The following is a 72,089-nucleotide window of genomic DNA, read 5'->3' on the forward strand; positions in this document are numbered from 1 at the left end:
CCAAGGCATTAAGCTGTTTGATGGCTAATGGGGCTTGAGCTTTTTCACCAAAACTATAAACGTAGATAAGAGCTCATTTTTTTCTGTTGAAAATTAAGCAAGACTACAAAAAAAACCCTTCAAAATGAAGCAAGCATGTTTACAGAGGTTTTTGTACATTTCCACAACACTATTCCAGAAAGGTAGTGCCTGCAGTAAAACTTGCAAGAATGGTAATTTAAGAAGCAGTAGTAAAAGACTAGCATGCATGCAGTGAAAAGATTCATAGAGAGCTCTTGTTTGGCAAATTGCTAGACTTTGCAAGGTCCCTGTATGTATCAGAAATTCAGGTGGATAAAATCAAGGGCTGCAAGGAAAAAAATAGTCAATAAAATCAAGCCAAATGTGAGATGAATGACAGAAAATGAAGTGAAAGCAGAAAGAAAATGTATGAATGCAACTGATAAAATTAATTACTGAATAGAATGTATAAGCTGTGTTGGTTTATCCTCCTCAAAAGGGTTAGTGTCCAGCACTGGGCAAAATATTTGCAAAACAAAGAGCGAGCTGTTTTGTATTGGTATGCCAAAGCACAAAGGAAAGTACACTTTCCAAAGATTACAGGCCACAAATCAAAGGAAATCCAATGAAACAGAAAAAGAAAAGCATGCTTAAGTGTATTTATGTAAATGGTAGCAAAGCAGTGTGTGAGGACAGCAAAAGAGAAAATTAATACTCACTTCTGCTGTAATTACTTAAAGAAGAAACTAGAAGTAAAAATAAGAATGCAGAAGTCATTGCAATATACAGGAAAATGTAATGCATGGTAAAATTTTCTAATTTTATATTGGGTTGCAGAGTAGAGAGACGGCTATTAATTCCACAGCAATTTTATTTATTCATTTACACTTTAACTGGGTTAGTCCCACTAGGCCAGTTTCCTCTATTCAGGAGAGACCAGGGTGGAATTTATACTGATGAGGGGAAATTTGTCCAGGGTACTGGAAAACTTCCCTTACTCTCTCATAGGTTAACAAAACTATTAAATGCATCAGATGTGATATCTTATGCAAGAGAACTCAGTCTGCACATGGGTAGCCAATCTGTCCAGAAATTGAACTAATCTGAAAAAAAATACCTTGGATACTGTGCAACTTAATTGAAAGATGCAAACAAACTGATGTCTCATCTTTGTAGAATATTTGTACTGTTCCAACCTATTCTTAACTCATAATCAACCTCCTTTTTCCATTTTCTACATGGGGTTGGTGTATTGTATCAACTGTTGCCTTCTATCTTGATTTAATACCACTCTCCTACCTTCTTCGGTAATCATGTCTGACTGTGCAGGTCTTCTCTTACACAATCAAATCCACCTTTTTACAAAACATCCTCATTTCCTCTTGACTTCTTCCTGTCTCAAATCATCTTCACCAGATGGTCATAGTCTTCTTTTCGGCACACATGCCCAAACCACCATAGTCTGTTCCTCTTTCATTTTCTCTGCAATTGGATCTACTTTGGCTTCTGATGTCCTTATTTCTTCATCTCTCCCACAGTGTGTATCCTACCCACCCATCTCAGGTACTTCATCTCCATCACCTCTAGCTTCCTCAACTGCTCTGTTTACTGTCCAGGCTTCTGTACCCTAAAGTAATACTTGTCACACTACTGTTTTGTACACCATACTTTTCAGATTCCTTGTCATTCTTCTGTCAAATCCTACCCTGACACACTGTGCCATTTGGTTGCTGCCCCTCTGATTCTAGTTTTGACATTCTCATACAGACTTCCCTTCTCTTCTACAGACTTCCCTTCTCTTCAGCCATCCCTCTCCGATACCTGAAGCTGTTAAACTGTTCCACTCTTTTCCATTCTATCTCAGTTCTTGGCTTCTATTGATTTCACCATTTATTGCCATTGCTACTCTTTTGTCTGTACTCAGTTACATCCTATGTGCCTTCAGTTGTGCATTGCATTACCCTATCCTTTGATGAAGTTCATGCTCAGAGTCTGCCTGTAATGCTGCATCTGCATAAAGCAGTTTTATTTATCTGTCTCTTCAGACCTGTTTGTTAATGTAGTCCATCACCAGTGAACAGTAGTGAACTCAGAGCTGAACCCTGATGTACACTCACTGCCACTGGGAAACCCCTCTGAGACCGAACACTTTGTTTTTAAGTCATTGGGTCCTTCTGCATTGCCTGCATTAATTCTGCCAATGTTTCTGGGACTTTGAACCACTGCAGGACTGTCCAGATAAGCTTTCTTGGGACAGTGTCACATGCTTTCTCCAAGTCAAGGAATGTCCATTTTGACACTTTCCTCTTCTCTTCTGAAATCATTACCCTCAAAAAACAAATTATTGTCTCTCTTATTCAGTAAGGGTCAGAATACAAGTATCTGTATCCACAGAGGTAGGTTAATACTGTATCTAGACCTAACAGCTCTATGAGAATGAAAACCTAAGATGAACTGACCTTAAGCTGGTGTAAAGCTGTAGTCTGTAATCTGATTACATTAATGAGAAACAGTACCAGATCCTGCAATTTATCAAAAATGGCTGTTCTATTCCCTTGTCAGGAAAATTCTGTCCAGAATTTACACGGATTTGATAAATCAGAAAGATAGATATCTAGTTCAGGAGCAAACACTACTGGATAGATTTCTAACAGATGAGAAAGTAGATCTGAAATGGGCCTACTTTTGCACCTCAGCCCGTAAATGCATTAATGTTTCCAAATGTAACTGCATCCAATTTATTGTGAATCATAACTGCTGCAGTACTGCAAAGCTGACTTTGTATAGCATTCTAGTGTACTCATTTAGTCAGAAACTGCAAGACTGAATTGGCAGACATTACCACCTTTTCTTGAATTGCACTAATTTTAAAATAGATTTGGAATAAGGCATTTAAAGCTCTTATAAATTACAAACTTGTCTTGCATTGCTTGTGTCCTAAATATGAAACCAAATTCTATACCTGAACAAACTTTTATTAGAGTGGCAGCCAGTCCTCTTTAATTAAAAATTGCTAAAAAACAGACTGCAAAATAATACTTGCCTCGCAATGAATGAACAAAGTCCGAAGTTCATTTTTAAGACACTCAATGTGTTGTATGAATCCCAAAACTATCTGAAAATAAGTTTCCATTTCTGTGGAACATAAATCTTGCTATCATTGGTTCCTTTTATGACAACTTTCTATCAGGATCTTAAGGATGTTTCTTATTGACCCAAACTTAATTAGTATCAAAAATAGTAATATAGTTAAGTACATGAGGAAAGTTATGTTTCACCATTCATTCATATTGGATATATGTTTAACTATGTTACTTGTTAGATGTTCAAGAAACATCCTGCTTTACTGGAGTATGGTTACTAGAGCCCTGCAAGTCTAGGACTGTCCCTTAAACATACAGAGAGAGCCCTTTTAGTTTCCTAGAGCCACAGTAAGAGAAGAATCTCTTGGAAGACTGCTGTTCTCACTGGTTTACTTAAGCTACTGAGCTCAGATAAGAAACCCTTCTGAGTTTTTTTTTTTTTAACTCCCTCTGCCTTTTTCTGTCTGTGGTTGAATTGTTTGATCTGATATTGTCTCTTCTGTCTGTTCCTCAACAGCTGGATATTTGGATCCAACTTTGGCCTCTCTAGACTTTGCATCTAAGATTCTGTCTCCTCCCCATACACATAATCCCCAGTTACCCGTTTAGTTACCCTAGATCTTGTTTGCTTCTCGTTTGATCTAGACATGATCTCCCCTGCTCAGGCTCAGTGTAGCTAAGTGAAAGTCTTTTTAACAATTTTTGAAGCCTTTATAGGATTACTATTTATATTCTTTTTCTAGTTGATTGCCTTTCTGCATTTACCAAAACTTAAAACTTTAATAGTTGGCTTTTATTAGTTCTTTACTCTGGCTTTGTTTTGCCTTTATCTGCCTTCAGTTGATAGTAGTATTTCATCATAGAGTGGGTTTTAGTGTAAGTTCAAGACAAGTTTTCATATTAGCATTAAATTTATTGTGTGTGTATTTTGCTTGTGTGTGCGCGCGTGTATGTTGTATTTGTTGTTTCTTTGTATTTTTCACTATGGCTGACAAATACTCCAGCTTCAAAAAAAATGCATGGCCTATGGCCTTTCTTTATTCCAAAGGTAGCTATAGAAGCTTCACTTAGTCTATTAATCTTCCAGTTTTCTTTCAAAGGAGAGAACATACTGCACTTGTTGGATGTGCATCTTCAACTCTATTTCTACCTTCACCATACTAAGAAATTCAAAAAAGTCTGATCAGTTTTGTCTCTTTTATCACAGCCAAATTGAGGCAAGGGGTTTCCATAGAGACTCTTTTTAGATGATTCTGACTGTATTTTATATGTTTACAAAGAGAAGGGGCTGACCTTATCCAAACATGTCAAGGCTCATTCATCTAAATCTTTGGTTACCTCTACTGCCACCTTCTCCAGAGTTTCCCTTGATGATATTTATGTTGCGGTCACTTGGTCCAATATCCACACCATAATTTCCCATTCTAAATTGGGTTTGCTTTTCAGAGATTGGGCTGCTTTGGGTTCAGCCGTCTTCTGGCATATCCTGCCATGAGACCTCCCAAGAGTGTCAGGGGTTGAGAACTCTCACAATTGTTGAGGAATGGATGGACGGGACAACATGAGATACAAAAGTTTTGTAGTTACCATAATGATAGATCTATGTAGCCTGTTACATGCTTCCTCAGTGTCCCTCCCTCCTTCCATGTTCCTTTATTATTCTTGGTTCCTGGTATGATCATAATGATCTCTGCCTGGGTTTGTTAATATGCTGTTTAAGCTCCACAGCAAAGAGCGAGTTAATATACTAAACCTGTTATTTATTTTATTTTATTTTTTTAAGGTGAGGGTCTTTTGTTCATCAATAAAGTTAGGGCAAACACTATATCTGAGATACCTAGATAAGAGGTAGATGATTATGGATAAGGAGAGGAGCCTGAGCTTTGGAGCCAATGTCTGGAGAGGCCAAGTCTGATCCAAATACCCAGCTGTTGAAAGACTGAAGCAGACATCACAGATCTATTGTTATGGTAAGTGCATAACTTTTTTTTCTTTTCATATTGGAATGTTGTATGCACTTTGAATTTTATTTTTATTATAGTATGAGTTATTCTGTTTATTTTGAGATAATTCTGAGTTTCTGCAGGTTTTTTTTAAACCATTTGAATGCGTTTTGGGGCCATTGGTGAATGTTTAAACTGAGTTTCTGTGCTAAGGCATTTTTTGTGCAGCTCCTCTCATCGGTTTGTGCTGCCAGAATTGTTAGTAAACTGCAGCTTGTTATTTCCATTGATTAAAAAACTTCTTTTGAAAGTTTTGACAAGTAAACTAACTATTTTTTCTGTGGAGTTATAAGTATTTGTTATAATTGGATCGATTTGCACCATTTTAAATAATTTTTTGTTCAAATTATGATTTAGGCACCATTTTGTTTGTGAACCATTTCTGAATAAGTCCAGTTTAGGCTTTTTTTTACTCATGAAGTTGAAACTTGCCTTTATCTATTAAAATGTGGGATCTTTGTGATGCGTATTTTGTGTGTTGTGCTGGGCTACAGAAATTGTAGTCTTTTTTCTCAGTGCAATATTCAGCATAGTTTCCCTGTAGAAATAGATTTCAAGTTGCTGTTTAGAGAGAGAATTGTGGGATTTGTCCATTTTGTACTGGGCTAGCTGTGCAACCAGTGCCTGTTATTAATCTGACTAGTTTTTTGACCCCTGACTTGATGGACCCAGATATGGTGCCCCCACCACCACTTCCATATACCCATTGTGTTCCTAAAAAAACACAGAAAAAAAATCAAAAATTATGCCTCAGCCTACAGCTTGTGACTGCAGTAGTCTCAGCCTTGGGCAGGCTGTTGGACCACTCACCTTCTTTTGCATCGAGGTCAACTGGTGTGTTGTTAGTACCACAACTGTGCATGACAGGATGTTGAGGCTCATCTTGCTTCAGGCACAGGAGAGCAAAACCCTTTAGTTGCTGGGGAAATTAGGGGGTGCAGAATCTGTTGCCAATGTTGAAATGTCTAACCCAGGGATTCTGTCACTAGTGCTGTGCATAAGAGGAGGAGACAGATGACATGCCATGTGGTAGGGCGGCAGTTTCCAACTGGTTTCCTCACCTGAGATGGTGATTATGGCTAGATCCATTGCTCAGGCAGTTGATTATGGAGTGCATACGTGAGTTATGACTAAAGCGGCACTTCCACCTCTGGCCAGTCATTAAGGATCTTGATTTTGAAGGGGTCTGGTTTCAGACCTGTTAGAGTACGATTAGTTGGTTTCCTCTATGAGCGATCAGATTAAGGAAATGAAGCAGATGTCCTCTTTTTACTCAAGTACTGGCTAGATTTAGGGATGTATTCATTTGGGCATAATCACTGTCTGCCCCCGAGATCTGCAGGGTTTATGATGATTTGAAGGATGAGGCCTCAGACATTGGGACCTTTCTTCTGCTGATCCCAGTGTTGGAGGCTGTTCTTAAGAAAATGTATACTTTTCCTCCACTCATTGAATCAGTGTCTAAAGAAGTATTTAAGAAATTCAGGGTATGCTCAGCCATGCCTGGTCTCCAAGCCCCAAGTCTGGACAAAAGTTTTTGTATGCCCAGTGATAATTTCTGATAAAAGGAGTTAGTCATTTTCAAGTCCTGCTCCTTCAGATAAACTAGGCAAATGGCTAGCTTGTCAGGGAAAGCAGCTGACTCAGTCCAGCATGGTAGCTTTTAAAGTGTTTAACTACCAATGTTTTAATGTGGACGTTAGTGCTGAGATGTAGGTATAGGTTAGACAAGTTTGCTGCATCATTGCTTACTGAGCAAAATATCTATGTCATCAATTGTTTACAATGGTTCTCAAACATGCTTTAAAGAGTGCCTTGGTGGTGGCTGATACTGTTGCTTGAAATGCAACATTGTCAGCAGTGATTAGGAGGCATTCTTGATTGCACTCTCAGAATGTTTATGTTGTGTTACAAATGAGATTTTAAATGCTCCTCTTGAGTCTGGTTGTGTTTGGTACAGCAGCTGATCAGATCATTAAACACTGGGATGATAGAGATAAACACATGCAAGGGGTGTCGAAAATGTTTAAAATTGCCAAATTTCCTTCCTTTAAACAAGATAATTTTCAGTGGCCTTCCAAAGAGAGCCTCAACTTAATAAAAACATGGCAATAAAAATAAATGGTAGGATGAGAATTCTGTCAAGCCTAACAAGAGGGGTTCCTTTCCCAAAAAGGATAAATCCCCCTTCCAACTTAAGACTATTCCATGGGGTGGCACCTGTCTTTTGCAAGTCCCTCTCCAGATGCCACATCTCTAAAATTAACTCATCAAGTTAGCCTGGCTATAAGTGGTTTCCAACAAATGGGTGTTAAACATTCTTGACAGAGGTTGCAGATGGCAGTGGAAAGAACATCCACCACTATTAATGTGGTTCTCCCTCATCCATAGGACCAGACTTTGTTGTCCCTCCTATTCTCTGGTAGATGCTGGATTTGAGGGTTAAAGAACTATGTCCCTTCTTCAGAAAGAATGAGAGATTTCTACTGAAGAATTTTCCTGGTTCCCAAAACAGAACTGTCTTGGACACCATTGAGGGAATTTCCCTTTCCAAATACATTTATCAAGTTCCCCAAATTCAAGATGCTCACCCTGAAAATAGTGCTTCATCTGTTGCCAGACCACTGCTTCATGGTGACCTTAGACTTGAAGGATGCATACCATCATACCCCATTGTTTATTTCAGGAGATTTCTGAGATATGTTGTGTTCTGTATTGCTCTTTGGGTTATCTACTGCACCTCAAATGTTTAACAAATCCCTTGTTCTGGTAGTGGCCCATTTTCAGACTCTGTGCATTCACATCTTTCTTTACTTGGAGAACTTGCTAATCTGTGTACTTCCCTAGAGAAGGTTTTGACCTTTCTTTCCCAGCTAAGATTCAAGTTGAACCTCAAGAAGTTGTATCTGACACCCTCACAAAAATTAGTCATTCTGGGGTGCTTAATCGACTCCCACCTAAGAATGGCCTTTCTTCCCCAAAACAAGACCCTGTCTTACCAAATGATATTTCGGGAATTCTATAAGAGGATTGTCACCTCGGCAAGAGAATTCCTAAAAATTCTCAGATTAGTGTCCATGATTCTCATGATTGTCCTACCTTTACATGAGAAAAATTAGTTGGTATATCCAAAATTGTTGGCCTCAGCACCCTCATGCTCTGGAATCTCAGTTGCCAGTGCTGCCTTTCATCAGATGAGAGTTACAGTGGTGGAGAGAACAGTTGAGTATCAGTCTGGGACCTCCTTTCTCTCCTCCAGTGCCAGTGCAATCAGTCCTGATAGATTTGTCCACCTTTGCTTGGGGAACTGTGTCCATGCAAGTGCAAGCCACTTGCATGGGGGGGGGACCCACACAAGCACAGTAGTATCAAGGAGATGATGGAGATGATTTATGCCCTGAAAGTTCTTCACTGCATATGGACTCCTTGTCCTCTTGTGGTGGTTACGGGCAACACCACAGTAATGTGGTATCTCAACAAACAAGGGGTACAAAGTCTTACCTTCTGTGCCAGTTGGCATTGATAGCCTGGGAGCAGGCTTTACAGTATTCCCTGACTGTTGAGGCATCGTACATCCCGTCAGAGCAGAACATTATGGCAGACAGACCGAGCAAATCTTGGGCAGACCTGCATGAGTGGCAGCTCAAGGCAGTGATTTTCCAATACCTAGTTCAGATATGAGAACACCTCAAATAGATCTGATCACTTCCTTTCCCATTAGACTGCTAGCAAAACTCTGTTCCAGACATCCTTGCAGCCATGCTTTGAGAACTAACACATTCTTGTTCCCTTGGATGGGATATTCCTTGTACATTTCCACCCTTTCCAGTTATGGACAAGGTACATGTGAAGATTCAGAAAGAAATACCGAAGATCGTGTTGTTGACTCCCTCCTCCCAGCCCCAGGCAGTCTTTGTTCTTCCTTTTAATGGCACTGGTTAAGGGCAGTTATCACAGACTTCCACACACTCTGGATCTGCTCACACAGTTTTGGGCAACAAAACTTCTTAAGTCAGTATGCATGATTGTCTGGACTGCGTTTAAGCATTGGTTTCATGAAGATGTGCAGCAGGTGTTAAAGGAGGCCAGAAAACCTGCTACTAGAAAATCTTGTGTTTACAAATGGATGAGGTTTTCCAAGCAATGCCTAAATGGATGCATTACCTGATGTTAATATCCCTCAGGTCTTGAAATATTTGTGTGATCTACTTCAACACGGCTTTTCATATGCATTCCTTAAGGTGTATTTAGTGGCCATCTTTGTTTGTTTGCCTATGGATGCCCACTCATCTTTCTCCTTCTCTTTTGCTTAAACAGTGTATGAAAGGAGTTTTGCATACAATATGCCCAAGCAGCTTCCTCTATCATTGGATCTCAACTATGTTTTTGAAAAATTGACCTTGCCACCTTCTGAACCAGCAGTTTGGTGATCTCAAGTTCCCAACTTGAAGAAAAATGTTTTGCTTATTGCTCTGACATCTTCAAGAAGAGTTTCTTAATTGCAAGCTCTCATGATGGGACAACCTTGCACACTAATCCTTTGCATGCTGAAAGTGGACTCAGAATTCACTCTCAAATCAGTCTTCTAATCTCTGTGTTCTTTCCAGAAATTAAGATTAGGGTGGAAACTTCATACCTTTGATGTGCCTTGCCAGCTCAGGTACTACCTTGACAGAATGAAACCCTTTGTGAAGACTAAAAGGCTTATTTCTTTCTCAGGGGCGAAGAAAGTCAACCTCTCTCTAAGTAAACTATTGCATGTTGGCTGTTCTTTGATATTGTTTTCTTGTTAAACTCACCATGGCAAGGCAAATGCAGGCAAAGGTAAAGGCACATTCCTCTAGGGCCTTTTACTCTTCAGTAGTTCAGAAAGGAGTAGACTTTGAAGTGTTCTAGAGGCAGCAACTTCATCCTCTCTCCATACCTTTAAGAAATACTGCAAGCTAGATACCTGTTCTAAATCCAGAACAGGCTTCATGAGAACATTTCTTCTGGACACTTATCCTTCTTCCTCCCAGGTTGGGGTAAGCTTTGGGATTCTATCCATTTGCTAGTAAGGCAGCGTGTTTTGTTGAACACAGTACAGTCGCGTGTCCTACTTACCTGTAAAAGTATGCCTCCCACCATGTCCCTTTTGTTGGCTGTATAAAGTTTTTGGAGTTTCTGCTAAGTTTTTTTCGTCAGCCTTTTTTGTTGTGTGCATATCGCTTTTGGTTTGGAACAGTACGTGTTCACAAGCTTATTTTCATCAGTTTAGAAGTAATACCTGAATTGTTGTCTACAGATCAGCCAAACCAATCCTCATAAAACAACATTTTGCTGTAGAAGTAAAACTAGCTAAAACATTTTTAATGCTTTTCAGGTTAAAGGAACATGTTTGCCAAGTTGCTTGACTGCTGGTTTATTGATTATGGCACAAAGTATTAATATTAATGAACCAGGGAGAGGGACACAACTAGGTAGATGACTAAGAAGTATAGTAGTCTCTTTGACAGTGAAAAAAGAAAAGTCCTATTAAGATTCTTTCCAAGATGACAGTTGAGTAAACAGTTATCACAAATGCTCCTCTAGAAGTTCCGTCATCCTAGATTATTTCAGAAAAAACTACATCAGTCTGAGCAAGCATTAAATCCACCACAGCCAAATTTGAGATAAAAATAGCCTGTCAAGCTAAGGGCAACCATAAGGCTTTCTTCAGTTATGTCCACAACCTTAAATGCAACACCTAACTATGTGCAGAACTAATGGTAACTGAAACCATGTACACAGACCTGGAGGATAAAGTGAGTCTGCTGGCTGATAACTTTAGTTCCAGTTTTACCCCTCCTATTGCTCCTAGTCACACCCCCCCCCAGAAAATATCTCCAATCATTTCCCCCAACATTATCACTAGAGAGTAGGTCCTTTCTGCACTCGATAAGGCCAAGAATAGTGCTTTGATGGTCCCTGATAGTATCCTATCATGCTTCCCGAATAGCACGAAACATGACCCCTCAGGCCCAATAGAACATATTTTTAATCATAGCCAAATTAATGCAGGACAGCAACAGTTATCCCAGTACCCATTGTGTGTGTAGTTGGGGGAGGGGGGGGGGGCTTACACAGACTCTGGGAACTACAGACCCATATGTCTTTCCAATGTCATATACAAGGCCATGGAAAGAATTATCATAGATTTGATAAATGATATAGGAAACCTACAGAGACTGGACCCTACCCAGTTAATTTCTGTCAAGTCTTGTCATGCCGAATTATCCTGGTGGACATCTTGAGAATGTATGGTTAAGTGCAAAATAGTGCACACTGTCTAGCTAGACCTGGCCATGGTCTTCAGCATAATACCTTTTGTCAGTATTGTTAAACTTACAAAAACAGATATAAACCCATGTATGGTATGCCCGCGTAGGGTATTGTGTTGAACACCTTGGCCAGGTCAAGGTAGGCAGTGTGCACTGTTTTGCCCTCATCCATAGCTTTATGATTAGAAAATAAAAGTTACTGAAGAAGAAGCTACTGTTAAAAAAATATATATATTAGTAGGGCATGTAAAATGTCACATAACCATTCAAATCAATCAGAAGAGGTTAAAAAAGATTGGGAAGAGTGACTGGAAAGGTGGTTTAGAAAGGAACAGTGGGAGAATATGTTTGTGACTACCCAAGTATTGCAACAAAGTCTTAAAGATTTAGAATTTTTGCATGAAAACGTTTATGTAGTTATTTTTATTCCCCAAGCAAACTTCAGAGAATGTTTTTTTCCTCTGGTAGATGGCAAATGGAGGAGTGATAGGAAAGAGAGAGATAACTGGGGAATATGTTTTGGGCGGGAATGTAACAAGCTGGCAGACTTTAAGTGTTCCTTACAGAATACTGTATCCAAAATCTTGGGGAGCACACAATTGTAACTAAGAAAGTGGTTCTTTTTTAGCTAGGATATATATTCTGAATTGCCTAAATGTAGTAAGGCCTTAGTGAGTTCAGTGCTATCAGCTACAAAAAAAGCAATTACTAGAAAATGGAAATCAGAATCTAAACCAACTGTGCCTGATGTACTGAATGAATTCTTAAGTGTTATTCTAAGCTCTCAGTTTTGGTTTAAGCACTTGGGCTATAGGCCCACCCCTTAGCTCTCCCTGGCCTTTCTCCCTCGGATTATGGCAAATATGGATAGACAATTTCCTACAGTTTCTCCTTCCAGTCTGGTAGATATGGGCATCCTGCGACAGTGTAGTAACTGCCTCATGTACATGGACAACCATCTACTACTACTACCACCTAGGAACACAATTTGTGAGAGATGCAATTACATTAGGAATCTAGAGTCCAAGCTGCCTCCCCCTCAAGACAGTATATCTGTCACTGAAAAGGTTGTCAACACAATCAGTACATCTCAAACACCACCCACACTTACACAACACATGCCTACATATGTGGAAGTCCTCCATATAAACATACCCAAACAAAGGAGACCTCCAAGGCAAAAACACACGTGATCTCCACAGCCCTCCACACCACATACCACTCATAGTTTGCACACGTGTGCCTCACAACCACTAAGGCTTCATCATAAACCCAACATGTTTGTAATAGGAGACTCCATTGTTACACACACATGTGCCTCTTACCAGGCTGGATAAGGAGAAAGTCACAGTTAGTTGTCTGTCAGGTGCCAGAATCCACCACATCACATCCGCACTCAAGCCTCTCAACAACAGGTACTGTTATGACTCTGTCATAGACCATATTGTCATGAATGACTTGAGATGTACGTCTGTGGACTATATGAAGAGAGACATGATTGAGCTCGCTGATTTGTGTGTCCCAAGCAGGTATGTCCCTAGCCTTAAGCAGCATTATGCCGTCACCAGAATGATGCCTCAGTACAAACAGAAAATGATTGACTTTAACAATTGGCTTAGTTTCTGGTGACATTCCAAGGGGATCCAGTACCTGACAGCCTGGAAGATATGATCGACAGACCACAATGCTTTGCCTGAGATGGTATGCATCTGTTTCACCTGGGCTTCAAGCTTCTGGCAAAGGCTCTTGCCTCCCCTATAGTGATTTTTTTTAATGAAAAATGATGAGATTAAAACTACCAACATATATATTTCAACAAAACACAAATTAAAGGTCATGCTGCTAAATGCTAGGAGTCTAAACATGAAACTGCACTCATTGCAAGAATTCTTAACTCAAAAAAAAATGCTGACATCTGTGCAGTCACAGAAACCTGGTTCAAAGGTGTGGAGAGCACCCCAACCTTAAATGGTTGCTCATCCTATCATACATTCAGACCCCAAACTGTGGGCAATAAAGCCAGAGGAGGTGGAGTTTCAATATACATTAAAGACATACACACCTCCAGGTTGGTCAAACAGTATAACACACAGGAGATGGTCTAGCTGCAGTTAACCATTGACAAGACCGCTGTTCGAATCATAGCTGGCTACCGCACCCCAAATCTGACTCAAGATGCCCAATTCTCCTATTTGAACCTGTTTGAATCTATCAAGATTCAACCCTTTACCCTGATCCAGGGAGACTTTAACTTCCAAAACATAGACTGGAAGAACTACTCATACCAGAACACAAATACCCAGAGATTCCTTGATTTTTGTCAGTGCAAATGCCTTGGAACAGCTAGTCGATACCCCCACAAGGGATGATAATATCTTGGACTTAGTGTATCATCCTCCCTGGTAAGATCTGACCTCAAAGCAGTCACTTTCGAAGTCACCATCTCCCCCAACCCCCCTCTAGCTAGGATCAGACATAAAAACCTCTCCAAAGCTGATTACAGTCTCCTGAGGGATGGTATAAACAGCTTCATAGCCCTTCCCCCTCTGTAGGAACTGGCACCAATATCCAAAACTACACCAAAGCACTATACAAGCATTTATATAGACACATGGAATCAGGAATACCTGACAGGACTAAGTCATCCTCTGCAAGGAAGAGTAAACCTGTCTGGTGGACATCTGCAATAAATAAACTATATAACAATAGGAAAAAATTGCTGTTCAAGACCAAGAAGGAGCAGGTGCCCAAATGGAAGCAATGTCTCCTTAGCCTGAACAAGCAAATAAGAGCACTAGTGAAATCCTCCAAAGCAAACTTCAAATCCAAATTGGCCACATCTACTAGAGACAGTCATAAGACCTTCTTCACATATGTCCGTAACGTCAAAGGAAGCACCCAGATCTGTTCAGAACCGGTGGTCAAGACCCCAAATATACAAATGCTGTAGATATAGAAAACCTTCTGGCTGACAGATTCAGTGAAAACTTTACCCTCTACCCCCCATCAGTAAATCAGGACATCCCCAGTACCTACCCCCTTCCCGTTATATCTAGAGAACAGGTCATCACTGCTCTCTCAAAGACTAAAAAATACAGCCTCTGTGGGACCCAATAACATCCCAGGCTGCATCCTATGTGAACTCCAACAGGAACTTGCAGCACCATTAAGGCACCCTATTCAACCAAAGCCTGAGTACTCATCATATATCCATAGTCATCCCTTTACACAAAGGTGGAGCATGTACCCATCTGGAAAATTATGGACCCATCAGCCTAACTAGCCTGATCTGCAAGACCTTGGAATGGATTATCATAAACCTCATTAACAAGGACATTGGCAACCTCCAAACACTTGATCCCACACAGTTTGGCGTTGTCAAGGGAGTTCATGTCTGCTGAATTTGGTTGACTTCTTTGAGACCATCACCAAAGCCATGGATAAGGGGAAGAGAGTGCATACCACCTACTTTGACCTGGCCAAAGCCTTTGACACTATTCCCCACTCGGTCATAATAAATAAACTGTCTCAACTAGGTATCAACCCGTATGTTACCAGATGGGTAGCAAACTGGCTCACTCAGAGAACCCACATAGCCAAAATAGGGGACGCCACCTCAAGCAGTAGACCTGTAACAAGCAGCATACCCCAGGGTTCGATCTTGGGGCCTCTGTTGTTTGGAATATACTTTTCTGAGGTGCAGGCCAAAACAAGTGGGCTATGGCTGACCAGGTTTGCAGATGACTGCAAGCTGGGTGCTATCGTCAATTCCCCTAGTGATGTGGATATCCTCTGATAGGGTCTCACTGAGACAAATGACTGGTGCCAGAAGCATGACTTCAAGCTGAATACCAAAAAATGCATCATCATTCACTTTGGGGAGAGTGATGTCCCCACAAATTTTCACATTAATAATGTCCTAAGCACTCAGTCGTGAGGGATTTGGGCACCCAGGTTGATAGCAACCTAACTTTTGACCACCATGTTGCTTCCGTTGTACAGAACACCTTCTACGTGGCCCACCTCATAAGTAAGGGTTTCTCATCTAGGGACAAGGAGGTCATAACATGCCTGTATTCTTCCCTTATAAGGCCCATTATTGAGTACAACGCCCCTTTCGGCATGTACCTTGCAAAACACATGCAGCAGCTGGAGAGACCACAGAGGTTCCTCACCAGGAGAATCCAGGGCCTCAAACATGTACCATACACAGGCTAAAATCCCTATTCCTCTACTCTGTTTCATACAGAATCCTCAGAGGTGACGTCTGTCTGGCGTACAAGGTGATCACGGACCCCATCTTGATGAGACTGCTGCATATCCACAACTCAAGCTCCACTCGAGTAACCCATATGTGTGGCTTCAACATGGCCTGTGACATCAACCAGACATGTTGGTGGGGCAGATTTATGTCCCAGAGAGTCCCCCATCTATGGAATACACTCCCTCTCTACATCAAGCAGAGAGCCTCTTTTACCCCTTTTTAAGCGTAACCTGGATAACTGGATGGGAAGCAGAAAATATATACCCCTGGGATTCCACCCATGTCCTTGCTGGACAGGGGCATCGGGTGCTGATTTGTCTAAACATGGGCTAAACTCTTGGCTAGGCTTATAAGGGCCTCAGGGCCAACAGCCTAGTAACCTGCTATGAACCTCCTATGATCCTATGAATATTGTAAAGGAGATAAATGAACTGGCGTTGAGATCTTTAGAAAATGGAAGAAGCAAATTATAAAGAAATAAGTGGAATTTGTAGAAACAGTACATGCAGATTAATGTTCTGGAAGAAGAGGAATGAAATTTAAGGAATGGCAGGAACTGAGTGGTTTATGAAATGGTTTATGAACTGGAATAATTGAAAATTGTTAAAAGGGAAACTTATACCACATGAAAATGTGTACCTGTTTCACTTTTTAAAAATGTAATGTTTAAAAGAAAATAAAAGATATGTTTTCCTATCTCGCCTTAATTCTTGCTATTTGGGTTCATAACCGAGCATCGGTTCCAACTCGGCCTACTACAAAAGCTTGAGGGCTTTCACTGGCTTGAGGCTATCCCTTGTCCCATGATGCAATGGGAAGAATACCCAGATCTCGTTTGCTGCTCAAGTGATCAAGAGGTGTTTCTGCTGGCTCATTGGTTAAGTAGTATTTTTTCATTGTCGTTGACATTCTTATTAGTGTTTTTGGCTATAATAATTCCTTGGATAACCTTCCTGTCATATGCGATTAGTTTCTAGTAGATGTTCATGGTTCACTGTTGCAGTCCTCACACTTGGGTTATCCTGCCAGGGGTAGCCCTCAGTCGGCCCAAATACCAGAGGCTTAGTATTTCTGCATCTGTTGCTGTTGCTCCAGGACTGACGGCAGGTCATCAGTGGTATAAAATCAGGTAGCCGACACCATTACATCAGTCTTTCTTGCCAAGAAGGTTGAATCAGAAGCAGTTCGCATGAGTGCCGGTCGGCCGCTACCTGAGTTTTGTTTCCGAATTGAAGTTGAAGTCTTCTAAAGCTAAGTACCCCATTGGTGATCCTTTTTTCTTGCTCTAACCGATGTCAGAAAAAATTGTCTCACCTGTGGAAAGCAAATACCACACCAAGACTTCCATTCTTACTGCATTACCTGTTTAGGCCCAGACCACGACGTCCCTCGCTGTCACTTTTGTGCGTTGTACAACTCCAGAACTATACGTTGTCAGGCCCTTATTGTAACTAAATATTTTCAGTTTATCTCCGTATTCTGAAATGGCTTCAGTAAGCCATCTGACTACCGATCTTCCGAAAAAACATAAGGATAAAGACAGACCGCACTGGTCCAAAACTGCCAACGGTGCTTCCGTTAAGCTAGTCGCCAGTTCGCCGGTCCTCAGTGAGGCACTTCCGCAGCCCATGATGTCCGCTTCTGTGGATTCGCAGGCCGCTGCTGCTGATGTCTCTACTTTGGATGGGTCCAGAGCCGCTGAGCAGGCAACAGCTTCTGAGGAAGCTCTTTGCACTACCGATACTCGACACAAACCAACGACTTCTTTCGTGTCTTCAGTTCTTTCTAAAACTACAGAGTTTCTAAGGCCCAGGATACGAACTACGGCTAAAAAAAATGACCCAAGTGCAGGCACCTGCTTCCATGCCTCAATCTCAAATGCTTAAAGTGGCAGAAGACCTTATCATGTTTATTAGGGGAAGCCAGCCTACCCCTTCCAAAAGAAAGAGACTGACCAGGAATCCGATGACTCTGAGGTTTCTGAATATGAAGACATGCAACCCCTATCTGCTTATGAGGATTCAGATGCAGAAGGATCCATTCCTTCTGCCTCTCCTCCAGAGGACTTTTTTCATTTGGTGAAACCCTACATTAAGGGAGCATTTCCAATGGGAATGTCAGGACTGTCCTCAGTCTTATCTTAGACTTACCACAGCATAGACCTTTAGCCATTTCTCCTGTCTTGGATGTTGTGGATGATGTCTTTATGGAATCCAGTTTGTAGTTTTTCTTGTCTTAGTTAGCAGTTTATTTCCCCCATTTTTTTTCTTGGCCTTCCGGTATCCTGAGAGAGACCCGTTTAAGTTAGAGGGCTCTCTGTGGCCCGTTTAAATTAGAGGGTCACTTCCCTTCTCCTGCATGTGTTGTTTCCCCTTCACTGAAAAATTCCATTTAAGTTAAAGGATTTTCTCAACTCATTGCTGTTTTCTTCTTGTAGTCCCCGTATATCTATTTCAAAAAAGAAAAGTCTTTTCTCTTTACTTAGTGCAGTGTGCCTTGTTTCTGTTTGATTCAGTCAATAGTTTACTGGCTTTTTAATAGTATAGTGCAGTACATTGTGACTATATTTTTAGTTGCAGTTTGGTATCTTCTTAGGCTTTACTTATTATTCTGTGTGTGCCTGTCTTGTTAAAGTTAATTGTTATAGACTGAAAAGTAGACAGGATGTCTAAAGAACAGAAAGATAAGGAAATTAGGATTTAAGAAGTGTGACCGATGTAGTCAGAAGATGTCAATCACAGACAGTCACACTAGCTGTGTATATTGTCTTGGTGTTTTACACCTGCAAGATCCCTGTACTATTTGCCATGGCTTCAGTGCAAGGGTCTTCCTCAAGCACAAAAATACTTATTGTCAGGGGCTTGCTGAAGGTTACATTTACAGAAGCTCTTGAGGAATCCCAGAGTTCCAAATCCCCTTCATCATCCTCTTCAAGATCTGAAAAAAGCTGTAAGTGGCGTGCTGTTTCGGTTCCAGCATTCGAACCATCCAAATAAGTTGTTGATTCGGAGCCAATGGTTTTCTGCTCCAATAAATCAAAACTTCCCTCTTCAGCTCCATCTGTGTCCTCAGAACTGGTTGAGTTACTGGCAAAGATACAGTCTCCAGTATTGGAGCCAGTTACTCTTACTTTGAGTTCACCCATATTGGAAAGGCAAGATCTCCTTCAATTTCCTCCCGTTCCTCTAGGAGTTTATCTGATGACATGGAGCAGGTGGTGAAGAGACCGCTCCAAACACCTGCGCTGGCAAAAGTTGTATCGTCTTTGGACCCAAAGGAATCAGAGCCATCCCGACTAACTCCTTCAACCTTGATTCATCCTCCGATCACCCTGGAGTTTTCGGACCCAGAGATCATGGGTCTGATAGTAGTGGTGTCAGAACCGACAACCCCTTTGGATTCTGTTCTGACATCTTCTCTGACTTCCTCACTTCCTTCTGATATGGAGGAGTCTAGAAGCCGACGCTTACCGGTCGGACCCAGGGAGGGGAGTTGGCATTGAGTTGTCCGATCCGACTCTACCCCTCGGTGCTTTGGGTAGGTTGAGCCCGGCTCCTATATTGGCTTTGGAGCCACCCGCTCTGCATCAGAGCTGGTGCTCGGCCTCTTCGGAGCGGAGGACCACTTCAGAGTGGGGCAAGGGGGCTTTTGAGCTGATGGAGAGAGTGCTGGCCCCTCCGACAGCTCCAATCTCTGGCCCAGGTTCACTTCCCTCCCAGGCATCTGTGTTGGTCTCATCATCACCTCCCCCACCAAGTGTAGAGACCTGGAACCCCAGGAAGCCCCTTTGGGTGGCATCATCTCTTCCGAAACTTCACCAGAGTACCCTCTAAGGAAGTCCCTCAAAAGAGATTGTGCAAGCGAAAGCACGTAGACTCCCCTGAGTCTCTCCCTTCAGATACCGACCTGGATGAGTCTGAAGGGTCCCCAAGTTCCCCCTCTGAGGATGTATTTTTGCTGACATCCTAAACAGAGGGGTGGCTGGACGTCTACCAACCTTTCAGAGGATGAGTCTGTATACCTGGAGGCTTTTGGGTTTCACTCTTCCACCTCTTGGGTGTCCCCCCCATGACCAACTAATGAATGTGATATCCCGTAAGGCATGGACTTCTCCAGATGCAATGGAACCTATTCCAAGGAGGTCCAATAAGTTCATTGCAGCTCCATCAGAGAAAGAATTCTTATCTAAAGGTGTCCCCTGTAGATGCGATGGTGGTGGCGGCAGCCACTAAGAAGGAGTTGTTAGAAACCTCCTCTTCTGTCCATCCTCTGAACAAGGAGTCCTGGACTATGGACAGATATGGAAAGCGTAACTTTTCTTCAGCGGCCTTTTTCAGAGATTTTTTGTGTTTTATGTGCCTCACATGCTTTGGGGATACTGAAACTTTATAGAAGGGAAGTTCTTCAAGTATAATGGTATCGACAGTATTTTCAAATGGAGCAGGAGACTTGACCAGCCTCCTAAATCGTGAAAACCCGTTTCTTGGTTTGGGTTTTGATGTAAAGAAAGACTTGCATGTTGGTAGCAGTGTACCGGTGGCTACTGATAAAAACTTTGACAGCCTATTGAGAGATTTCAGTTACAAATTGAGCAGGCTACAACGCCTGCAATGGCAGACCTTTCATCTGGAAGCCTGCTTAGTGTACGGGATAGTGCCTCGGGGCATGAGAATTTTGTGCATGCCCACACAAGGTGAGCGCTATCCCGAGTTGCTTGCCAGATGGCAACTATTAAACATTACAACTAGTTATAAATATATGGAATTGATTAATGAGTTTTTTGCTCCAGAAATTGTTATTCTTAAGAAAGAAGTGGAACAACTGAGATATAGACTGGAGAATGAGTTTACGGAGGTCAGAAATACACAACGTTTCAAACAACTTTTAGACTCTCTGCTTAATGAGGAGGCGAAGCTCCGAAGTCAGAAACTCAGTAAATTGAGAAGAGACCATTCTGACTTCCAACAAGGGAACATCTTCGTCTGGTCGAGACCGAGCTACCGCTCATCCACCCAGGAAGGAAGTAATCACAGGTTGATTCAGGAAGGAAGAAGGGGAGTGGACTCGTCAGTTCAGGATGATGCAGAACGGAGCGCATGCCCAATGACGTCATCTTCAGGAGCCACCATTGTCACAGGTCATGCCGTAACGGGTACGGCCGCAGGCAATATGCACAGCACCTTGGTGGGCAAGGGGATGGCTGTTCCGGATCCCCCGGTCCTAACTGAATCTGCCCATACTATTGTTGAGCAGGGGAGAGTACGCTCTCTCTCAATGAATGGAGGATCGCTTACTCGTCAGCTCAGCACACTTGCTGGGTCTGTTGAACAATCTGCAGTTGCTTCCACGGATGGAACTGTTACTACATCCAGCAATAAGGGGTTAGCAGATGGTCTGGATTGTACAACATATACATCTGCAGGCCGGTCTGCTGTATCCATACCTGCCAAGAGAGCTGTTACAGAGGGGGATGTGGATACACCTATTACCACCATCGCAGCTTCTGTAGATACAGAGGCTGTACCTATGGGGTCAGTCCGCGTTACGGGAGATAATGGGACTGGAGCCAGACCGAAACACACACAGGGGTATCAAAATTTTTTGGACAAGTTGCCAGCTCCGGTCAAAAAGGAGGCTGGAATCGATCGAGAAGCGAGGACAGGTCATACAACAAGAGGAGGAGGTTGCAACATTGACTGATACGCACAATATTGGTATTATTTTTAATCTTTCATCTTACAGTTTATCTGAGGATGAACAGTTTGTTTTAAATAAAGGACTGACATTTGTGCCCAGTAAGTCTTGTGTATATAATGAAGTTATAATGGACCTAATGGTCTTTTGTCGTAATTTAGCATTGAAACAGATTTTTGGAGTGAATGAAGTGAGTGTTCATGCGTTAAGACAGCCAAGCAGTTTTGTCCCCCCTTTTTCACCAGCTATGAATTTATTTATTAATGCATGCGAACAAGATCTGATACGATATTTTCAGATGGAGACACATAGTAAGTTTTATAATCTAACATCTACACAAAGGAAAACATTATATAATCTTGGTAACAATGCAGACCTAACCATTAGAATGGCGGACAAGGGGGGTGCTGTAGTAGTCCTAGACACCCCTTGGTATGACCGTAAGTTGCGAGAGTTACTACAGGATGACAACACATATATTCCGATAAACCCTTTGGGTGTGAAAGGAGTGATAGATAGGGTACACAACAGTTTACATCAGTTTCTGCACAGTAATCTGATAGGTGAAGATCTATTTAAATTTCTATGGATAGATAAACCAGTGACACCTGTATTTAAAGCTCTTCCAAAAATACACAAGTCAGAGACTGACCCACCCTCAGACCTATAGTGTCAGGAAGGGGGTGGGTGACGGAAAACATCTCCATTTGGTTGGAGAGCGAGTTGAGACCCTATTTAAGTAAATTGGATAATGTTTTAAAAGACACAGGTCATTTTTTGAAGTCTTTAGGGGCTTATACAGGTGCTTTTGATGATAGGTTACTTATGGTAACCATGGACATACAGAGTTTGTTCACTGTTATAGGAAATGGATATGGCATTAATGCCGTTTCAGAGTTGTTGCTTGAACTGGGTGCTACCACACGGAAGATAGAAGCCATAGTGGGTTTGCTTAGTCTGGTGTTGGAGAACAATATCTTTTTTGGATTGGAACAAGTGTATAGGCAAGCACAGGGGTAGCCATGGGCACCCCTGTGCCAACACATGTAAACCTTGTTCTATCTTATTGGGAAAGAAACAAGGTGTTGAACAACTTGATGTGGAAAGACTATATCATACTGTATATGCGTTTTGTAGATGATATTTTTATTCTTTGGAGAAGCAATGACAGTTCCTTAGCGGATTTTGTATCATACCTACATACCACCACCTCTTTTCTGAAATTTACTGTTCACAGTTCATGTACACAGGTTGATTTTCTGGATGTCAGGGTATGCTTGACTCAGGAAGGCTTTTCATCTGGTTTATACAGAAAAGAATGTTGGAAAAACACTCTGCTTTCCTATGACAGCATGCATCCACGACATATTTTTTCCAACATAGTGCAGGGGCAAGTAGCCAGGGTTTCCAGAATAAGCAAGGAAGATGACATGTTTGAACAAGAGGTTGACACTCTGAAGGAATGTTTTTACACCAGGGGTTACAATAGACAGGTGGTTAATAAAAAGGTGGATGTTAGCAAAAGGCACAGGAAGGATAGGTATAAACCATGGCTAGGGAACACATTGACCCACACAGATGGTGGATACAAAAGAATGGTTAATAAAGATTTTAGGCTAATGTTGACTTATGGCAGCAATGTTGGTGATATATGTAAACTCATTCAAGGGAATTGGAACATCTTGACTAGTGATATGAGTTTGAAAAACATCATTGGTGATAAACCTAGTTTTAGTTATAAAAGGAATAGAAATTTGAAGGAACTGTTGTGCAATGATACCAGATCGACCAATAATGCTGATTTACCCACAAACAAACAGGGTACTTTCCCTTGTGGGTCCTGCAAAGCCTGCAACCATATAGACAAAAGTAGTGTCTTTATACATCCGGTCACAGGAAGGACATTCAATCTGAAAGGGAGAGCCACCTGCAGAACCACTAATGTGGTTTATTTGGCAGAGTGTCATTCCTGCACCAGTTTTTATGTAGGCAAGACTAACTGTATGTTTAAGGTCAGGATACTACAGCACCTCTCTTCTATTAGGAATGGGGATAAGCACAATGCACTATTTAGACACCTGGAAGCCCATCCTTTACATGGTTTTAAATTCAGAGTGATAGTGAATGTGAGATTGAGTAAAAGAGGGGGTGACATTAAACAGCTGACTGAACTAGCTGAATCAAAATGGATTGTTGAACTTATGGCACATAGGAGTCCTGGGCTCAATGAAGTCATTCCCATGAAACCCGCCCTTAAAAATAGGCGGGTTTTTCATTGATTTTTAACTGAATTTCATTGGTTAACATGTATTTTAAATTGTTTGGACTATGTGAGAAGCTTTATCTGATGAAGGGCAGAGGCCCGAAAGCACTCATCTTTTATGTGTTTGGTGTTTTAAATAAATAGAAGGTGTTTGACTCCAGCAGTGTTCAGTCTTTTGTGACTTTTGGACAGGAATATCCTTAAGGAGGCATTCCTGGATGCGGTTATGCAACTTTGCCGAACCCTTCAAGTCTTCCTTCACCAGTGCCACTTTTGATGGCTCATCTCTTTTCGGGCCTAAGGCGATAGAGATCTTGACCAGGTGTGAAAAAGAAGGGAAAACCTTGTCTGCAGTAGGAGTCTGTTTTTCTGTTCCTACTAGATCTTATCCCAACTTCCACAGTGGTGCAGAGGTAGCATTGTTGCCTCACAGCAATAGGTTTTCCCGTTCAATTCTCGGCTTGGGTTGAGAGTGCCTTCTGTGTGGAGTCTGCATGTCCTCCCCGTGGTTGAGTGGGCATTCAAAATACATGTGTTGAATGGGCGTGCCTTCGTTGAAGGTTGGGCGTCAGGCTGACAACTCAACACCATAAAAAACAACTGCCAGTCATTAGCGAACCAGAGTTCTGCTGTGGCGACCCCTAACTGGGAAAAAGCTGAAAGACAAACAACAACTAGATCTTATCCCAAAGGTCAGTGAAGTGGAAAAATATGGTTCCGCAAGTCCCAAAAAGGTTTTTCCTACACACATGGTGACACTTCTCCCAGGGGCAGAGGGGGAAGTGGCAATGGAAGATGCCAACCTTGTAGCAGAGGGGGTCTGCAGAACCAGGATGACAGAGATACATTCTCTGGTAGGCCCTTCCAGTGTTCCTTACAGGAGGCCCACTTGTCCTTCTCTGGAGGCAGTCGGGGAACACTTGTCACTGTAACCAAACATCTGTCTAGAAATCACTCAAGACAAATGGGTACAAACAATAACATCCAGAAGCTATTACATACCCTTTTCCACCACCCCTCCTGTAAATCAGTCCTTTCCAGATATCCTAACCGCTCAATTACACTGCGTAACATCAGAAATACACAAATTGCTGGAAAAAAAAAGAGTCATCCAAAAGTTCCCTGCAGACCAGATTGAATCTGGAACTTACTCAAGATTGTTTTTACTTTCGAAAAAGACAGGGAACTGGAGACCCATTTTGGATCTCAGCAGACTGAACAGGTCTGTAAAAAAAATCAGTGTTCCAAATGGTGATCCTGCAGTCTGTATTTCCTTTTCTGTGGAAACATGATTGGATGTGCTCGATAGATCTCTGGGATGCGTACTACCACATAACAATGGACAGGTGATCCAGGAGGCACTTAAGCTTTTGGCTGGGAGCCAGTCATTACCAATTTTGAGCCCTGCCCTTTGGTCTCACTACAGCCCCCAGAGTGTTCATCAAATGCATGGCAGTGGTTATGACTCACTTGAGACATCTAGGATTCTGTGTGTCTCCATACCTAGACAACTGGATCCTAACTGCCAACACCAAGCATTTACTTCTGCAAGCGAGGGGATGAAACCATACTTGTTTGTTCAAAACTAGGCATTACGATAAATTTAAAAAAAATGTGCCTTGTTGTCCTTACAACATATTACCTTTCCAGGAGCAGAGCTGAATTCAAAAGAATGTTGGCAAAACTCACACTAGAAAGAATTAAATCCTACACCGTTCATATCATAAGCTTGATATTGAGACAAAAGGTTCCAGCGAGACTCATATTACAGGTTCTGGGGACCATGACATGAGCGATTCTTCTAGTACCTGTAGCGCATCTGCACATGAGAGTCCTCCAATAGTTATTCTTTGCCCAGTGGTCCATGCAAGATCTACCACTATCATGCCAGATAATAATTACGGTTACATGCAAGAAGGATCTTCTTTGGTGGCTTCAAATGAACCAGTTATTCTTGGGCCGCCCATTTGTATTCCCACAATCGATGGCTGTACTAACCACGGACGCTTCCCAGATCAGGTGGGGGGGCATTATCTGGGAAAGACTGTCCAAGGTTTATGGCAAGAGCACGAGAACCACCTGCATATCAATGTCCTAGAGATGAGAACAGTGCTCTGTGCATTGCAAGCATTTCAAGACTTTCTCCCAATAGGAAAGATTGAAAGATTATGATTCAAACAGACATGTCAATAGTGTGGTACATAAACAGGGAGGAACCAAATTGTACCCCCTATGTCGAGAGGCACAACAGGTATGGCAATGGGCTGTCTCTTCTCAATGTTTTGTGATAGCAACACACATCCTGGGAAAATCCAACGTGATGGCAGACAAACTAAGCAGAGCAATTATTTTGCATCATTAGTGGTCCCTGAAACAAGAAGCTGCAAAAGAGATCTTTCTAAAATGGGGCCAGCTTAGCTGCGACCTCTTTGCCGCATCCATGAATGCCAAATGCAGCAGCTACATTGCCCTCATTCCCCCTCTGGGAAAGTCACAAAGGGATGCACTCATACACGATTTGGCTCCAGGACTTCTTTATGCCTTCCCACCCTTCTCTTTGATACTCAAAGTACTTCAGAAAGCCAACATGTTGAGAAGTACCATGATACTCATTGCACCATACTGGCCTCATTAAATTTGGTTCACCTTTCTCTGTGCTCATATTCTGGAGGAGCCGTGGATTCTGGACTCGGTTCCAGACCTTCTGACCCACTCGTCGGGAGCATTCCATCCATCAATCCAGACCCTATAATTGACAGATTGACTGCTCCAATTCCACACACAGCCAGGTGTTATGATTTTTTCCCTGCAGTCAAAAATATCTAAGTTTCCTCACACAAACCATGTACCAAGAAACTATTCCAGTAAATGGAAAAGATTTGTATATTGGACAGCTAAAGACAATATAGATACCTTTACAGCTCTACCTTTACAGCTCCTATAACAGCAATTCTAGATTTCTCTCCAGTCTTTTAAGAAGGTGCAGCAGCTGCTTCCATCAGGGTACAACTTCCAGCCATATGTAATTTTCACACAGGGGAGATGGGGATGTCTGTCATGTCCCACAAGCTATACAAAGCCTTTTTGAAAAGTACCTTTCCACTAAAACCCCCAATCAGAGAACCTCCAGCTCCTTGGGACTTGAATTTTGTTCTAACTACCTTTATCCTACCACCCTTTGAACCTGCATCATCTTGTAATATAAAATTTTTATCATGGAAAACCCTTTTCTTGGTAGCCATTACCTCTGCCAGACGGGTCTCGGAACTCCAAGCTTTCTCCGTACGCCCTCCTTATATGGTGTTCCATAAAGACAGAGTATCTTTAAGAACAAATCCTTCCTTTTTACCAAAGATCTGTTCAGAAAACAACTTGAATCAATCTGTTGAATTGCCAGTGTTTTCCCAACTATAGCAACAAGACAGAATATAGTTTACATCAATTAGATGTTCATAGACTATTACGTTTTTATTTGAACATGTCAAAAAAACTTCAGGAAATCAGATCAGATTTTTGTTTCCTTTTCGCACACAAAAAAGGGATTGCCTTTTTCCAAAGTAATTGTAAAAATGGCTTACAGATTGTATTTCCTTTTCATACAGTAATAATAACAGAGAATTACCAGGAAAACTAAGAGGCCACTTCACGAGGGCTGTTGCAACGTCCTCTGGCTTTCAAGACAAGCTTCCTATGGATTCCATTTGTGCAGCTGCTACATGGGTGAGACCTCATACCTTTAATACTCATTACAAAGTAGACTTGGCCTCCTGGATCAGGTATTCCTTTGGGTCCACTGTTCTGAAGAGTCTATTCTCTGGAACCATCCAGGGATGAAGGTGCTAGGGACACTGTCCCAACCAGCAAGAATTAAGGTGAGATAGGACAACATAACATTGAGAAGTTATGTACTCACCATAACATTCCATGTTTGTTGTCCATCTCGCCTTTATTCTTGCTTCTTGCCCTCCTTCCCCCTCCTTCGCTCCTGGAGGATCGGGTAGATGTTTATATATATGTACATATGTTCATATGTTACATATGTTATAGATGCTGAATTTGGAGTCTCTGAGTTCCTTCTTGCTTCATCTAATTTTTTCTGATTGTTTATATATATATATATATATATATATATATATATATATATATATATATTTATTTATATATATATATATATATATATATATATATATATATATATATATATATAATATATATATATATATATATATATGATATATATATATATATATGATAACTATATATACTATATATATAATGGATGATTACCGGAAGGAGAATGAAGAAGGGGAAAAGACCGACAAGGGAATGTGACCGACAAGTGCCTGTGTGATAGTGGCCGAAGTATGCCGAGGAGTTAGGGCTAAGTCAGGGTAGGAATTGTGGGCGAGATTGTGGGATGTGTGGGATGTCGGGTTAGAGTGTGGGAAAGGTGACGGAGGAGGTATGGATGGGAGGTAAGTGTGGTGAGTGTAAGTGTGTTGGTTTAGAGGGGGAGAGGTAGTAAGTTTTAGAGGTGCAGGTAGGTAGGGGTATGTGTGTGAGTTAGGGAGGGGGCTTAGGCTAGGGGTGGAGGAGTGGGTTAGTGGGTTAGGGTTTAGGTGTGTGAGGGTGTTAGTTAGCTCTTAGGCTAGGGGGTGTGGGTTAAGAGGAAGGGGGTTAGGGCAGGTAGGTGAAGTGGGTGTGCGTTAGTTAGGGTGGGCTAGGGGGGGGGTGGCGTTAGTGGGTTAGGGGGGTTAGTTAGGGGGGTGTGTGAGTTAGTGATGTCGGACCTTAGGGTTATAGGGGTTTAGGTCAGGTAGAGTGTGTATGCTATGTAGTGGTGTGTGTTGTTTTAAGTTCCGTGTGTAGTGTTTAATGGTGTCGTGGTGTTTTGTTTTTGTGGGGTTTGTGTGTGATGTCGGTCATCTGTGGGGGGGTTTTCGTCGAGGGGAGATGTGGAATCGGGTAATTAGTAGTAGACCCATATATATATATATATATATATATATATATATATATATATATATATATATACTTGTTAGGAACAAGGTAAAATAGTTTTTCGCATGCAAACAAGATCTAGGTGTTCTTCCCATTGCATCATGGGATATGGGATAGCCTAGAGCCAGTGAACCAGCAAGAATAAAGGTGAGATGGACAACAAACATGGAATATTATAGTGAGTACATCACTACTACTAATTTTTTTTCTCTCAGATGTAGATGGAAGACTGAAAGCAGAGATTAACATATTTTTACCCAAAATAATAAATCACTTGATAAACTGGAAGATTTGTAACACAAAACAAAAAGTAATAAGTTAAGGATCTTTCACCTCCCATAGAAAATTGAGGAAGAAAAATGGTGACATTTCTGACTGCATGGCTCTGTATAGTGCTGAACCTGTAAGAATCGCTATTCATATGGGAATGAGAGGGCTCACAGAGGTTTGGAAAAAGCATCCGCTAAATCTAGTACACAAATAATATCTATTGTGGTTAAATTCCTCTTTTTTTTTATTAAGCCACAGTTTACAAACTGCCTGGAGAACTTCTCCCATTAAAAATTGGTTGTAGCATAATAAGATGGGGCAACAGTTGTGGTTTGAAAGCTGTAGAGAAAATAGGAGCACTGGTCTCCTCTCTTACATGTGCTCCCAAATAATAGAAAAAGGTGTCTGCAGTTGTTGGTGCAGCTGCTCAAATAAAAACAGCAGAAACTTTGGGGAAATTGCTGCATCTAATGAATTTATTAACATTGTTGAGTTTTTTGTCTTTACAAATGTTAAAATAGGCAGGTTTACATGACTTAGAGTTTTTGGAAACTCAGAATTCATATGGTCAAAACCATATTGTTGCTTGTCCATCTAGCTACAGATGACAAGCAGGTGGGGTAGTTCATTTAGCTGCTTTAATACATAGAAACACATCAGGATGGATAGCAGCATCATAAAATATAAACAAACTGATTAACAGACAGACCATACATGCATACATACTTATATCTCAGCAGCTTACTACAAAATGGCAGTCAGGCTTGCACATGCTCAGTATTTATACACTTGTGCAAGCCCTGGGATAGCTTCTTAAAGAGAGTTGTAAACACACACACACACACACACAGATCTACACATATGATCAAGTTTCCAAAAACACAAAATAAAACAAATCTACATTTTTGCAGGGGGGCAAACCCCCAACACACCCTGCAATTTATATATACCAACTCCAAGATCACATCACATTACAGTGAAGAAAAGGGGAAATGCCCCAATTCCTACTGTGCCATGATCTTCATAGAACTGCTTCAAAGGGGAATTTACAGTTTTCCCCACTGTAGTGCAATCTCAGTGTTGGTGCATGTAATTTGCAGGGGGTGGGGCACACAGCTCCCCACACAGGGATGCAGGGGGACTTACATGCCAACTCAAGACAAGCAGGGAGCAAAAAGGGACAGTCTAATACTTCAGAGTGACTAAGCCAGCATTCTGGCCCCCATGTTTTCTCCTTCTGCCTCTGTCTGTACTAATGTTTCCCACAAACTGGCTCTGTACATTTCCCTTTGGAAAAGATTGTTCTAAAATGTGGTTCAGGATGGTTACAGTTTGCACCTGATACAAATGACTCATTTCAGGGGTATTTCTCACCATCCCCTGAACCAGAGTTTTTTTCTTAAGTTCTTCATCACTTTCTCATCCTAGGAGTTATAGAACCAGTGCCATTAGATCAAAAGGGAAAGGCTTCTATTCCAGAATGTTCTTCTACCAACGAAAGAACGTTCTTGTAGATCAGTTTTAGACTTTAACTTTCTCGTTCTGTATGTGAAAGTACAACAATTCAAAATGCAGACTCTTCAAGCTCTGTTACTTCTCATTCCTCCTTTGAGTGTCATGGTAACATTAGACCCAAAGGATACTTATCACATTCTTGTAGCCACACACCAAGAAATTTCTCAGATTCCCTGCACCTGAGTCACATTATCAGTTTGCTGCATTACTCGCCATTAGGTTATCTACATCTCCAAAGATGTTTACAAAATGACTAGCTCCGATTATAGTTTATTGGCAGTTGCAGGACATTCACATATTTCTTGTAGATGACATACTTATCTTTTTAGAGCCTCTTCCTGGAGGTTAAGAATCCTTAACATTAATTTAATCTCATCTTTCCAATCCGGGATTCCAGAGTAAAAAAAAATCCTTCTTGACTCCATCACACAGGATTGTGTTTCTGGGCTACCTTTAGGCACTTGTCAGCAAAAGGCTTTTGTTATACAGGAAAAGGTGGATTTTTATCTAGAAACTTTTGCAAGACAATGTCTCAGGATTCTTGTCTTCATGGCTTCTATGATGCTTAACACCAAATTACACATGAGAAGAATTCAGCGTTTAACAAAAAAAAAAAGTTTGGGGATCCAGCATCTTCATCAGATTCTAAATTTGTGTTTTATCAAAAAGAAACTCCAATAGCTAAGACAGCAAATAGATATATATCTAGGTCTCCCCTTCTCTACTCAGATCCCAAGTCAATCTGTAATTACAGACACCACATATTTTATTTAGGGAGCAGTTTCTATGGTGTAAAAGTGAAAGGCCTGTGGAAGACCTCAGACATGCCAAAGCACATAAATGTCAAAGAGATGTTGGCTGTAATCTGTGCCTTAAAATCACATCATCATTTATGGTCTCTTGGATCTGTTCAGGTGATTACAGACAGCACCACAGTGATGTGGTACTTAAATACCAGCTCCACAGTGATGTGGTACTTAAATACCAGCACCACAGTGATGTGGTACTTAAATACCAGCTCCACAGTGATGTGGTACTTAAATACCAGCAACACAGTGATGTAGTACTTAAATAATGGGGTGCACCTGGTCATATTCCCTGTGCAGACTGGTTGTGATGGCTTGGTAGGTAGCTCTACAGCACTCTTTAACCCTCTAATCTTCCTACAATAAATGGGGTGTGGGCACCAGGCTATATCCTCTACATACCATCTATGATGGCTTGGTAGTAGCTCCATAGCACTCTAACCATCCAGTCATCCTACATTCTGTTACAGCAAATTATAGTGACAGACAAGCTAAGCCAGAGCAGAACAGAACATGACTGGAAGCAAAACAAGGGGGTCTTGCAGGAGTTGATCCAGTTGTGGGTAGCACTTCAGTAGATCTGTTGGCCTTTCAAAACAGATAAATGAACAAATTCTACTCCAGGGCTCTTTAAAAGCAAGGCTGCAAAACAGTTGCATTTTCATTTGTGTGGTTGGAAATGTTCCTTAATGCATTTCCATCCTTTCCACTTAAATCCAGGGTAATTCTGTAAATTCAGAAACACTCTCTGAAAGTCATTGACTCAGTTCTGGCCCAGGTAACATAGTTTCTCCCTTCTTATGGAAATGGCCAAAGGCAATTACCACAAACTTCCTCACAGACAGGACCTACTCTCACAAGACAGGGAAAGATTGATGCAACCAGTGACAACCAACTGAAACTCACTGCCTGGATGATTCAATTTTGATTCCTTTAGGCACCTCTTTCATGAGGACATCTGGTAGGTGCTAAAGAAGACTAAAAATGCAGCTATAAAATTGTATATTAGCAGATGGAAGCAGTTTTCTAGTTGGTGACTCGCCAATAACCCAGGGTCTTATCGGGGATTACATACCACTAGTTCTGAAGTATTTGTGAGGGTTGCTTTCCTTTAGTCTGTCTTATTCCTCTATCGAGGTGCATCTTGTGTCCATTTCAGCATGTCTGCCCCTTTCCTTTTTGGTAAAACAGTTTCTGAAGGGGGGTTACATCGTAGATCTTCTAGAAAACGTGGCTTCTTCCTGGGATCTTAAGTTTGTGCTGGAAAAGTTAAGTACGTCTCCATTCAAACCTGCTCATCAGCCAGATTTAAGGTTCATCACATGGAAAATTGTACTTTTAAACCTCTGACATCAGCAAGAAGAATATCTGAGTTGAGTTGTAAGCTAAAACAAACACAATTGGCCAGCAAATGTGAAAGCAGAGCACTGTTAAAAAATAATCAAAAAGAAAAATGAATGAAATACATAGCTTTTATTTCCAAACCGGTTTTGGCTAAACAGCCTTCTTCAGTGAAAACGTCTATGTTACATAGTTGAAATCTAATGAATATTTATATGAAACCCCAACCAATGGGATACATGGTATGTTCCCACTCGTAGTCCTGATACCATAGGCAATGAAATAATATAATCGAAATAAAAATAGAAAAACAGAGACAATTCCGAATGAAATAATATCATGTCATAATAATCTTATACAATAAGTCCAAAATCTATTAATACAAACAAACATATCTCGTTGGTAAATAAATGTAATACAAGATGAAAGGCATCCATAATAACTGGATTCACCAGAATAGGTCCAAACGATACTGCAAAAATGTTATGGTAGAAACAAAGCATAATATGACCAACATAGTTGTAACAATTAGTTATAAAGTCCCAAATATATATAGTTAATGTTGTATACATAAGTATGATCAAAAGTAAACTCATTAGAACCTATTACACAAGTTTAAAAGAAACCAAAGCAATCCAACCATGATATGCTAATGGAAAACAACAATACAGACTAGAATATGAATGAACATCATGTACATGATTAACATTGAAGAAAACAGTATATATATATATATATATATATATATATATATATATATATATATATACACATATATGCACTAAAAGATGTCAAAAAGCTATATCTTCTAATATAAGTACTACAAAAGATATGAGTTGCAAAAATCTAATAGATAATAGTAAAGAAAAAGCTTCACTATACATAATATTGTTGAAGCTAAAAATCCAAATGCATAGATATAAGACAAGAACTAGACATAATAATATAAGTTAGGCTATCCACAGCATCCCAAAAATTACTACACAATAATGAAAATAGTTCACAAATGGTCATTCAAACCTGGAGGAAATAATGCCCCTAGGTTAATGATCCAATATTTCTCTTTCTGGTTGAGAATGCTGTGCCATCCTTGTAAGTTACTTCTGTCTCCAATGATTTGATCTGTAATCATAAATCTAAACTGAGCATTATGATGCTTGAGAGTGTATCTGTAGAGAGCATTAGTTTCTTTTTTGTTCTTGATATCACTCTTGTGTTCATTCATGTGAGTTCTCAAAGAACAAGAAGTTTGTCCTACGTAAAAGGCTGAACATTGGCAAGTGGCCAAATATACCACCCAGCTACTGCTGCAATTCCCAAAAACTTTAGAATCATACACTCTACTGGTATTATCACTGGTGAATTGTTTGAGTTTGCTGACCTGTTTGCAAGATCCACAAAGTCCACATGGGAAAGTACCCAACAGTTCATCTCCAGACATAGTCATTTGTTTGTATATAGCTCCCCCACTTTCCTTACTCTTGTAATGAGAGAACAAAGAACCCAATGTTTTACCACGTCTGTATGTAAAGTGACATTGTGGACCCAAAAGTTGTCTAAGTTGATCATTGGCCAAAAGTATATTCCAATGTATGTTAATTATGCTCCTAATTGCATTGTGATTTCTACCATAAGTGGTAACAAATCTAGGGGTTGGTTCCGATTGGTATCTTGTGCTTTGTATTGTAGTAGTGTGTTTCTGTCTGCCTTGGTGGACCATTCACATGCCCTAACAATATCCTGCTGTTTGTAACCCCTGTCAACAAATCTATTGAACAAATCTGGTTTAGCTTGTTCATAATCACGTTGTGTAGAACTTATGAGCATACAGACGTAAAACATTGGGTTCTTTGTTCTCTCATTACAAGAATAAGAAAGTGGGGGTGCTATATACAAACAAATGACTATGTCTGGAGATGAACTGTTGGGTACTTTCAAATGTGGACATTGCTGACCTGTTTGCAAGATCCACAAACTCAAACAATTCACCAGTGATAATACCAGTAGAGTGTATGATTCTAAAGTTTTTGGAACTGCAGCAGTAGCTGGGTGGTATACTTGGCCACTTGCCAATGTTCAACCTTTTACATAGGACAAACTTCTCATTCTTTGAGAACTCGGATGAATGAACAAAAGAGTGATATCAAGAACAAAAAAGAAACTAATGCTTTCTACAGACACACTCTTAAGAAATGCTCAGTTTAGATTTATGATTATAGATGAAATCATTGGAGACAGAAGTAACTTACAAGGATGGCACAGCATTCTCAACCACAAAGAGAAATATTGGATCATTAACCTAGGGGCATTATTTCCTCCAGGTTTGAATGACCATTTGTGAACTATTTTCATTATTGTGTAGTAATTTTTGGGATGCTGTGGATAGCCTAACTTATATTATTATGTCTAGTTCTTGTCTTATATCTATGCATTTGGATGTTTAGCTTCAACAATATTATGTATAGTGAAGCTTTTTCTTTACTATTATCTATTAGATTTTTGCAACTCTTTAGTATATCTTTTGTAGTACTTATATTAGAAGATATAGCTTTTTGACATCTTTTAGTGCATATATATATATATATATATATATATATATATATATATATATATATATATAGATACTGTTTTCTTCAATGTTAATCATGTACATGATGTTCATTCATATTCTAGTCTCTATTGTTGTTTTCCATTAGCATATTATGGTTGGATTGCTTTGGTTTCTTTTAAACTTGTGTAATGAGTTTACTTTTGATCATACTTATGTATACAACATTAACTATATATATATATTTGGGACTTTATAACGAATTGTTACAACCATGTCGGTCATATTATGCTTTGTTTCTACCATAACATTTTTGCAGTATCGTTTGGACCTATTCTGTTGAATCCAGTTATTATGGATGCCTTTCATCTTGTATTACATTTATTTACCAACGAGATATGTTTGTGTATATTAATAGATTTTGGACTTATTATATAAGATTATTATGACATGATATTATTTAATTCGGAATTGTCTCTCTTTTTCTTTTTTTATTTCGATTATATTATTTCATTGCCTATGGTATCAGGACTACGAGTGGGAACATACCATGTATCCCATTGGTTGGGGTTTCATATAAATATTCATTAGATTTCAACTATGTAACATAGACTTTTTCACTGAAGAAGGCTGTTTAGCCGAAACCGGTTTGGAAATAAAAGCTATGTATTTAATTCATTTTTCTTTTTGATTCTTTTTTAACAGTGCTCTGGTTTCACATTTGCTGGCCAGCTGTGTTTGTTTTGGTACGTTCGGGCCGTGCATACCCTACGTGCAAAGCATAGTGTTTTGTTCTTGAGTTGTAAGCTGCCATGGTGGATGAACATTATGTGGTCTTCCATAGAGATAATCTCATTAAGACCAAAGCCCTCATTTGTGCCCAAATGTTTTGTTTCAGAGTTTACTTTGAATCAAGCCACAAATCTCCCTGTCTGTTATCCATATCCTCATTACCATGGAGAGAATTCTACATAATCAGTGTGTAGGCAGCTTAGGTACTATCTAGACAGAAATGTCATTTAGAAAAGCTGATCAGCCATTTGTCCCTTCTTTGTCTCATAAGAAATAACCTGTTAAAACAGACTATTTCTAGGTACTTGTCCTCTGCTATTGCCTTTTGTTATATTCATCAGAGTAAATCAGTTCCAGGCAGTATTAAGGCATTGTACTAGAGCCTTAATACTTACAATGGCATACTGGAAAGGGAGGTGGACTCTAGAGGCACACTAGAGGCAGCAACTTTGTCCACTGTACATACTTTTACAAAACATTACTAACTGGATTGTTTTTCCAGTTCTAGAACTGGCTTTGCTAGGACCATTCACCAAAAGCTCCTGGATCATTATCCTTCCTCCTCACAGCTTGGATAGGGTTTGGTAATAAACGCACATAGCCAAAGGGCTACTGCAGCAGTGAGAATGATAAACATAGTACAGTTTTGTAAGTTCTACTTACCAAAACAGTAGATGTTCAAATTCCTCAGTGCTGCAGTAGCTGCACCCACCTGACAACACTCTTCATCTGTATATAGTTAGTTGTTGGATATAGTTATTTGTTACTGTTTATATCTTTTTGAGGTTATTTCTGATTGCACAAGAAAGTCCTGAAGATCTATTCTCTCTGACTGCTGATTTCACTCCTCTGGGCTGTCATATCAGCAGCCAGAGTGAAGCTGTGGGAGGAAGCAAGAGGCTGTGGAGTGTGATGATTCATCACTGGGACAAAGCAGAAATTCCCTAAGACTCCAAGAGCAGAATAAGTTATTTCTTACATTTATTTCATTAAATTGCACATCTTAATGCCTATAATTGTGCTATACAGCTAATCTACTGCATTTTGCTCTCTTATAAAGCTTTTTTAATGTTTCACTGCATTTGTGTACCATTTTATACAGTTTTAACTGTATTTTTCATTGCTAGATTGTTTCCTTACTGTAATTGCATTTTTACTGAATTATTTAACTGTAAACTGCTTTTTCATACTGAGAGTTGTATTTTCTGTTTGTAAGTGCTCTATCTGTGCTTTTCTGTGCATTATTTGTGAGGGTTCTGTGTTATAGTCAGGTAGCATAGTCTGGATGGAGACCTGCTGTTATCCAGGTGTGGTTGTTTTGTTTGTTGAGTTTCTTGTGTTTCTGGCAGCAGTCGTCTGCTGATAGAGAACACAGAGCTAATCAGAGGAGGGACTCACTGCTGTTTTTCTGCTGTGATAAACATTTCTGTAGTGTTTTCTGCCTAAAATACTGTAGCTACTAGCTGTAATAGTGTTCAATACTGTAATTGCATTTTTACTGAATTACTAAACCATAAACTGCTTTTTCATATTGAGAGTTGTATTTTCTGTTTGAGTGCTCTATCTGTGCATTTATTGTAAGGTTTCTGTGTTATAGTCAGGTAGCGTAGTCTGGATAGAGGCCTGCTGTTATCCAGGCCCGGTTGTTTTGTTTGCTGAGTTTCCTGTGTTTCTGGCAGCCACCTTTTGCTGATAGTGTCTTGTCTTCTCGGTTATTGACAGTAACAGGGTTGCCTGACCTTCTCTAGCATGAGTGATTGGTTGAAAGAGCAGGGGCTAGCAGGACTGGGTAGTAATTTGAGCTTCTAGATTCTTCCATCTTTTCTGGTATTTAAACCCTGTGTCTGCAGGGGGCTTAACTTGTTTTTTCCAGGCTGTTGAGTGGTGAGTCATCACTGGGACAAAGCAGAAATTCACTAAGACTCCAAGAGCAGAATAAGTTATTTCTTACATTTATTTAATTGAATTGCACTTCTTAACGCTTATACTTGTGCTATACAGCTAATCTACTACATTTTGCACTGCTATAAAGCATTTTTACTGTTTCACTGCATTTGTGTACCGTTTTATATTATTTTACATGTATTTTTCATTGCTAGTGTTTCATTACTGTAATTGCATTTTTACTGAATGACTTAACTATAAATTGCTTTTTCATACTGAGAGTTGTATTTTCTGTTTGTGAGTGCTCTATCTGTACTCTTCTGTGCATTTATTGTGAGGCTTCAGTGTTCTAGTCAAGTAGCATAGTCTGGATAGAGGTCTGCTGTTATCCAGTCCTGTTGGTTGAGTTTCCTGTGTTTCTGGCAGCCATCTTCTACTGATAGAGTACACAGAGCTAATTGGAGGAGAGGGTGTCACTGCTGTTTTTCTGCTGTGTTAAACATTTCAGTAGTGTTTTCTGCCTAAAATAGTGCATCTAGTAGCTGTAATTGTTTCCCACCCCCCCTTTCCCTATTGGTGTCTTGTTCTTAAACTTGGTGGCTTTGCAGTTGCCCGCCCCTACTGTAAATTTGATCTGGGACACTCCTCCCAATCTAGTGTCATTAGTTCATTTTACCTAATACAGAGAGAACATTTGAGAAGGTCAACCCACTTAGGTTCTTAACCTTGAATTATCTTCTGTTCTTCCTTTCTCCCTTTCCACTTTATTAAAAAAAAACTTTGCTAGAATCTCCTTGCGTTCTGCATATGCTTCTCAGCTGATAAGTATATTTTTGGCACTTTTTAACTGTTCAGAGTTGAATAAAACAATAACTGAATTCAGTTCAGAATACATTTTGAATAAATTGCATTTATTTAAACTGTATTTGCTGTAATATTGCTGCACATTTAAGTATGCTATCTTGCACTTGAATTGTTTTTAGTGCTGTTTTAGCTGCTTTTCTGTAAAACAAATCTAAGCTTGTTTCCTGCCTTTCCTGTAACCAGTGTAGTCCAGATACAGATTTGCTGTATCCAGGACTGTTTGTAAGCTTCTAAGCCCCCCCCCCCAAAGCCTTTCTGTGCTGGAGGGAAGCCTTCTAGCTTATCTGTGGGAATGGTAAGCACTAGATAGCCTATCTACCACAAGAGGAGTGGTTTCTGGCCCAGATATTGTAGTTTATTGGTTGTTTGGGAAGTTTTTTTCCATCTCTTTCAACTTTCTGGTTTAAAAGCCTGCATTTGTGCTTGTTTCCTGCCTTTCCTGTAACTAGCCTAGTCCAGATACAGATTTGCTGTATCCAGGAGTGTTTATAAGCTTCTGAGCCCCCAAGCCTTTCTGTGTTGGAGGGAAGCCTTCTAGCTTGTCAGTTGGAGTGGTAAGCACTAAGTAGCCTATCTCCCACAAGAGGAGTGGTTTCTGGCCCAGAAATTGTAGTTTATAGGCTGTTTGGGCAGTTTTTTCCATATCTTTAAACTTTCTGATTTAAAAGCCCACATTTGCTCGTTTCCCACCTTTCCTGTAGCTAGTCTAGTCCAGATACAGATTTGCTGTATCCAGGACTGTTTGTAAGTTTCTGAGCCCCCAAGCCTTTTTGTGTTGGCGGGAAGCCTTCTAGCTTGTCTGTGGGAGTGATAAGCACTAGGTAGCCTATCTACCACAAGAGGAGTGGTTTCTGACCCATAAATTGTAGTTAATTGTCCGTTTGGGCAGTTCTTCCATTTCTTTCAACTTTCTGATTTAAAAGCCCACGTTTATGCTTTTCCCGCCTTTCCAGTAGCTAGTCTAGTCCAGATACAGATTTGCTGTTTTCAGAACTGTTTATAAGTTTCTGAGTCTGCTCTTCAATTTTTCCCTTAGATCTGCTAGTTCTCTCCTCGCCTGCAGTTTTACTAGCTTATTAGTCTAGCATTTCACCAGACTTCTTATAGCAATTATTGTAGCACACAAGTGCTACCAACACTAAACCTTCTACAAGGAAAACAGCTCCAGTACTTACTATTAATGCCCACTCCTCCAGGCATGTCTTAAGGTCAATTCCTTGTGTTTTCTTCTATTACCTTGGTGAACTTGGGCATCCTGAGGCAATGTAGCAACTGCCTCATGTACATTGACAACCCTCTCCTCTTACCTCCCAATGCTCAGACTTGTAAGAGATGCACTTATATATCCAAATTAGAAGCCACACACTCTCCATCCAAGACCAGAATAGCTGGTCAAGAGGAGAAGATCAACACTTGCACCACACCATACGGAACACATAGCCCTCCATAACACACACCAGCACTGCCTTCACATAAAAACACAAACCACACACCCACCTTCGCGGAGGCTGTCATTAAATCTCTACCCAAACAGCAGAGACCTCCAAGGTAGAAACACACTTGACGACCACAACCTAACACTAATCATGATACACATAACTCTCCTAAACAGTGTGCCACTCAACCAAAGCCCCTAAGGCAAAACAGCATGCCTAACACACTAGTCATAGGTGACTCAGTAGTGAGGCACATTGATGTCTCACTCACTAGGTTGAATAAGGAGAAAGTAACAGCTGCCTGTCAGGTGCCAGGATCTCCCACATAACACACGCACTCAGGTCCCTCAACAACAGGTACAAATAATGACTCTGTCATAGTACACGTGGGTGTGAATGACCTGAGACATACCTCCCTGGACTGCATGAAAAGAGACATGGAGGAGCTCTCAGATTATATAGCCCAGGCGGGTATGACCCTAGCCCTGAGCAGCATCCTACCATCACCCAGAATAATACCACAGTTCAAGCATAAAATGATTGATTTCAACAACTGGCTAAGTTTCTGGTGTCATTCTAAAGGGATCCAGTATCTGTCTGCCTGGGATACAATGATTGACAGACCTCGATGCTTTGCCAGAGATGGCCTGCATCTGTCGCCCCCTGGGCTTCCGGATACTGGCCAAACCTCTTGCCACCCCTATAGTATAGTGCCTTTTTTAGGCAGTGTTCCAAAGACCAAATTACCACTGTAACAGCTTGAAACAAATGCAGTCTGAGGGTCATGCTGCTCAATGCTAGAAGTCTAAATCTCAAAATGCAGTCTCTCGAAACACTCCTTAAAATGGAGAACATCGACATTTGTGCTGTAACAGAGACCTGGTTCAAAGCAGCAGAAAGCACCCCTGCACTACTAGGCTATAATTCATTCCACACCTTTCAGCCCCAGAACTTGGACTGAAGCTCCAAAGGCAGTGGTGTTTCCATATTCATAAAGGATGAGCACACCTCCAGACTGGTAGCCCAACATAAGTCATTAGCGATACTTCAGGTGCAGAACATTGGATAAGACAGCAATGCAGGTCGTAGCCTGTTCCCAAAACTTACACTCCACATTCCTAAGCACCCTGGAGAATATTAGGGTCCAATCTAACACTCTCATACTGGGTGACTTCAACTACACCTCCATTAACTGGAAAAACTGCTCATGTACAAATACACTCGCCCAACGTTTCCTGGAATTCATTAATTCCAATGCCCTGGACCAGCTCGTTCTTACCCCCACTAGAGGTAGCAACATCCTTGACCTGGTCATTACTAACATGGGCGACCGTTGCTCTGTACTAATAGTCAGCTCCTCCCTGGTGAGATCTGACTACAAACTAATCACCGTGGAAATCCAAATCCCCCCCCCCACAAAGTTAACCACCATGAAAAACTTCTCCAAAGCTAACTTTAGGCTCTTAAAAACAGAGGTGGCTAACTTCACGGCACCCATGCAAATGGTGAATAGTTGCATGACCACAGAATCATACACCAGTGCACTGTACAAACACGTACTCAAATGCATGGATCTCGCCATACTCAGTAGAACCAAGATGCTCTCCTCCAAAGAATGGAAGCCAATCTGGTGGTCCCCTGCCATAAACAAACTCTACAACAGAAGGAGGAAATTGATGTGGAATAAGGTGAAGTCCCAAGACTGGAAAAACTCCCTTATCAGCCTCAACAAAAAGTTAAGATCCCTCATCAAATCCTCTAAAGCTAGGTATGAAAACATAATTTCAGCAGATATTAAAGACAACCACAAGGCCTTCTATAGTTATGTAAAGAATCCCCATGGCAATACCCAGATTTGCTCTGAGCAGCTGCACAATGGTACCTCCTATACCAAGCCAACAGATATTGCCAGTATACTGACCGACAGATTCAGTGCCAACTTTACCCCTCTACCCTTCAAAGGACCAATCACAATATGAGTAGATTGCTAGGCACCCAGTATTACTGCTCCACAGGTTAATTCAGCACTAACCAAGGCCAAGAATGCATCTTCTATGGGACCTGACAATATCACTGGCTGTGTTCTATGTGAACTACAGAGTGAACTGTCACCTCAGCTGTGAGCCCTGTTCAATCACAACCTCACATCAGGCTTTGTGCCTACCAAATGGCGCACTGCTACAGTCATCCCTCTCTACAAAGGAGGAGCGACTACAGACCCTGGGAACTATCGCCTCATTAGCCTGATGAGTTTGATATGCAAAGCTATGGAAAGCATCATCATGGACCTAATAAACAAGGATATAACGAATCTCCAAACTCTGGATCCCACACAGTTTGTTTTTGTGAAGGGGAGATCATGCCTGCTCAACCTGGTCGACTTCTTTGAGTCTGTCACCAGAGCTATAGATGAAGACAAGGTGGTTCATACAGCCTACCTTGATCTGGCCAAGGCCTTTGAAACAATTCCCCAGTAAGGAATCATAGAAAAACTCACTAAGCTAGGCATCAACCCATATATCACTAAGTGGGTTACAAACTGGCTCACAGAACCCACAGTGTGAAAGTAGCTGACTCAAAGTCAAACTGGCAACCAGTCATGAGTGGAGTTCCACAGGGTTCAGTCCTGGGTCCTCTTCTGTTTGGTGTCTAATTTTCTGAAGTCCAGGTCAACATGAATGGACTCTAGCTGAAAAAGTTTGCAGATGATTGCAAGTTGGGAGCTATTAACTCCCCAAGTGATGTTGACATCCTCCAGAAAGGCCTCACTGAGACCAATCACTGGTGTCAGAACCATGGCCATAAGCTCAATGCCAAAAAAATGTGTCGTCACCCCCTTTGGGAAAAACCCGGTTCCCACGAATTACCTCGTTGATGGTATTTCATTGAAAACATGAGGGTGTTATAAGAGATCTGGGAACACAGGTTGACAGTAACCTCTCTTTTGACCACCACATTGCCACTGTGGTCAGAAAGTCCATCTATGTGGCACATCTCATTACTAAGGGTTTTGCATCCACGAAGAAAGAGGTCATGGTCTCCCTCTACTCTTCCCTCATTAGGCCAGTCACCAAGCACTATGCCCCATTTGGCATGCACCTTACTAGACACCTGCAACAACTGTAGAGGCTGCAAAAGTACCTCACAAAGAGGATCCTAGGCCTTAAACAATTGTGCAATATGGACAGACTCAAAAAAACTCTATTCTCTGTCTCATATCACCTACTTAGAGGCAATCTCTGCTTGACTTACAAAGCCATGTCTGACCCAGCTTTGTTAGAAATGCTACATCTAAAGAAATCCCAGTCCCTCCACACCACACACTCCAGAGACCTCACTCTCATTACCACAATAAACAGAACATGCTGGAGAGGGGCAGGTTCATAACCCAGAGACTGCCCATGCTATGGAATAGACTTCCCATGCATGTCAAACAGAGCACCTCACTGGTCCTCTTCAAGAGGAATCTTGACGAGTGGATGAGAAATAGAAAATTCACCCTGGGGATCACTCCAGTGGCTCTACTCGACAGAGGCACTGGGAACTAAGGTCGGGTGGCACAATGCCAGGGTAATCCTATGGGCTAGGCTTATAAAGGCTCCAGGGCCATTAGCCTAGTACACACCTATGAAGCTGGTTGGTTGGTTGTGATATCCTAGGCTGGATACCACCTATGTAGCCAAAAGACTGCATTGAGGAATTCGAACATCTGCTAATATGGTAAGTGCAACGTATGCAGCCATACTTTCTCTTTGCAATATGAAACTTATGTGGGCATGTTTTAAACACTGACATTAAGCATTACTTAGTCTTCTTTGTTAATCAGTTTTCTTAGCATGTGTTTTCTGTATTACCGATTCATATGTTAATGCAGTTTTGAATATTCTGTATGATGTATACTTGGTTCTGTGGAAAGTAAACAAAGTCAAACACTCAAACTATTACATTTTTAAAACAAAGTGCTTGAGCTTCCAACCATAGATGTGTTCTAATTCTGTGATTCTCAGTTCAAACATGCAAGTCTGTTGCCATGGCATCTAGTCTTCACCTGCTGTCTGCAAGTCAGGGCATGATTTCATATTTATGTATTATTTTTAAATCTTGTAGTTTTCTTAATACTCTGACTCTGAGGAGAGAGAAAATCAGTCACTGAAGGTATGTACAGTGCTTCCTTCCAGCTCTTTGTTTGCCAGACTAGTCCAGGCACTGGAGAGGAAGAGATGTCTTCCCAAACAAAAGAAGTGTTGCACATGCCAAGCTGTTTTATCTCTGCTACGGTATCTTCTGAATCTTTTAAAAGGTGGACTTGACGAGACTTTTTAGAATTCTTGACTACCTGCCACAGTTGCCTGTGGGAGGCCAACTTTCTGAGTTTGCCCCAGCTTGGAGGGACCCTGCTTTGACATGGTCTGAGGAGATCTTTTCTCTTAGCTACTAGGTTGTTCCCTTTGTTAAAGGTTCCACCGAATGACTGACTTATTTCAAATTAACTTATGGAGCAGTTTCTGCTCATGTAGTAGAATCTGTTTCTGCTTTTGAAAAAAGAGTATTTATTCCTGTTTCTTCCTTTTTCTGAAGATGGCCAGGAGTAGTTGTTCTGGCCAAGTCGGAGTGACTTCAACAAGCATTTTGGGTACATTAAGTTCCAGATGATGGCACTCCATTCTGTATTGCCTTAGTTTCGATAGATGGTCTAGATGATACCATAGTACTTTATGTACTCAGTATTTGGGAACCACACAAGCAATTTCTACACTTTGTACTACGGTATCATCATTTTTAGAACAATTGCTGCTCTTTAGTTTGTAATGTGTCCTTAGAGATTTTACCAAATCATTGTTGGGATGATGGTCACCTTACATGAGAGGAGCATTCTGCTGGTCCCATAGCTAGATGACAGATATGTGCTGACTGGTGGACATTCTTTCTTGTGCCATGTCCATAATGTGAGAAAAGTCAACCCTAACAAATGCAAAGGCTTGACTTCTCAGAGCAGCTTTAAGTACGCTACCCTACAGGTTCATTTTTTCAAAGAAGATGGCCCTGAAAGTCATGTTCCTGGCATCTTGAGTGCGAATGCAGAGATGGGTGGAGGCTTACATACCGGTGCTTCTTTTGGTTTGATGGCAGGCACAGTTTTTGTGGTTCTCTCAGCTCTTCTTTGACACTAAAATGTTAGTAATTGTAAAGCCACCATTTTCTCATGGAGGCATCAGTTTCTTTTTATATGCTTTTTATCCCTTGTTCCTATCAAACATTGGCTATTCTGGGGCAGTCATACCCATTTGCTCCTCTTTGGGTGAAAGCAAATCATGGGATATAGTCACCCAGACAGCCATCATGCTTTGTTCTAGCAGAACCTTATGAATCTTCACCATAGATGTAACTTGCGTAAGACCCACAGTATTGGTACCTCCTGCTCATGCAAGTGCTTCTGTACATGGACCTCTTACAGATGCAGTGCACAAATTTTCTGCTTTGTGGGTGTGCCTTCGTGACATTTGTTCTGTCTTGCTATGATGTTCAGTGTGTTCCAGTTGTCAGTATTGCAGCAAGCACTCTGACACTCTCCCCAATATGGGCAAGCTGATGATGACCACATACTCTCACCCCAATCAGCTAGCTCATCCAACTCCTGGGTCTCTACTTGATCCAAGGCTGTCTGAATCATAGTGAAGGCTTTATCACTGTGTACCACAGAGCCAGCCTGGTATTATTTTTTTTGCCACCAGATGTTGGAATTGTAGATGATTCCTGCATGTTTAGAGTCCCATTATTTACTACAATGTTCATTTAAATCCTTATAATTGATAACCCTATTGGTGGCTTAGAGAGACCTTTTATATTTACAAGATATAGTTTTAGAGAATTGCATGCCATGTTGTACATTTATCTTTGAAGTTTGAATATACACTTGAGTAGAACACAGTGTTCATCCTCTGTCTTCATAGGTGTTTACTAGGCTAATGACCACAAGGGCCTATTTAAGCCTAGCCATGCATCCCAAATCTCTGACAGGTTCTGATACCCTAGATAAGTGTAAGCATGGGTCTGGGAGATGAACCATTTACAGGTTACCTGTCTGGATCAGAGACATAGGTGCCAAACCAGTGATGAATTTCTGGTTTCCCATCCAATTGTCCAAGTTGCACTTGAATTTGATTAGGGGGAACTCTGCTTCACATGTCTGGGGAGCCTGTTCTATAGACTGGGTAGTCTCTGGGATATATATCTATCTCTCCAGCAGGTCTTATTTATATCACAGGCAAGGTTTAAGTTTTTAGAACAGGTAATTCTGGTACTCTTTGTTTTGTGGTTATGCAGGAGGTCCATCAGAGTGGAGTCTGACAGTACCCTATAAGCCAGGCATAGAGCTCCCCTCAAAAGCCTATAGGAGACGGAATACAGGGATAGGGCCTTGAGGCAGTCTGCATAGGACATATTAGTTATGACCTGTATTCTTTTAGTAAGGAACCTCTGTGGATGTTCCAGTTGTTGGATATGCCTGGTAAACTACATACCAGGGGGGGCATTGTACTCAGTGATAGGTTTGACGAATGCCGAATACAATGGAACAATGACTTGCTTGGACATAGATGCCATACCTTTGTTTGTAAGTTGTGCAACATAGAATGATTTCCTCACCAGTGTAGACATGTGATGATCAAAGGCAAAATTACTATCTGTGTGTGCCCAAAGTCCCTGACTACTGGTCAACTCTAAGGGGTGTGTTGTCAATATGATAGTTACTAGGGATGGATGACTTCCCAAAGTATACTATTATGCATTTCTTGGCATTTAGTTTTAGTCCATGACTCTGACACCAGACCACTCCTAATTTGCAGTCATCTGCAAATGCAAATCTGATCAGCCAGAGACCACTGACATTGGCCTTGACCTCTGAGAAGTAAATGCCAAAAAGGAGTGGTCCAAAGACTGATCCCTGAGGGACACCACTTGTGACTGGCCTCTCTGTAGAGGTGAACTCTCAAATTCTAACTTCCTGGGTCCTGTCTGTGAGCCAGTTGGCTATCCACTGGGTGACATATGGGTTTGTACCTAACCTCTTGAGTTTGTCAACAATGCTTGAGTGTGGTATTGTGTCAGATGCCTTGGCCAGGTCAAGGTAGGCAGTGTGAATGATTTTTCCCTCATCCATTGCTTTGGTGACCGTCTCAAATAAGTTCACCAGGCTTTGTAGGCATGATCCGCCCTTGACAAAACCTAACTGGGTTGGGTCCAGTGCCTGGAGGTTTACTATATCTCTATTGATCATCTCCGTGATAATTCTTTCCATGGCTTTACATATAAGACTAGTGAAACTTATGGGTCTGTAGTTACCCCACCTTTGTGCAGAGGGATGACTGTTGCCTTTATCCATTCATGAGGCAAGAAGCCTGTTTGGAGGCTACAGTTAAATCTTAGAGAAAACATTAAGGACCTGTTCCCTAGTGGTAGTAGGGGGAGTTGTATTTGATGATATTTCCTGGGGCAAGGTTGAGGGGGAGGGAGGAGTAAAGTTGGAGCTGAATTTATCAGCCAGTAGGTTTGCTATATCTTCTGTTTTCCACCAGCAAAACCCTTCATGTATTCAGAAGTGAAGATGCAAGCCTTTTCTCCTTGCAAATATATCTGCAGAGCTGAAGAAAGACTGACAGTCTGATGAAGCATTCATATGTAATGTGAAAGCACTTACTGGATACTGAGAACATTTTTTGGTTTTACTTTTTAATAAATGGTCAACGGTCAACTTCTCTTTGTTGTGTTGTGCCTCAGAGAGTTTTACTTTTGATTGTTGTATTCGTGCTTTATTTGAGGCACTTTACCCTTGGTGACTGATTTTGCTACACGTTGTTTCTAGTAGAATTTTCGTGCCAATGAAGTGCTATATCTCTGTGGGTTTGTGGAACTCTAGGTCAACTAGTGAACCTTTTAAGGCTAGGCAGATAAGTTCACCTGTGAGGAAAACCTGCTATATCATTTTTCATGAGAAAATGCATTTTCTATGAAACTTTTTATTTTATGCTAGGAAATGTTTTATGTTTGGAGTATTATATGGTTTAAAGTTTTTTGTTTTGTTTTGTTGTTTTTTTACTTATGTTATGCTTTTGTGAGAAAATTGTAAAAATCTTGTTAAACTTTTTTTCTGCATTTTACTGTAAAATAAGTGTGTGTAGAGCAGGATTTTATGCTTCTGAGGACTGTCACAGAATTTTTTACCTTAAAACCTTTATTTTCCTCTCAGGTGGTTTACTGGACTCACTCAAGATCCACTACCTACCTGCTTATGAGGTCTCCTTCCCGGTTTGAACATGGCTTAAATGTCTGTTTCTGCCTTTCTTGCTTCTCTCCATTCACAAAAAGATGAAAGTTGTTCGGGAGTATTTGGTTGTCCAGCTCCATCACTGTCTTAGGCACTGGAGAGTGACTCTACAGTGACTAAAACTGGTTCCCGAGACCATAAGTCTTTTACTCCTGGTCTCACCAGTGTAACTCCTCAGAAAGCCACTAAGGACCTGAAGATTGGCATATCATCAGAGGTTGTAGGACTGCCCTTACTGTACAAGGGAAAACCATTTGTTAGGCTCTGGGGAAGGAGTGGATGAAGGTTTACTGCTTACCCCGGTAAGGGGCCTTATTCCTAGGCTAGTGCTCTAGTCATGGGTCAGTCCTTTACCCGAGAGTCTCACAGGAGGAAAAAGCAGAAACTTAAAAATGCTTCTTCTCTTGTTTCTTTAACTACAGACAGGGAAGATTTGATGGCATTTGCTAAAGGCTTGCTGTCTTCTTTTAATGCGTTAAGCCCTGGTTCCTCACTACATTCTCACTGAGAAAAAAAAAATCCCTCACAGTCTGACACTGGTTTCCAGTCTTATGACCAGGGACTGAGAGTGCGATGCCTTAGTTAATACTCCCAAGCTAAAGATTCCAGTTATGCGGAAAGTGCATCTTCAGATCTTCCTCCAGAAAAAGTATCTTTCTTACACTATTAACAAAATGAGAGATTTATTTAAACGGGAACAAAATGAAATCCCAATCTCCCAGTAAAAATATTATGATTTGCTACAACTGGAGTTTCTTCAACCAGCAGCTGTTCCTCCTCTCTTGTTTGCCTTTGTGGATATATTCTTAGCCAGGATAAAGTCATCCACCGGGCCCCCGGAAGTCTGACAGATTATATAAAGTACCACAGAGAACACCCATTCTTGTTCTTTAACCCCATATCAGATCATGCAGTGATATTTTTAAGACTTTGTCTGCTAAGTATATTGTGAATTCCATTCTCTCCTACAAGGATGGGAAAACATTTTGGCAGATTTGGGGAAAAGAGTTTATTCTTCTGCTACCTTAACTTTTAGAATGTTGAACTGCAAGGCTCATGTGTTAACATTTTTACTGGCTTGTTTTGAGAATATGAGAAAGTTAACTGTTAATCTGCCTACTTCTGAGGTTAAAACTTCTACAAATCATTTAATTGTGTCTGCTTTTTGGGTAACCATGCAGTTTTTAAAGTATTCCTGTGATTCTCCCAATGCTGTTTCTAGAGCTGCTGCTAGTGATTCAGTTTTGAGAAAATTTGCTTAGTTATATTCTTAAAACCTTCTAGAAGATGTTAAAGTTGAGATTTTTGAATGCTGCCCTGACACTTCTCTCAACCTGGAAAGATCAAACATCTGGACAAAGGCCCCCTGAAAAGTAGGTACAACTGGCCAAAAATTGGGAAACTGATTAACAAAAATTGCATACATAATCATGTAACCCCACCCACTCCCATGGAATTGTGGGATACCAACAAGAATATTGAAGTCACTAAATAAAAAGTAATGGCAGACATTTGAATTTCAGACTTCATGTCCCTCAGAAAATACATAATGCAAAACCTGTTATTCTAGAAAGTATCTGAGCAATATTTAAAAAGTGTCCCTATTTTTGGGCCTTTGTCCCACTCCCACCATTATTTTTGGCTTTGTGCAGATTTCTTGCACTAACTCAGAGATTGAGAGGATCTCACATTTCTGCATTATAAACAATAATACAAAATAACAGCAAACACTCTGGATCACAGCACATATACTAGGCTAGGAATGTTAAACACCAGATTATACTGTTATCATGCATGTAGATGGATAGATATTTCCCAAGCCATAATATGCAAATTAATGTTTAAGTGGCCAACATTTTGGTTTTGTCAGCAAGCACAAAAACACAAAATGCCCTGGCTTCAAGCACAAAAATTTAATGAAAATGGAACAGCTGAACCAGGAAATAAGTTAACATTGGATATTCAAGTTTTATCATCTACTATCTAGTTAAAGGCTTCCAATACAATTACTATACATGTGTGTTGCATCGCTAATTCAAATTATAGTATATGGAGTGAGAAAACACAAACTAACAAGTGAATGTAACAGGGAGAACTAACTAGTGGTGCAAATGTTAGAGCAAATAATGTTTCTAGTGCTGAATATTCTGTCTTGATTAGATTCTGGTTCCAGAATGACTAACTCTAATGATGACTGTAAACAGAAAGAACAGAAGATTCTTTGTATTCAGATTTACAAAGTAGTAAGGGAAATTGGATTTAACTGCAGTTTAACTCTGAAGTTGTATAGCAATCACTATGCAGTCTGAAAGCAAATTAATGAGGAAATGCAGCCAGCATTGCAGGGAGAGCACACAACAGTTAGAATTATCAGTTAAGCACTGCACTTCCTATCATCAACCAGTGTGGTATTTGCTTAATTGGGCTGTGGGCAGTGTGCGTGTGGTTACTAATGAATGGCCTACATGGGAACAAAACTGAGCTAGCTCACAACTTTGGAATGCAGGATTTAGCAACATTTGTAAAATAAATGCTAATCACACCTGCAACCTGTCACGGTTACAGACATTTTAATTCACTTCTATGCTATGTTTCAAGAATGACATAAAGTGCCTGATCACACCATTGCTTTCCTGTCACTGAGAAATTGATGCTCTCACATAAAGACAATGCCCCAGTTCAGGGAAGTGCAAGTTTGTGTACTACAACCGAGCCAACTGTTATAAGTTCAAAAGCATACTCCTGGCTCCCTCCATCACAACTGAAAGCAAGTGACTTTACTGGAAAGCATGTCCAGGATCTTATTTTGTTAGAAGCACTGAAATAATCTTCTCTAATTACAAACTATTGAAGACCGAAGAGCGATGCTACATTAAGCAAACCACCACACAGACTTTCAGGATGACAATGAAAGCAGAGGCTAAGGAGAAAAACACAGTAAAACATCAACACAGACACCAACCTGACCTAGCTAGACTAGAAAGAAGTATGGTTATTCATTTTTTTTTAACCTGGAGGAGCTGGGGGAAGAACTGGTGGTGATAAATTCTCATATCTTCTTCAGAAGAGAAGACCGACTGCTGCTTGTTGCACTAACAATTAATGAATGGCTTGCCTTCCTTTCTCTAATTTAAATTAAAACAAAAACAAAGTACCACAGTATAGCTGCTCTCAGTCATCCAGTCCTGTTCATTACTTGTTGGCACACTCTACTAATGCTGCTGCAAGTGACACACATTGCTGACTTACTGTACAGAAAAAGGAGAACAACGCAGACAGAGTACAGTACACAGCCCCCTGGAGCCCTCAGCAGAATTCTGACAGGCTGGTAGCCTGCTCTCTAAGCTGACGTAATTTGTGGCATCAGCAAAAATTTGCAAATAAAAAATTTGAAAAGAAATTCTGGAATTAAACCGGTAAAAAAAATGAGGAATTTGGTATAGGTTCATAGATGTTTACTAGGCTAATGATCACAAGGACCTTTTTAAGCCTAGCCATGCATCCCAAATCTCTGACAAGTTCTGATACCCTTGATAAGTGTAAGCATGGGCCTGGGAGATGAACCATTTACAGGTTACCTAATTGCATTAGAGACATAGGTATGGTTCAGAAGTATGTACCCAAAGATGTGTTATTTGGGCCCTCTGCTGCTGAAGTTCTTGAAACTTTGTTGAAAGAGGGGAAACTGATTCAAAGGGTTACTCAGATTTTTCAAAATTCAGTAAAAACTGTATTTTCTGTTCAGGATCCTTTTCCTGAAAGCAGAGTAAGTAGTCTCTGCAAAGTTCTAACAGGCAAAATTTCAAGAAGCAGTGGCAGTGGGGCTCAAAAAAAAAAAGGAAAGCCTCCCAGATCAAAGGACAGTCCAAAAAGTTAGAACGAGTGCATCTTATTCCCTTTCCATTTTACTCCTTACCCTGGCAATCCTTCAAATCTCTTCCAGTCTTTGTCTTCCAAAGTAGCATCAGGTTATCTCAGAGGAGTAGTCATCCTGCAAAACAGACATTCTTGTTTTCTCCTAATTTAAAGAGTGTTTTGGCTCAAGGGTTGATAGAACTTTTGCCTTCGGCTCAGATGGGCAAAGGTTTCTATTCAAGGATTCTTTTCTGGTACCAAAGAAAGAAGGCACACATAGACCAGTCTTAAACCTCTACTTTCTCAGTATTTTTGTCAAGAGTATAACATTAAAAATGTTAACCCTTTAAACTGTTACCTTTCATACTCTCCTGCAATTTTTTTTGGTAACACTGGATGTATAGGATGCTTACAATCACATTCCAGTGTACAATGAACTCATTTTTTTAAGATTCTGTGTCTGTTTCACATTATCAGTTCTCTTTCTTGCTATTTGGTCTGTTCACTGTGTCAAAGGTATTTACAAAGTGCCTCAATCCAGTGCTTGCTCACTGCAAGCCTCAAGAGAATCACATCTTTCCATATTTTGGTGATTGTCTTATATTTGCATTCACTTTTTCAGTTGTTAGGCTTCCCTGACATGGGTCATGAAACTCCTACTCAGTTTGGGGTTTCGACTGAAGTTGAAGAAATCATCCCTCATAGCTCCCTAACCTCTTGTTTTTCTGGGATGTCTTATAGATTCATCCATAGGAAGAACTTTATTTCCAGTGAACAAAGTTGAACTTTACAAAGAAGTTGTTCTGAACTTCTCCAGACAAATTCCAGGCTTCTGTCAGGGAATTCCTCGGGTTGCAATGTTTCATGGTTTGCTTAACCAAACTTCACATGAGAAGACTTCAATGATACCAAAGATCAGTATGGACTTAGCATCATCACCCCTTACCTTTTCAGTTTCAAGTTCTGACGTTTGTCAGAAGGGAAGTTACTCTGGCTGATGGATCACTTGTCTGACAATCCAGGTCTTCTACTCTTCATTCCAGACTCCCTCCCAGTCCGTCACAACAGATGCTTCAGACTTTGCTTGAGGAGCAGTTTTAAAGTGATGAAAGTGCAAGGTCTATGGATCACTAAGTGCTGGTAAAAGCACATAAATGTCAGAGATGTTGACAATTACCCATGCCATAATATCCTTGAATCATCTCTGGTCCCCTTATCACAGACACCGCAGTGATGTGGAATATAGAGGTACCAGATTCTAACCCCTTTGCAGACTTACAATTGCCTGGGAGGTAGCATTTCAGCTCACTCTGACTCTCCAAGCTTTATACTTTCTGTCAGAAAAATGCTTGTAGCAGATGAGCTGAATAGAACAAGACAGGACCTCCTGAATGGAAATTACATGCAGGGATCTTCCAGTAACTGATTTTGCTATAGTGAACACCTTAACTGGCTGTTTTGATAGGAGGCAAACAGAGCTCATTAAAGAAATTCTGTTACAGGATTTTTTGCCAACAGGGTTGGAAGACAGATCCCTTCTCATTCCTATGGACAGGAGTGTTCCTGTAAGCCTCCACTAATGCACAAGGCTCTTAAAGATACAGAAGGAATCTCCATTTGGGCCCTTGCAACAGTGGTTCTCCTTCTGAAATTGGTCAAGGCAATTACCACAGGCTTCCCAACAGACTGGATTTACTCACAACGCATGGGTTGTTTGATATACCCTAACTTGAAAACACTTCAGTTGACTGCCTGGATGATAGACTTTTGATACCATTTGGATGCCTTTTTTTCTGAGGATGTCCAGCAGGTATTAAAGGAAGCCAAAAAACTGCTACCAGAAAATAATAAATGTGTAAATGGAAAGGCTTTTCTAGTTGGTGCCACTTAAGAGCAAGGACCCTATCCAGGTTCAGTTGCCTGTGGTTATTGCCTCTGTTTTTATTCTAGCAATATTCAGCTTTCTGTTATTTCTACTTGTTTGACTCTAGATCCCCCTTCCTATCTCAAGTCAACCAATTATTGAAAGGGGGTTTACATATCTGCCCACCTAGAAAATGGGTGACTCCACAGTGGGATCTTAATTCTGTGCTCAAAAGGTTGACTCCTCCTCCATTTGAACCAATTCATCAGACTGATTTAAAGTTCTTAACATGGAAATATACTTCTCATTGCTCTGACATCTGCTAGAAGAGTACTTAATATTAGGTATGTGGCTTCTTTGAACTGAAACATAACTGTGCCCAATCAACTTCCGTAGCTGCCCTGTTGCTGTGTAAGATAGCACATCTTTCATCAGATTGTCATAGTGGGAATTACACCACAATTGTCTAAACCTTTTTGTGCTGTCATTCCTGGCCAGTACCTTGTCTCTTTCTTTCTTTGCAGTTTAGTAGAATATGACTTGTATAGACTGTCAAACATATTTTTTCTCTCATCTGGTTGGATACAACAGGCTTGTCAACTTTAAACTTACCTTATACACAGGTTAATTTCTCCCTGAAAGATAAAAAAAAAAATGTTTCCTTTCCTAGTGAAGACTTGACTAACTTCCTATTTTAACGTCTTTCAGTGGCTGGAATTTTTAAGTCAGTCATAATGTTCCTGAAATAACAATCACTTTTTCCTTAGTCACAGGGCATTATCTAATAATTACCCAATGCTCTCCAATTGTTTTTCAAGCAGCGGTTTACTCTGGTGTAGTACACCAGAGTAGTAGTAAACGTGTTAGTCAACATGTCTGCGACAGCTTCTTGTTTGTATTTTACTTTTAGATCATATTTCTGAACATGATACATCTTATGCAATCTTATAGGTGATTCGTACATAGACTTTGAGAATGTTTTGGAAGTTACTTTAATTTCTCCCTACTTGTACTTTGTTGACATGAAATATTTGTCGATTTTCTCACACACATGCACTGTTGCTAACCCTTCTTTCTTGATTTGAGCATATCTGTTTTTGTCCATCTATAAATTTCTTGATCCATAGGAACTGGTCTATTTTCTTGTAAGATTACAGCTCCTGTGCTACTCTGTCTGCTGTCCACTTTGTAAAACAACTGATCTGATGTATTTATGTTGTATTTCAACATAACTGCTTCTGTAACTCATTTCTTTAGGGTTTCAAACTTTTTTTCATATTTTAACTCTATTCCAAAGTTGCATCATGCTCCAACAGCTTAGAGACATACTTATAGGTTCATAGGTGTTTACTAGGCTAATGACCAACAAGGGCCTTTTTAAGTCTAGCCGTGCATCCCAAATCTCTGAAAAGTTCAGATACCGTTGATAAGTGTAAGAAGGGGCTTGGAAGATGAAACATTTACAAGCAGGGCCTGTGAGATGTACCATTTACAGGTTGCCCGTGCCCATTAGAGACATAGGTGCCAAACCAGGGATGGATTTCCTGTTCCCCATCCAATTGTGCAAGCTGCACTTTAATTGGGTTAGGGAGGAACACTGCTTCACATGGCAGGGGAGCCTGCTCTAGAGATGGGGTGGCCCTGGGATATATATACCTGTTTCTCCAGCAGGTCCTATTTATATCACAGGCAAGGTTTATGTCTTTAGAATGAGTAATTCTGGTGCTGTTTGTTTTGTGTATATGCAGGTGGTCCATCAGAGTGGGGTCTGAAAATGCCTTGTATGCCAGGCATAGATCTCCCCTCGAAAGCCTGTAGGAGACAGAATACAAGGATAGGGCCTTGAGCTGGTCTGCATAGGACATTTTACTTACGCACTGTATTTTTTTAGTGATGAACCTCTGTAGACATTCCAACTGTTGGATATGACTAGTTAGGTACATAACAAAGGGGGCATTTTACTTGCTAGATCTGATGAATGCCGAATACTGTGAAACGGTGACTTCCTTGGACTTAGATGCCATACCTGTGTTTATAAGCTGTGCAACAGAGAATGATTTCCTCTACTGTAGACACGTGATAGTCAAAGGCAAGATTATTGTCCGTGTGTCCCTACGTCCTGACTACTGGGTCAACTTTAAGGGGTATGTTGTCAATATGATAGTAGGGGTGGATGACTTCCAAAAGGATACTGATATTCAATTCTTGGCATTTAGTTTTAGTCCATGGCTCTGACACCAGTTGTTTGTGTCAGCCCTTCCAGGAGAACATTTGTGTCAGTGTGGGATTCCATGACGGCTCTTAATTTGCAGTCATCTGCAAATTTAGTCAGCTAGAGACCATTGACATTGGCCTTGACTTCAGAGAAGTAAATGCCAAAAAGGAGCAGTCTCTGAGGAACTCCACTTGTGACTGGCTTCTTTGTAGAGGTGAATTCCCCAATTCTAACTTCCTGATTCCAGTCTGCGAGCCATTTGGCTATTCATTTTATGACATACGGGTTTGGACCTAACCTCTTAAGTTTGTCAAGAATGCTTGAGTGGGGTATTGTGTTAAATGCCTTGGCCAGGTCAAGGTAGGCAGTGTGAACCATTTTCTCCTCATCCGTTGCTTTGGTGACCTTCTCAAAGAAGTCCACCAGGTTGAGTATACATGACCTGCCCTTGATGAAACCAAACTGGGTTGGGTGCAGCACCTGGGAGTTTACTATATCACTATTTATCATTTCCATGCTAATTTTTTCCATGGCTTTACATATAAACTAGTGAGACTTATGGCTCTGTAGTTTCCAGGGTCTGTAGATGGCCCACCTTTGTGCAGAGTGACAACTGTTGCTGTTCTCCATTTATAAGGCATGAAACCTGTTTGGAGGCTACAGTTAAATAGCAATTCCAGAAGGCCTGATAGATCATATTCTTGCTATTTAGAAGGCTTCCAGGGGTATTTTCTGGGTCCATTGATTCAGTGTTTTTGACCCTAGAGAGAGCATTAAGGACCTGTTTCCTTAATGACAGCAGGGGAAGTTATATTTGATGGTGTCACCTGAGGGAAGGTTGAGTGGGAGGAGGGGTGAAGTTGGAGCTGAATTTATTGGCCAGTATAGGTAGCTCCATTTACAATGAGCTCTGCACACAATTGTGTAATGCCTGTGAGGTTGTGGACATAGCTAAAGTATGCCTTGTGGTTGTCCTTGGCCCACAAGGCCAAGTTTACCTCAAATTTGGCTTTGGTAGACTTTGTCTTCTGAGTTGTTTGTTTAGTTTGTTGAGAGTGCTTTTGTCTTGCTGGGTGCTGCACCTTCTAATTTTTGCCATCATTTTCTTCCTTTTGTTATATCTGGTATTGATTCTGTGATTCCACCAGGGTGGCTTGTTTTTTTGAGTTAGTTCTGCACTTTTTCCTGGTGGGTACAGCTGCCCCTATGCAGCTTTTAACATGGTTGTACAGGGTTTCTATGAACAGTTCTGGATAGGCAACAATGTTCTCAGGCTTTATGGGGGCTTGGCATTTTGCCAGGTTATCACTTAATAGCAGGAAGTTAGAAGTCAGCCTTAGAATATTTCCTGAATATTCCAGGTTTAGCTGGTGGTCCAGGTTTTATTTTTACTTCAAAGGACACCATTTTGTGGTCTGACCTTACCAGGGAAGACATTACACTAGGGGATGTGCAGCACTCTCCTATATCAGTGTGAGGACCAGATCCAGTATGGTTGCACTCCTGGTTGGTGTACTGACAATCTGGTCTGGGGAGTTTGTGTTTACAACATCGAGGAATCTCTGCGCCTGTACATTTGGTGTCATAGGATTCCCAGTTAATAGTGGGGTAATTAAAGTATTGTCTTAGATGTGTTGAGTATAAACTTTGTAAGGTAATGCATTATTCTGTGAAATCTAAAACTAATACATGCCCTGGTGGCAATTTTTTTCTAATACTTCTTCCTCTATAACAATTGTTTTTAGTAATAATCATGAAATGAAACAAAAGAATGGCCAGAAAGGTACAAGCTAGGAGCAGTGATCAAATCTCCAAAAGATTCGGCTATCCTACAGGAAGGCTTGTCGCAAACACACAACTAGTGTCAGAATCATGGACTAAAGCTAAATGTCAAAAATGCATTATCATCTCATTTGGAAAGTTGAGTATGACATTGACAACACAGCCCTAAGATCTGACATGGTAGTTTGGGAGGTGGTAACGTATGTGGACAAATGATGTCAAATTCTGTTAACAACAGATCAAGATGAGGCAAACTTGGGGACATTCTGCAAAATCAGGAAACGTTTCAAAATTTCAACTTTGTTTTAAAAATACAGCACCCATATATATATATATATATATATATATATATATATATATATATATATATATATATATATATATATATATGTAGAGAGAGAGAGAGAGACTTAAGATTACAGCATATTTCATACAAATGCAAACTAGTCATTTATAGGTAGACAATAAGCTAAGCAAACAATATGAGAGTAACTTGCAGACCAAACCTACTAAGCAAATACAAGAACATTTTGTAAAATTAGGGACAGTCTGAAAAGTGTTTCATACAGTATTCCAATTTATTTCCTACAAATGCACACTAGCTCTTAATGCTTGACTTTAAACTAAGCACCAGTTATTTCATCAACAACACAGCTAGCCACCTCCACCCAAGAAAAAAAGCATAAATATTCCAATTTATTTTGCACAAATGCTCACTAGCCAGCCCTTAATAACAGATTTTAAACTGAGCAAACGAGGATAAGTTCCCATTGCACAGCTAGCCAACCCATCCCAAAAAATTCAGTTTAACACAAATGCACACTAGCCAGCCTTTAAAATAATATGAAAAGGTCAATGTTACTGCCCACCCCAAAGCATAAATATTCAGATTTGTTTACACAAATGTACCTTAAGAGTGGAATTTAGACGGACCAAGTGAAAACGGATAAGTTAAATTCACCCACAGCACAGTCGCCACCCCCTCCCCAAAAAAAAAACAAAATATTCCAATTCATTAACACAAATATTCACTTGCCAGCCTTAATGGCAGAATTTAAGCTGTGCAAATGAAAGGGCAAGTTACTTTAATCCACAGCCCAGCTAGCCACCCCAACTTCTCCAAAACAAAAAGAGGACAGAAGATACAATGAAAAAAAAAAAAAGAACATAACTATCCAGTTTTAAAATATTTAAACAAATGCACTTGTGTGCGCACATGCATACACACACACCAAACTTTAGAATGTTTAAACAAATGCAAGCACACATGCACACACACACCAGTCTAGCCACCATCTGACCTTCCCCTCTCCAAAAATAAGAAAGGAAATCTGGTTATATTCACAAAAAAAATGCTTACTTTTAGTCTGGTAGTCCATAACAGGTTTATAGTTACTAGTCATCTCTTCCAAATGAAGCCACTGGACTACAACACCCTCCCCCCTCCCCCTTAAATTACAACAGTGTATCAGCAATCCATCTACATGCTGTGGGAGTAGAACCCACAGCCTTCTGTATCTGAAGCAGGTATGCTACATAGGTGTGCACTAGGCTAATGGACCTGGAGCCTTTACAAGTCTAGCCTATAGGATTACCCTGGAAAACATGTTATATTATGACCATTTGCTTAACAAAATAGATGCACATTGAAAACAGACTTAGCATGAGCAGCAGTAAACCTGTCTTCCATTGAAGCTCACAGTTCCTTGAAAATGCACCAAGGCTTACAATTCTTTACAAATGCACTGAAACTCATTTCCTCGAATGCACCATAACTAATTTTTTTTGCTAGTTTGGTAGTTGGTGTAGAGGATTCAGGCTCTTGTTTCCTGTAACCAAGGTACAGTGTTTGAGCCTGGGGAAATTTACTAAGCTGCTTATCTCTCATCTGTCCAGATTTTTGCCTCATATTTTTGGTCTGTTCCTTAAAATTTCTGTTTTTTTTTTTTTTTTTTTAACAAATCACTGAGAATTGAAGTTTCTAAATAACAGCATACATTTGAGTTTCAGACTTCATATTTTCCAGAAAATGCATGCCAACACAAACTGCTATTCTAGCAACTGTATAAATTTGTAAGAGCAATATTTAAAAGCTGTCCCTATTTTTTGCTTTCATCTCCACATTATTTCCTGCTTTGTCCAGATTTGAGATGCATACTAACTCCCCCACACATACACGAACATCTTGTATTGAAATTCCACTGGAACATGGAAAAACGTACATGCGCACAAACATCTTGTATTTAAATTCTGCACAGAACATGGGAAAGGAGTATGCTACAGGTGAGTGTGTGCTTCGACACATGCAGGGATGCACAGACAGAGGATAGGATCTGGCTTTAGTTTTCGCTTAAGCTTTTCACATTTTAAATGCAAAAGCTTTTAAAAAGAAAAGCTACACCCCCTTACTGTTTGCACCTGGGGTGAACCACAACCTCCACCCCTGCATTAGTATGTCTCTGGCTCAGACTGTGTTCCTGACTGGCTTCAATTTGATGTTAGAATATAACCCATATATTTCTTACTTCATTCCTGTTTTATATTTGCTGTTATTTAACTTCAGTCTACATTGTCTTAGTTTGTTCAGCAGTTTCTCAGTCTCTTGTGGTGTTCTTGTGTCTGACTCCTTATTTACAGATCTTCCGTTATGTTCACATCATCTTAGCATTCATTTACTTGTGCAACTGCTCTTTGAATTACTTTTGGCATAGGTGAGATTCCAGACAGAAGAGTAATGAATACACATTTTCTTATAGGTGTACTAAAAGTAGACAACCTGGAGCTTTCTTTTTCTACCTGTATGTGCCAGAATCCTTTGAATGTATTTGATGCAGACAATAGCTTTTGGAGTATTTGAGACCACTGCTTCAGCTATAAGCAAGAGGTAATGTTCTCTGTTATTTTTTTATTTACAGCTTGCAGATCAATATAAATGTGAATCAAGTTATCATACTATTTGCCCATTATATGTTGACTGTTTCTCAGTAACATCTAAATTTTGTGGGCGGAGACTTGAGAAATTGTATTGCAGCATTGCATCATATGAAACAAAGGTGTTTTTACATGGCCCAAGTTAGAGCATCCAGATGGAAAGAAAGATGAACTAGTTCAACAAGTTCATAGTATCAATGGGCCAGCAGTTGTTTCTGATCAGCCGCAAACATGTAGGAAGTTTGTGTCTAGCTTAATTCCTTCAAAAACCAATGCATCTAATGCTGAGAAGGGTACTGTGAACTCTAGTGTTCATCGTACACTTATTACCCCTTGATCCACTCGCGAATCTACTCCCACTACCACTTTTGCATCTATCATGAAGTGTGAGTAATATATAAATGACAAAGAGAACTAGGGGCTAAACCTAAGACTAGAATCGGGGTTCAAACTACTCTCTACTTTTTTTTAGAGTTTCCACTTCCAGTCAAAACCCTCTCCAAGCAGAAAACTGCTCACTCTGTGAGAAGAGGGTGCAAGAGGAGGCAATTCAGCCATTGACTGACAATGTTAATTGCTCTGTGGATGATGCTGACAATATTACTTTTAATATGCCTAGTTTTGAGATGAATCGAGAACATTTGACATTCTTAACAAAGGCCTTGGTTATATACCAGGTACTCATTCGAAGTTGTCAGGTGTTGTTATAGATCTTAAGTTATTTGTTAGAAATGTTATGTTGAAGCTTATATATCGGACAAGGACTGGGAATGACTGTATTACTCTAAGAAAACCTAGTACTTTTGTACCTATTTTATGTCCTCCTTTGGAGACTTTTTAAAAATGTGTGAATCTGATTTAGCTAAGTTGTTAAATGATCATGAAGTAAGACCAGGTTTTTACAGTATGACTAATGATGAATTTAATGCCTTAAAGGAGATAGAACAGAATGATAATATAGTCATTAGGCCTGCAGATAAGGCATTGTCTTAATAGATACATGATATTATAATATGAGGATGTTGCAGTTACTAGTATGAACTTAGCAGAGTGAAAGTTTACAATATGATTAAGTATGCAAATGATACATTTTATGATATGTTTATGTCTGATATGATCACAAAGGATGTTTATGATTTTTTGTTTCTGCAACATCCCAAGATTCCAGTTATAAAAGGTTTACCTAAGGTTCACAAAGACCTAACTATCACTCCACTTAGGCTCATAGTTGAGGGCAGAGGTTGGGTTATGGAGCCAGCGTCCATTTTTGTAGAAAAGAAATTAAAGGATGTTGTCTTCCACACTTCAGCTGTCCTTAAGGACATTAAACATTTTTAGAAACTTTATTTGATTTCATTGATAACGATCATAGTAATTCTAGTTATCTATTGGCCATGTTAGATATACAGAGTCTGTTAACTGTTATTCCAAATTCATATGGAATAGATAATGTAGGATCTTATTTAAGAGAGAAGAGTGGTGGTGTAAACCTCATGCAAGTTATTTGCATGTTACTTGAATTAATCTTAGAAAACAATGTCTTCATCTACAATACCCAGATATTCTGTCAGAAATGGGGGGTGGCTATGGGCACTTCATGTGCCAACAGTTATGCCAACTTAGTGTTGGCATACTGGGAAGAACATTTTGTCCTAGCACCCACTCATGAGTTTCACCAACACATTGCATATTGCAAATGATTTGTGGATGATGTTTTCTTGCTGCAGCGAGGTACTAAGGAGCAGTTTGTTTTATTTCTCTCATCTAGAAACTACAACAGATTTTTTAAGGTTCACTTCTAATGCGTCCACGGAGTCCATAGATTATTTGGATGTATGTATTTCTGTAAATGAGCACATAGAGTATAACACTAGTATATATAATAAAAGTTGTTGGAAGAACAAATTGTTACATCTTATGAGTATGCACCCTAGTTATGTCTGTAATAGTTTAATTAAGGGCCTGATGGTAAGAACTCGTAGGTTGCGTACTTCAGATACTGACTATACTAAAGCTTCTGAGGCTTTAGTCACTAATTTGATGGAGAGGTTATCCCAGTAAGGAACTTTATAAGATTACTGGAAATAATTTGAATTTAAGAACGACTAAAAGTTTTCCATATTTTTCCAAAAGAAGAGGCCCTAGTTTTGAGGATCAAACTTTAACAAATTCCTCTACTAATCAGTGGAATAACATCATTAGACTTCCTATTTCTTATACTAGTGATGTATGAAATATTTGTGATGTTATTAGAAATAATTGGAATTTACTTACTATGGATGATAAAATTAAAAGTATTGTAGGAAATGAACCTAAATTCTGGTATAAGAATTGCAAGTATTTGAAACATTATGTTGTTCACATTCCCATTTAAATAATCTAAGTTGCAGAAAAGGCTCTTTTCCTTGTAGGTCATGTAAGGCATGCACTTTTATTAGCTGTACTAATGTTTGTCCATCCCATTTTCTCTAAGAAGTATGAACTATGTTTATATGCAGATTGTACAACTAAACATCTTGTTTATATTGTTAAATGTAACCAATGTTTAAGTTTTTATACTGGAAAAACTGATAGATGTTTTAAAGAGAGAATGCTTCAGCATTCACGTGATATTTTATCTAATAATGTTAGCAATGCTTTGGCTAAGCATGTTAACTATTTTCCTACACATGTAATTTCTTTTATGGCTTTACAGGTTTTAGATATTGACCTGAGAGGTGGTGGTGTTTTTAACTGTACAGAGTATGCTGAGCTCTGGTGGATTGCAGAAATGCAGGCAGATAAACTACCAGGATTAAATAGTCATGTACCTTTAAAACCTGTTTTAAAGAAACATCAGTTGAAAGTATAGCTGTGATGGGTTAGTTTCTTGTATTTAAGCAGTTTTGTTAATTATTTTGTTGGATTTGAAAAAGGTTTTTATACCAAAAGCGCTTATCTGATTTATTAAATTAGCTGCTTTTAGTCCCTTCTGTGGTGTCCTTTACTGATTGCTTTGATTAATATTCAAAATGTTGATGGTTTTAATTCATATATTTTCAAGAAACCAAGTAATGTAATCTGGAACTCAATTCTATCTTAAATTTTTTTTTTTTGAATTTTGTAAAGGGATCTTAGAATAATTTATTTGAAAAAGAAAAAAACCCAAGTACAATTTTTTTTCAATTTGTCTTCAGCAGAGTTAAATCTTTAAAGGAATTATTAGAAATAACCGATTATCATTTCATGAAATTGGATAAAGGCAACAGATTGGTTATTATGTTTCAGTCAGATTATGTTGATAAAATGATTAACTTATTAAATGATGGAGATACCTATCAATGTGTATAAGCTTTTTAGTGAGAAATGCTATCCTAAGTTTAATAATATTTCATTAGATTTGTTACATCAGGATGACAGTATGTTACATGCATTTTTAATAATGAAATACTTGATTATCTAATTGGAGTTCCAAAATACAGCCAAGGTATGCAAAACCAGAGGTATTGCTATACATCTTTTTATGCTGAACCCTTTTAGAAAGTATATCTTATGTTTGGGAGTCTTAGCACCTCTTGGAGCAATTGAAAGATAATCAGTTTTCAGGGTCAGAAACATGTTTGTTATTAATGTCGAATCCTTTTACAGTTTTGTCCCGCAGTTTGAGGGAATAGAATTTGTGAGAGGTTATTTAACTCATTGTTCTAAATATTCATATCAGTTGATCAACACCTTATAGACCTATTGTCGAGTGATACTGGGTGGACAGTGAAACCCTAGAGGAAATGTACAACCTCTGCCACCCTCACCTGATGCTCTGGAGAAATTGTGGAAAAACTATCCCAGTGGAAACAAAGGTATGTGCAGCATTGTGTGTACTATCTACAGGTACATTCCAGAGACCCACAGAGACTATATTAGGGGTTTCACAGTACTTGGGTTCTAGAATATTGCATCATTTTATAAATGCAGTGTTACAACATGCAAGGGAACATATCTGTTTCTCTGGCACCACACAGGAGAGCACAAGAACCATGCAGAAATTTTAAGCAGTAGCACACTTCTCTGAAGTTTTGGGGGACATGGACTACACACACACACACACACACACACACACACACACACACACACACACACACACACACACACACAATTTCCCACCTGATGAACAGGGAAGAAGGCATATTAACAGGAAAGGATACCACTCTATATAAATTGTCAGGTTGTCTGTGATGCCCAAGGGGTCAACTACAATGTCTGTGCAGGCAACCCAGGCAGTTTTCAAGACTCACACATATGGCACACTGTCGAGCTGTACACAAGGTTTGCTAGGGGTGAATTTTTACAAGAGCATCTAGATGTGGAATGCAGGTTGTACACTGAAGCCTTGGCTTATGACACCCATGAGAAACCCACACAACTCCACTTAGCAAGGATACACTGATATCCATGCTCAGACTAGGAATATCATAGAATGCATGTCTGGTTTGCTCAAAGTGAAGTTATCCCTGTTTAGATGCATCAGGTGGTGCCCTTCAGTATGACTCAGCCACCTCTGTCCAAATAACTTCGCCTGTGCCATGTTGCTCAACATAATTTTCAGGAAACAGCTTCAAGAAGGGGCATGGCCACAGTTTCCAGGACAATAGTAGGGCCAGAAACTCTAGCTGATACAGATGAGGATTCTGAGGGAGAACCACCAGTTGCAGATGGTGCCAGCTGACATAGACATTCAGAATATGCTATGGTTCTGGTTAAGAGGCAAAGGATAGCACACATTCTTAACTACTCAAGTGAAAAACCTAATGTTCTAAGTACATACAATGTTAAAGCTGATGCCTGCAAAAGTCCACAACCTTTATTTAACCATGTAATGGTTGTGTTCTTTTAGTATCCGAAACTGCCCCCAAGAACACATCCTGTAGCAGCAGTATTAATAAGGTAAGTGTGGAACCTGTATGAAAAAAAAAAAAAGAGTTATATAACTGATTATGCCTGTATGCAAATACTTATGTCCCTTAGCTGAAACATGTCTCAGGTATACAGTAAATAGCTTATGACTGATGTCTGCAGTATATAGCTATGGACTTTGTACAGTAATCTGCATCATGCATTTTTGTTGCCCACTCGTATATGCAAACATAAGTCAAAAAATAAATGTGTGCAGGGCAGGTCATGGTCATCATCACTGGCACAGGGTGGGGTTGGAGGGTTAAGTCTGACCCCAAAGAAGTGAATGCAGATTATTAAATTGCTTTGCATACCTTGAAGTTCTGCAGTATGCACATTTGGGTTTCCTCCATGGCAGTACCAACATCAACAGATGTGTGTGAAACCTGTCCTGGGATTTCTGATAGTGGATAGGAATGCCTCTGTTTTAGTTAGTGGTGGTTCATTTGCAGGACCCCTTCCCAGTAGTCGTATGTTCCCAGGCAATTGCAGCATCTCTGCATGTTGTGCACATTATTGTGTTATCGGCCCTATGTCAAATTTTCTGATGTGTGTAAATGGCCTCCTACACCATTTACATAGCTGACCACCTGTTCCCAGATAAGATCACAAGAGGACTTGTCACCCCTGCATCTATATAAGAGGAATGAGCCATGTCAGCATAGTGTTTGGATGATAACTTCCATTTTCTGTGTCAATGTATGGCAATTTATGGGACACAGAGCTCTTGTCCCCATAGCCCTGTATGAGATGAAGCATGAAAGACCCCAAAAATAGAAAATAATACAAGTGTTTAACAAAACAAGTATATACATGAGTGTGTACATCCATAATGCACAAATTAATTGGAAAAATAAAGCTCCCTATGAGTACACACAAGTTAATGCAGAACTCCCCCGAAAAGAAAAAGGAAATGAAAAGCAAGTTTAAAGGTTATGTAAGGAGGACAACAGTTGTTAACTCTGTGGTACGTTGCAGCATTAACAAAAACTATCTACTCTTTTAAAGTACAAGTGGCTAAGACTGTTGTTGGATAGCCACCTGTGTGGAGGACAGCATATCACAGGGTTAACACATTTTGCGGGCTACAAATGAAAACCCTTGACCTTGCTACTAAGTGATAACAGCACTATTCAGATTAACAAAAAAGGTTTCCATAATGTAATGTTACATTCTTTACACACATTTGTAATGAAAAAAAAAACATATATATGGCTATGCCAATGTCAAGGGGCAAAAAATGCAGAGAGTAAAGCAATGGGTGTATTGTGAAATGCAGTCTATCAGTATTGTTAAAAATAAAGCAATTAAAAAAAGCATCATAACTTTCTAACAAGTCTTTTAAACTAGAAACAAGTTTTGAAAGCAAATGTCAGTGCTGATCTGTCTGAATTCAGACAGCCTCCCCTACTATGATACAAGTTCCTTACCTACACAATTATCTTTATATCGTGCAGATTTAGCCTTCTGGGCATTGTGGTTATGCAAATTAGGTGTGAACTCATTAGCATTTCTGGATTCCACAATATGCATGAAGTGTAAGGAATGTAAACATTGAGAAAGAACCTACACAACTGCAAGCATATGCCCTAGCACTGCAGGTATGAGCACTGACAAGTGTTAATTGCTTAGGGATTGCAAGTGTGAATGATTAGTCTGATTGCAGGAACAGTCAGTGCTTCACAGTCAGTGTCCTCTTTGATGTACACCTATTGACGGTGTGTCAGGGAGAACAGACTTGCACTAAAATCTGGGATTACATTGACTGGGTTAGGAGAAGAATATTACTAATATTTTTGTAAATTGTTTGACTGCACTTTGTGTCTCTGAGTAACTATTCTGAATTTCTAAGCAAGTACATTAATTATTGAAAGAGAGATCAACAGCAATGCAAATGAGATAACATTGTTAGAAAAGCATAAATAACGGAATGTTGCTCACAAAATTAATTTAAGAAAACAGCTGCGGTGTTGCAAATATTTGTTTTATAGTATGTCAGGAACTATCATCTTAACTGCTGTGAAAACCACAGTCATCCATACATCTAGTGGCAAATTACACAGGACAGCTTTCAGAACTTGTTTCTGCTGCACCTTTGATGTGAATTGATACAATCTCATATCTTCATTTTATCTAATGTACTATAACTTCTTCCTAGTATATGTCTGTGGCAAGAAGTGATATTAATCTCAGCTGTGTGGCATTAATTCCATTTTTTGATGGTTCAGATCCAAAGATGGTGCTGTTTTTGTGAACATACTGATGTTTAAGTAGCACGTGATTGTATTACAACACAATAAAGTTGAGGTAATATTAATAATGTATACTATAAGTACTTTTTTCGTAATGTTTTCTTTTTTATGTTTCTTTATCAGCATCCTTTGTGCTCCATTTGGCATTGTGCACTCTTGTCTGGCAGCAAAAGTTCACTTCCTACAGTAAAAGAAAGGACAGATTTAATTTGGAATTCCAGCAGTAATGCAGTTGAGGCTGTGACTGGTGTGCTGTCTTCAGCACACTGGACAGTAATGAATGAAAATAATCCTCCTGTCAGCTAACTCTCTCTGTGCTAGAAAGTTCAAGTGAACTGAGTTTAAAGAAAGAGGCAGTGTAATGCAGGACTCATATCCAGTATACAGATATTTGTTATGACTAGATTTGTAATAAATATTGACACCCAATGTATATGAAATGAACACTCTAAAGTCTGTGATTAAATGCTACAAATCTTACCTTTAGTCCATGTGACTTTGTTACAAAGGTGGTGTAAACTCACCTCATTTCATTATTAATATGTGCTATGGATGTAAGGTATAACATTTTGTAAAGTGTGATAAAATAAAAAGTAAGATGACTAATATGAACATGTCATATATATACTGGAGAACTTATCCATATTAAGTAATTCATCATGACAGTAATACATTGTATTGTAAATTTGTATGTCATATACAATTTTATGTACTGTGGCATAAATGACGACCTGTCATTTTCTCTGTTCCCTTTCAGAACAATTGCCATTATACAAAATTCTGATGATGTGTAACCTAAATGCTGCTTGTGATGTGTGAAGCAGATGTCTCATAATAATGTCATAACTCATGAGGCCTGTGACACCTGTAATACATCCCTTGCTTATATCTATTAAATGTGTTGCTCTGCAATACAAATTAAGTTTTTATAATGCCTTTTGCATTTGCACTCCATTCAGCAGTGTGAAAATATGGTTCACTGCTGAAGGAAAAAAGTGAAAAATTTAAATTGTGCCATTTGGAGTGCAAGTGAGCCTGGCACAGGTGTGCACCTGTCTGTGTTGCTGTACCTCCTGATTGTTTTAATTTTCCTTTCAATTGTTTTCTTTTTTTTTTTTTTTCTTATAATGTCTCCTGCATATGTGCTTTACCCAGCAGCATGTGAAAACTGTTCATGGCCAAAGGAAAAAGTAGAACATTTAATATGGGCCACTTTCTGTAGTGCAAACAAGATTAACGTTGGTGCATGGCCATCAGCACTCTAGATCTGTGAAAAAAATCCACCCAACAATTAACTTTCCCTGTGGTACAAGGTGTAAGAGCAGTGAGCTTAAAGGAAGAAGATCCCTGATGCAGGGTTCAAATCCAGTTTACAGATACTTTTGCAAAGGGTGTCAGAATGACATTTGTCAGAAATTATTGATTAGGAACTTAACACTAAATACAAATGAATATCATAACTGTGTTGCAAAAAAGTATCATTAATTCTTACTGTGCAAGACCAATATAATGTGTTTAAATTACCAAACATGGTAGTGTTTAAAATAAAATGTACTTGCCTAGGTATGATGTGCACAATATTTTGTTATAATTATTATAACTCCTCACATATCAATAGTGTGTGTTTAGGACAGTATGTTTTTAAGTATATATGTAACACACCTCATCATGTATTACTCGAGTCATGTTACTCCATGCATCTGAAATATATTTGCAACCACAAATACTGCTTTGTGCATGGAAAGGCAGTCCCATGACTACCTAAAGTCATATACATACAGGCATATCTGAAATTAATCCCCTTTCATTCTTAAATTACTGCATCACAATTTGCCATGTTAAAAAGTAAGTTTTCATCTGACACTGACAGTTAATAAGTGAAGTTTAATATCTTAGCCTTCTTTTTCTCGTGGGGTTAATTCCCAGGTGGTACTACTCAGTCTTACTAGTGTTTAAGTCCCAACAACCCATATATTCCAAGTCATAATATTTTTCATCCAACAAACAATGATTATAACAAGTACCATGAAGCATTTTGGTGTTTAACATTAGAGCATGTGTCAGTAGGTTAGAGGTCACACATGGCCAAATCTCACTGTCATATTTCAATTATTACATGCTTTGTGATATAATCAGTGCCAGTGTGTCTGCCAAGCCATTGCTGTGCTTGCAGTTGCACAATGCAGCTGGCAAGGCTGTCTCTCTTTGTGCACAAGCTGGTACATGTGAGATCTGAATTGGGCACCAATTCAGACACACATTTCTAGCTTGACTTCTGCAGACATGGCTGGTGAAGGTAGAGCTAGTACTCCACTTAGAGCACAAAGATGAGATTTTGAGGAGGCCATGATTTTTGTGGCACTTCTCATCAAGTGCTAGAGTTGGAGGCTGCTTCAGGAGAATTATACCGGGTCACATTATAAAGCTGAGGGTAAGTTTGGTCAAGGCTGTCTCCAGTGCAAGTAGCATTCCATGTACTTGAAGAATATAGTCATCAATACAGCGACATGGAGAAGCACTAACAGGACCTTCTGAGCTGATGGGAGGATGAATTTAAGACTTCCAACACCCCTCAGTTGTGTAAATATAGTGACCCATTAACTGTCTATCATACAGCATTGATTGGCCAACCAAGATAGTTACTCATTATGCTTTCATATCTTTTTTTCTTTACTGTACAGCTGCAGAAGAGATATTAGAAAACAGTGAGGCACATTTGGATTGACTAACTTTCCTCAGAGAGAGAGAGAGAGAGAGAGGGTAAATGTGCATCAGGTCTGAATGCAAGGCTGAGAATTTTTTTCAGTCCATCAGTCTATATTTATCTTGATAAGGAATGCTTTAAGTTTTATATCAAGCATACTTGCTTGCTCCAGTAGTTTTTGGTGGTTGCTTTAGGAAGTGATTACACCAGCTGAATTATTTTTGGGTTCAACGCCCAGAAATAGACACTGGATTTTATTCCAGGATATTATTTATAAAATATTAAATATACTGCTGCTTGATGATTTGGTCCATTTTTATATTCCTGTCGTATGTTTAACTGTCCACATCTGTATCTCTAGTTACGACATTTCATGAACATATCATTTGAGGAAGAAAGCAGTTACAAAAACATTCCAACTCCAACAGGGAGGCTTAGTAAACCACCCTATATCTTAATCTTATTTCTACACTCCTACCCCTTCTTTCTTCCTATAGCAAGCACTTTATTGTACAGAACATGACAGTGTAATAATGAGGAAGCATGTAAGAGCAACACATCACAATGACCGTCCTAAATGTCCCATAAAACCCTTTTGGCATCTCTTTCTCTCTTTACCCTTTCTGCTACAGTAAGCTGTCACCATCCCCTCAGTTGTGTGATTTAAACTGTGTGAATTAGGAGTCCCTTTGTGGTGTGCTGAGATAATGCTCAGATATAAAGACTGATTTTTGTATACTTTCAAGAGTTCTAATCCAGAAATATGACATACTGTTGTGGACTGTTTTTTATTGTACTATTTTGTGTGTAGCTGTTGCCTACATATCAGTTTGAGCCACCATTATTCTGCTTCTGTCATAAGTGACTTGCTCCCTGCCTCCATATCTCCTCTCTTTCTTTTCCCCCTTTTGTGTCATCACTCTCTTTTCTCAGTATTTGCACAATGCCTGGCACTGATCAGCATCTGTAACTTGTGGGGAATGGCATTTCATAGCTTACTGCAAAATCTTTTGTTTTTGCCTTTGGCTGCATTACTCTGGTGCCTTTCGTACTACTGTTTAATCTCACTGCTCTATGTACAATCAGGCAAAACATTTATGGAATAGGCTGAAGAATTGAATGTATACCATAAAGGATGTTCCAGTTGCAAATATTGCTAGGAAGCATGCTG

Source organism: Protopterus annectens, chromosome 14.part0 (genome assembly GCF_019279795.1).
Source record: "Protopterus annectens isolate FY-2018-M chromosome 14.part0, PAN1.0, whole genome shotgun sequence".
In the NCBI taxonomy this organism is placed as follows: Eukaryota; Metazoa; Chordata; order Ceratodontiformes; family Protopteridae; genus Protopterus; species Protopterus annectens.